Source organism: Citrus sinensis, chromosome 2 (genome assembly GCF_022201045.2).
Source record: "Citrus sinensis cultivar Valencia sweet orange chromosome 2, DVS_A1.0, whole genome shotgun sequence".
Classification (NCBI taxonomy): domain Eukaryota; kingdom Viridiplantae; phylum Streptophyta; class Magnoliopsida; order Sapindales; family Rutaceae; genus Citrus; species Citrus sinensis.
The window spans coordinates 13,211,506-13,283,594 of NC_068557.1; the positions used below are offsets into that span (position 1 = coordinate 13,211,506).

Genomic DNA, 72,089 nt, shown 5'->3' on the forward strand with positions numbered 1-72,089 from the left:
AATGTTTTAATTGCTAGAGGCTAGCAATAAACTGGTTAGGGGGGTGTGATTAGTATTAAAAATTATTTGATTATCAAGCGATAAATAATATCATTTTGTGCTTATATTATAATTTATATTTGTGTTTATTCAATAAATTAGGGATTATTAATTATATCTTAATTATATTTAATTTTGTGTATTTTTGTGTGTTTACTAGGTAAAATATTAAATTCACGTAATTCGAGGTTCCAAACAGATAAACGAATGTCCAATTTGGATTCCGTAGTTCCAAAAATCTTAAGATGAGTCAAGATCGACTCAAAATTGAGCTTGTACAAAAAGTTAACTTTTTCTGTTGATCGAGCACTGATTGGATGATAAAATGAGCTTATAATAGATATGAGTGCATTTGATAGCTGTCAATTTCGACTAAATCTCAACAATTCATGATTCAATGGCCACGATCGTGCTACGTGACAATGGTTTGTAAAGCAAGTTGTAGGATCTGAACCCTTGTATTCGAGTCGACCCGATCAAACTATTAACCCGCCAAATCTCAACTGTTCTTTGACCAAATCGGATCCTTCACATGATGCCAATTGTAATGTTGACTTTTGAAGTTTGACCAGCTGTTGGATCTTGATTTAATGGCTGTGCGGAGAGCATGCATATAGCGTATGATGAACCACAAAACACTGGGTTATAAATGTATTTTTCCACAAATAGAGCCTCATTTTTATGTTTTGAGCATCTCTCTTCTTCTCAATTTCTCTCAATTTTCCTGTAATCTTGTTTTTCAAGTGTGTTTTAATATTTTGCATAATTATTTTTATAAATAAATATAGTTTTATTTTCAATTTTAGTTGTTTTTATTCCTTTTAATTATGAGTAATTTAATTTTAATTATGCTCAGCTAAATAATAATAGTTAGGGTCAGGTGAAACTCTTAAGAAATAAATATGAATGAAACAAATTCTATTTTTAATTAAACAAATTAAATTATTTTCAATTTAATTTATACATATTTTATATTTTGAAATTTTGATTTATTGTAGACAAACAAGTGAGTTTGGGACAATAAATTCTTAATGTCTTAATATAAGATATGATAAAACTGTATTTTGACTTGTTGTAGATAAATTAAATTTTGGCATAATAAATACTTAATCCATAATAAAATTAAGGAGAAAAAAAATAGTTTATAATTAATATTTTGGGGAGAAAAAATAATAGTTTATATAATTAATATTTTGGGCATTAAATCTAAAAAAATGGCAAAAAGAATTTATTAAATTTATTTACTACTACGAGTGGATCCATAGCCCTAACTAATTCAATTTCAAATTTTCATTTAAATTAAGTTGCACAAGTTTTATTTTTATTTTTAGATAAAGTAAAATAAATAATTTAAATCTTTTCTTTGTGGATCGACCTCGGACTTACTGAGCTATAATATAACAAGACACTCTTATACTTGGTAGTTAGAAATCACTTTTAAGTTGTGTTAAATTTATATGTCTATAATTTTTCATTAAAAAAAATAATATCTTATACAAATAAAAGCATGCAATTCCACAACTCAACATAAAAAATAATCTATAATTTGTTTCATATGCATTGCACCCAAAATTACTCTTATACACACACACATAAAATAAAAAAGTTGTAATTTTTCATAATTTTTTTTTTAAAATTTAGGATTGGGTTAGGTAGGGCCGGAATCCTTATCTAAATTTGATCGGACCCTACTTTTGTAGTCCGAACCCAACCCAAAACCCATAAATTCGGGTTAAAATTTCTAAAAATTCGGATCGGGTGAATATACCCAAAATTCATCGGCATCCCTGTTACCAACCACCTTAACGAATCTCCATATCTTCTTCCCGTTCCCTCACAATCTCTAATTTTCTCTCTCTAAAGCTTCCCAGCCACCAGAGAGAGAAAAAAAATCGGCCATGCGATCGCGGTTCACATTAGCCCTAGCTCGCACTTTAACAAGCAGAACGAGACCGTTTTCATCGTCAGCACAAACCCCACCAACCGAACGGCCCACCAAATTCCCCCAAACTCTCGCGGGCCTCCGTGCCCGCCTGGCCTCCGAGTCACCCGCCCTCTCCGATTTCATCGACCTCCAAAGCAACAGTTCGTACTCCGTCGAAGTTGGAACCAAAAAGAAGCCCCTTCCCAAGCCCAAATGGATGAAGGAATCGATCCCCGGCGGCGATAAATACGTTCAGATTAAGAAAAAATTGCGCGAGTTGAAGCTTCACACTGTTTGTGAAGAGGCCAAGTGCCCAAATTTGGGGGAGTGTTGGTCTGGCGGCGAGACGGGCACTGCAACGGCCACAATTATGATCTTGGGCGATACCTGTACTCGCGGTTGCAGGTAATTGTTCGGATTTATTAAATGGCACCTTTGTTCATAGGAATTTGGAATTTGTGTTAATTAGGTTGGATTGTTTGGAAAATTAAGGTTTTGCAATGTGAAGACGTCGCGTGCACCTCCACCACCTGACCCAGACGAGCCTACTAATGTTGCTGAGGCAATTGCGTCCTGGGGTTTGGATTATGTGGTGATTACTAGTGTTGATAGAGATGATTTAGCTGATCAGGGAAGTGGGCATTTTGCTCAGACGGTGCGGAAGTTGAAAGAATTGAAGCCGAATATGCTTATTGAAGCATTGGGTATGAATTCTTAGTATGTGAGTGTCTTTGTTGTATATATTGTAATTAATTCTGCCTGCATTCTATTAATGGTGTAGTTCCTGATTTTCGCGGAAACAACGGCTGTGTGCGGGAAGTTGCCAAGTCAGGGTTGAATGTCTTTGCTCATAATATTGAGACGGTTGAAGAGCTTCAAAGTGCTGTGAGGGATCACCGTGCTAATTTTAAGCAATCCTTGGACGTTCTAATGATGGCCAAAGACTATGTTCCTGCTGGAACACTCACCAAGACCTCAATAATGTTGGGTTGTGGGGAAACACCTGATCAAGTTGTGAGTACAATGGAGAAGGTGAGAGCAGCAGGTGTTGATGTAATGACATTTGGTCAATATATGAGGCCATCAAAGCGACATATGCCCGTGTCTGAATACATCACCCCTGAGGCTTTTGAGAGGTATCGAGCACTTGGCATGGAAATGGTAAGCGGCAGCGGACCTTAAAAGTATTTTCATTTTGGTAGTCACCTTTTTTGTTTTATGTACGAATTGTTTGGTAAATGTAAAATTGTCAACCTATTGATATCACTTGAATACTGTTTCCTAATTTTTTTTTTAAAAAATGATATCAGTTGAGGTCGGAATTACTTGGAAGCTTGTTTGCAATTAATTGTCATTGTGTGTGTGATGTGGGATAAGGTTGTGTTTGTGTTTGATATTAATACGCTGGTATTCTAATTTGAAGGAAGTCTTGGTCACTGAGTTTGTTTGGCAACCAAAGTTTTGTTGTGTGTGTTTGCCGTTGTGCTTTGGACATATAATTGATATTCCATTGTCATGGTGACCTAGTAGATCCAAAACCTTTCACCTTTTCAGGAAAGGTTATAGCAAGAAAGGTCTCATCTTTTTCACTTGCATCACTGATGTAACCAGTATAGCTGTATAATGCTTGCCAACTTTGGGTGGTTATCCACGGGTTTTTATGCTCTCGATTGTGCCCTTTATATCTGTTATTGACAATGAGATTGGTTATGGTCTCTTCCACCTTCCACTTGTCCATTCAGGACATGATCTTATTTTTCTGTTAATGACTCGTATAAGTCTTGCCAAACTTTCGGGCTTTGCACTCTGATTTTACTTGTATGTTTGCCGACTTTATATTATTGGCTTAAACGGATGGTGTAAATTTGATTGCTTGCTTAAAGAAATTCATCGTGTTGTGTCCTTTACAGTGTGGGGTTCTTATGTACCATTCTTATAACAAATAACAGGTAGCATTTTATGACTTGTAAGATCATGATCCCTTCAATGATGACTTTGGGTGGGATTTTATGAATGTTGTTAAAATCTTTTATATAAACATGAACTAATTGCTTCTTCTCGAACTTGTAATGTGTGCCAAATTAACAACAGTTTTGAAATTCCTAAATGATTGAAGCGTGTTCATCTATTATTAATTTTTTTTTAAAATTTCGTTTATCAATTATATAATGCAGAGTTGTGATTGTAACATTTCAAAATTCATGCTTGTGTAAACAGGGATTTCGCTATGTGGCATCTGGTCCCATGGTCAGGTCATCATACAAGGCAGGTGAATTCTACATCAAATCTATGATAGAATCTGATCGGGCTGCAACTTCTTCTTAGCTGCCCATCTCCTGATGAACCTTTATCTAATTTTTCCATCTATATAAAACATGAATCCATCCATCAGTTTATTGTTGGAATGATTACTTTCATTTATCTAATAAGCATTAGAATAAATCTGGAGCAGATTGGTTAATATAGAATAGAATACATAGGCTGTACCAGAGATTCCCAGTTTGGCCCGTATTTTAGGTTGTACTAGATTGACCTCAAATGGGTGCGGTGCTATTGTTTAACTTTAATATGTTCCAATTGTATATGGATATTGTTGTAATTAGTATTATTATTATTTTTTTCTGTGGTATGATGGAATCCACTTCTTTTGGAATTTCATTTTCAAGTATGGGTAATTATCCCCTTACCACCTATTTTTTCTAGCTTTTTCAAAAATACAAATTTTTTTTTTTTTTTTTTTTTGCAGTGCTTTACTTGAAATTAACATTTTTTTCACTAGTCCACTCCCATTATAACACTATTAGAACTTTGTTGACATCATAAGAGTAAAATTATCATTTCACAACGACATTGCTTGAAGACGGAAGTGGACAGGTGCAAAACAATAACTTCAAGTTAGGCTGGGCAATTTAGCCCGACTTTATTTTTGGCCCGATTGACCTGATCCTAATTTTTAGGGCCTTGACCCGAATTTTTGAGGTTAGGGTCAGGTTAGGGTCAAAATTTTAAGGCCCGAACAAATTTCGGGTCAGGGTCGGGCTTAAAGCCGACCCGACCCTATTAAAAAAAAATTTAAATTGTGTTTTTATGAGTTTTTATTTGTATAAGACGTGAGTTTTTTTTATTTGTATAAGACTTTTTTTAATGTTGGGTTGTGGAACTAAATTGTGTGTTTTTATTTGTATAAGACATGAGTTTTTTATTTTTTATGTTGGGTTATTAAATTGAATTGTGTATGGCTAAAATGGTTGTGGAATTACATTGTATGTTTTTAATTTAATTGCATTGTTGTGTTTTTCATGTTGGATTTTGGAATTGATTTGTGTGTGGGGTTGAAATGGTTGTGGAAAGTGTAATTGAATTGTGTTTGAAATGGTTGAGGAATTGCCGAATTGGTTGAAATGGTGGTGGGAAATGGGAGGGTTAACTATTTCGGTAGGGTTGGGTCCAATGTTAACATGATTTGGGCCCGACCCTAACTAAATAGTGTTCGGGGTTTTTTAGGGTCGGATTTCAAATTTTTTTTGATCGGGTCGGGTAGGGCTTGGCCAAGCCTGAGCCCGACCTGACATTTTGCCATTCCTACTTCAAGTGGAGTTCAGTAAAAAAAATAATAATTAAGAATTGTGTATTTTTTTAAAAATATAAAAAAGGGTAGTCGGTGGATATTGTCCTTTTACATTTAGGGGTAAAAAAAATCATTTATACAATATTCCGTTAATTCTCTTAACAGTTTGAAGACGAAAGTTGATAGGTAGGGGTGGGCAAAACCCGATCGAGTTTCGGGTTGGATAAAAATCGATCCGAACTCCACCCGAACTTATAACCCGATTCGATCCGAATCCGATCCGATCCAATCCGAATTAAATTCGAATCGGATCAGGTTAAAAAGTCGGGTGGAGTTTGGATCGGATCGGATCGGATTTGGGTTAATTCGGGTTCAAATTAAATTTGGGTTATTCGGATCAATTCGGGTCAATTCGAGTCGGGTGTAATCGGATCGGATTCGGGTTAATTTGGGTTCGGATTAAATTTGGGTTATTCGGATCAATTTGGGTCAATTCGGGTTATAGCTAATTTGGCAATTGGGGAGGTGAAATTAGGAAATTAATTTATTATAATTTTATTGTATTTTTTCCTGAGGGGTTTTGGTGCTGGAAAGATTGTAAAAGTCACATGAAATTATCTTTTCTATTTTGTGTTGTTGATTATGAGGCTCATAATGAATCTTGCACCAAGCATGCTTACAAAAATTTTGTTCATATTAAAATAAATTAGGTTTGTGTTCATTCTGGCAATAACAACATGAACGTGCATGTCCGTTATAAAACAAGCATTTGTGCACTTGCAGAATTTGTCAATACAAAGAAATGCTCACATTCTGGCAATAACGGAATTTGTGTACTTGCACACTATTAAAACCAACCCATTCCCAACTTGTTAATACAAAGAAAAATCTTCAATAGAGTATGTCATCAATGCTTTATGCAACTCACACCTCTGCCACGGCTCAAATGAAAAAAGTTGAACTATCATGTGCATCCTATAACCAAAACTTTACACAGTGAAATCAGAAAAAATAATATATGCATGGTATCCAAAATTCCAAATAATCTAAGCTGGATTCTAGTCTTCGTTTTTTCTCAGAATTTTTCAATTGGTTTCTTTTCCACTCTTGTCACCTTGCTAACTAAGACATTTCTCTCCCACCTTCCTTGTCCTCCCTCATTCATCCATCCATTCATTTCAACCAACAAAAAAAGAAAACTACTATAGAATTAAATTCAAATGATTCAAAATTAAAAATTAACACAAAGCATAAAATTAAAATTAACACAAAGTTTAAATTTAATAGTCTCCATCCAAAGCGCAGTGTCCAATTCTAAAATCTAAACATTAATCTCTAGAACACAAAATTAAACATAATTAAATAGTTTCCATTTTTCAAAACACAAATGACAAAGTTCCAAAATCCAAAACACAACAAAGTTTAAATGTAAATCTAGATCAACTTCCTCCACGGCTCCACCGTTCCTCGCAAGCACTTTGACAACTTTTAACTTCAATTTCTTCTACTCCAAGTTGAAGAATTGAAGCATATATCCCCTAGAGAAAAATTGAAAAAATAATATATGATAACCGTTTAATTACTTTCTTTAAGCCGCATTACAAATAAAGGGACATTAAACACAAACACACATGCCCAATTCATGTGTGTACTTGATTAAATATAAGAAAAAAAATTAAGTCAATCGTGGCTTATTTCATGGCATTCATCACCAAGTAAATTTAATAATAATCCTAATTCCTAAGCAATACCATTCTAGCAATTTCAAATGTGTCTAAAATAAATAAAACAATTATAATATTACAATGTGACTTAAAACTTAAAATTTAAAACTATAACAACTATTGTCTATTATTATAGTGTAAATTACAACCTAAACATATAATATGAAATTATAAATAATAATATCTATTAAGAATTACCTTTCAAATATCCATAACACCCATATCAGCGCTCACTGTTTCCACCGTTGAAGCTTGTGATCTTACAAACTCTTTAAAATGTAAAAAAAAAATGAAATTAGTAAGTAACTTAAGTACATGTAGATGCTATTTATAAAGTTATAATACATCTTAACTTTATAAAGTATGAGAAAAATATTACCTTCTTGTAGCTCCATATGGAATATCTGCTCTTTAATATCTTCCTGAAGGTTGTAGACAAGATTAGCAAAAAATTTAGCTTGGAACCAATTTTTGGTACATATCAATGCCTCAATCATACAAGGGGTCAAAGAACTTCGATATTCGTCAATGACGTGACGCCCTGTGCTAAAGGCAGATTCAAATGCCACTGTGGAAACAAGAACAACGAGGATATCCCTTGCAATTTTCTCTAATATTGGATACTTCGATCCATTAACCTTCCACCAAAGCAAAACATTGAGCTTAAGATTGCTCGGATCTTCAACTGGGTCACTCAAATATCGTTCCACCTCAGATATTACTCTCTTGCCCTCATTATGAACAAACACTTTCTGAGCATACCCAAAGAAAGGGCGAGAAACTCGGAAAATGTCATCACCATCACCACTAGGACCCTCCGGCAAACCAACCTCAGTTGTAAAATAAGGAGAATAACTTGTACCACCATAGCTGCCGCTAGGAACACTCTCACTACACATCGATGGTGTGGAACTAGAGCACATTGCACTATATGCATCATAAAGCTCATTCAACAAATCTTTCACTGCTTTGGTCATTTCTTCAACTTTCCAACCATCATTGGCAAAAATGATCTCAAAAATTTGTTTGGCAGAGTCCATTTTAGCTCGTGGATCAAAAATAGAGGCAACAATCAACATTTTATTTATCTTCCCTGAAGACTCCCAATATTTATCAAAATTTTCCCTCATATGATAAGCCATAGCCACCACCCAAGGATCTTTACTTGCCTCTAATGCAGTCAATGAGCTCTCAATTAAGCCAATGGTATCATAACAAAGATTAGATGTCACACTCAAAGAGGTAGAAAATAACAACGTGGCATCATAAAATACCTTAAAAAACTTCACAATTCGTCCTGCACTTTCCCAATCCTCAGGTCCAGGCGGGCCCACCCTCTTAGCTCCATTTTCTTTCTCGAGAAAGTATGCCTCATACGGTTTATCCACCTCTGCCATTCTATCAAATGCTACTTGAAACTTCAACGCAGTCATCAACATTAAATAGGTGGAATTCCACCTAGTAGGACAATCCAAAACAACCATTTCATTTGGACATTTCACCTGTTGAGCACACTGTTTAAATGCCTGTAGCCTCGTAGTGGAGGATCTCACATACTTCACAGCATTCCGAATGGCAGCAACACTAGCATGCAATTTATTAAACCCCGAAACAACAATCAAGTTTAAAATATGTGCACAACAACGCACATGCATATACTGACCCGCCAATACAATTGCATCATCATTCCTCCAAGCAAGTAATTGCATAGTCACATAATTAACAGCAACATCATTTGTACTGGCATTATCAACAGTTATTTCAAACAACCTCTTTATCCCCCAATCTTGTAAACAAGCTACAATCCTTTTACTGATCGTTTTCCCTCTATGATCTTCAATCACACTGAAACTAATAATCCTTCTGTTCAAACACCAGTCACTATCAATAAAATGAGCTGTGATCACCATGTAACTCATGTTTTGAACAGAAGTCCATAAATCAGTGGTTAGAGACACTCGTTGTTTGTTGTTGCAAATCAAACTCTTCAACATTGTCTTTTCTTCCAAAAATAAATCCATAACATCCCTACCAATAGTTCTCCGAGATGGCATAACAAACTGCGGAATGGCTACACTATAGAAATGCCTGAACCCTTTGTTATCCACAAAACTAAGTGGCAACTCACCCATAATGATCATTTTGGTGACCGCCCTTCTACAAGCGTCTTCACTCCACCCTTTAGCCAAAACCATATTACCTGCATTTCCTTCCCCATCCTCAGTTGTCAAGTTTTGTCGACTTCCCTCTTGTTGTTCCCGGAATGTCTTGTATGCAAGGCAAGCCAGTATATGATTTCTCATATTTGTAATCCCATCACGCCTTGAATGACATTGATATTGTCTACCACAATAGTTGCACTTGCATTTGTTTGGATTGTCCTCAAGTAAAGTAAAATGATTCCACGTCGCAGATCTTTTCTTCATCGCTGGTCTTTTCCGCTTTGTCTTGTGAGTTCCTTCCATTTGAACACTTTGATTGTCATAATCACTTATTGAATTCGATCTTGAGTGTCCAGACATCTAAACATACAAATAAATAATTATTAATCATTAATTCATAAATTAAAACACAAAAAGACTATTAAAAAAATCTACTTAATAGTTAGTATTACAAATTGATTCAAATAATTGTTAATTTAAATTTATGAAACTTTTTGAAATTGATATTTTCAATTTTCCACCATAATGTTTATATATGATCAAGAATTCAAGATGCATATTCCATAAAAGAAAACCAAGAAATTAATGTAATTATTTAATTTATAATATCTAATTATCCATTGGCCAAAATAATATAATATTAATTACATATCCGTATCTTAAATTCTTAATTCTTATTATGCCCACATTATATGTACTTAACCACTTAATATTTACTTATTGGTTATCATGCAATTAATTAAATTGATTAATTATTTGTTGAAGTTGAAACTTGAAACTACTGCAATTAAATTGGTTAATTTTTGGTTGAAGTTGAAACTATTGTACAAGTACACATATCATATGACATATATAATTATAATTTATATTGTAACATAATATTTAATTTTAATTTTTAATCTAACATTACTATTCATACAAAAAATCAATTATTAATAAGTAACAAAAAATTAATGCCGGATTATTTTCATTTTATTGATAAAATTTAACAATATATAATTAACATACAAAGTTACAATTAACAAATAACAATTATAATTAATTATTAATGCGTATATAATTATATATTATATACCATCTCTTAAATAGGTATAAAGGCCGGATTTGCTGATTCGGCTTCCAAGTTCCAAACTTCCAATTTCCAAAACAGACCTGGAACTGTTTAAAGTGCTAATGGTTTCGCACTTTGCAGTGCCAGAGTCTGGATGAATTTCAACGGATGGATTTAGTCATTAGTTGATTCAAACATCTTTAGGCTTCTCATGCCTGGCAACCCAAGTGTAAATCCTTTTACCCTCTCAACGTTGTGGTCAAAAGTTTTCGATAATCAATTAGTCAATGGACATTTCACATTAATTTGCGCTTGAGAAAGCGCAGTCGTTTTCTCACTGCTCTGCTACTGCTAGATAACAAGACCTATGGAATAGCCTCAAAAGGGACGAGGCGACAGCTGGATAGCCTTAGCCATTGGTTTTCTCCTTTTTTTAAATTTTTTTTTTCCCCGTCTTCGGTGTTGTGTTAGGCAATATAAAGACCATAGGTCTCCAATTTAGATATGGAAGGGCCTCAAGGTGCAAGGATCCTTCATATTTTCCCTTCTTAAATCATAACAATATTAGGGTCTATGATAAGGGCTAATGTTCCCACCCTGTAAAGCTCAAGCTCACTATGTAAAATCATTGATCATATTCAAAGGCGTAGGTAGTTCCAATATCTTTCCGTACTGTTCTTCATCTCAAATTAATCCACATAGTTATCTCAAAGATCCCATTTAAAAATACACCCCACCTTAACATAATTACATCCAATCTGTCCCCCTCGTTTTCCCTCCACCACTAATTATTTCCAAAAGCCTTCAAGAATTGATTCACCTTTGCAAATACAGTATTAGCTTTAGCTCACACTCTTGTGCCCTTCCAAAGCCAGCCACCCTCTTCTTCTCTTTTTCTTGTAGTTGGAAGAAATAATTATGAAAAGTCCATACATACATACATATATATATATATATATATATATATATATATATATATATATATATATATATATATATATCTACATAAATATTATATATATATAAAATAATATTTTAATTAAGAATTCTAAACTTTATTAAAGTTTGAGAAGAGTATTGATACGAACCCCATCAAAAACTGACGCGACCCTAATTAATTTAGTTCCCAAGATTGAATCCAAACCATGAATGGAATGGAACCTCGACCCAATGCCTATTGAAAGCACGAACATTGGTATGTGAAGATGCCACAACCAACTATGGATGATCTGATTGATAAGTCAAGAGTTTGAACGCCACAGAAATCTGATAAGTTCAAAGAGTTCGTAAAGAACCAAAGAGAATTAACTCTCTCACCAATTGCATAAAAAAAACTTCTTTCATGTTTATTGAATACGAGTACTTTATATAGGGTTGGTTACAAGAATTTTTGGAAATAAATCCTAACCCAAAATCAAATCTAAATCTAAATCTTCCTTAATAGGAAAGAATCTAAATCAAATCAGAATCTCAATCTAAGTAAATAAGAAAGAATTTAAACTAAATCAGAATCCTAATCTAAGTAAATAGGAAAGAATCTAAATTAAATCAGGATCCTAATTGGCTTAAATGCCTTACATACATTAAATGAAAACTAAGCGATTAAAATAGAATAACTTATTTGTTTCCTTAATAGTCTCCTCAAGAAATGGGAAAGTATATGAAAAAGGAAAATAATATATTTTCCCGCCATAATGTGCAAGCCAACTCCCTATTTCATGGAAGTGATTATTTAGAAACTTCAAGAGATCGAATCATGTATTTATGATGTGCGATCCCTTCAATGGGCCTTCATGAATTTGATTGAACTCAAGTTGCTTGAATTAATCCATTAAATGCTTCTTTGAATTTCTTTGCTCGAGCTCTTGCAAAGGGTTCGACGGGAACTTGAATAGGATTTGAATATGTCTCATCTCATGTGCTTGTGATAGTTTTATCCTTAATCTCATCAAGTATTAAGACATATCAAATTTTATGATTTAATTATATATATATATATATATGAAATCTTACGATTCATATGATTAAATAATAAAGTTTTATATGATTTAATACTCTTCTCAAACTTTAATAAAGTTTAAAATTCTTAATTAAAACATTATTTTTTATATATAAATAAGATATATATATATATAGCTACACCTAGGTCACAATCACATTTTACTTTCTTCGCATTCCACCTCCAACTCCAAGTTCTAGCAAAATCCAAATGTACATTTCATAGCTGTTGGAATTTGAAAAAAAAAAAAAGGAAAAGAAAAGAAAAGAAAATTCAAACTCACACAAAATGCATTTCACGACATAACCTTGATTACAGTTAGAAGAATTCCAATTTTTATCAATATGGGTTGCTGTATTAGCTCCAACAAGAAAATCCCACACCAACCAAAACCTCCCGTAGTGGAAGAACCTGGCAGCAGCAACAGATCTCCACCACCACCTTGTCTCGAAGAAGAAGAAGCTGTAAAAGAAGTGGTACTATCAGAAACTTCATTACCGAAACCACAACAAAACCCAAAAGAGAACATTAATACTACCCAGATGGCCACAATTCAAGAACTCAACATCGAAGCCGAAGAAGAAGAAGGAGAAGGAGACATGTCTCGAGTACTGTCACAGGTATCAGAAATCTACAGCATCGGTGAGAGCTTCTCAACAGCAACAACAGCTACTACTACTACAACAGTGACTTTAACGGAGATCAAAGATGATAATGAAGCTATAAGCAAAGCGACCAGCAGAGATTTGAGCCACAGCTCTCCAGCTAAGGTACCAAGAAAACGTCCTAATGCCGGAGGAGCGAAATCCCCCTCTAAGAGAGCTGACTCATTGCGTGATATGTCGAGGCCGGTTCCGGGGAGGACAGTGCCACGCAATGTGGGGCCTACTGGGGTGAGGAGAGGGAGTTCTTCTTCCAGTCGGCGGTTGAGGTCACCGGCGGCTGGTGGAGTGGGTAATGCGACAACCGGAAGAGCAGGCGGAAAGTTACGGGTGGAGAAGGAAAGTCAGATTAAAAATGAGGTGAACGACGGCGTTTTGGTGGAGAAGAGTGAGTTAAGCGAGTCTCTTAATAACCCTCATGTTTCCTTGGAATGCTTCATATTTCTGTAAAATTTTTCTTTGTTTTTGGAAATCATTTTCTTTGGTTTTAGAAGCGAATTAGTATTACTTAACTTGGTTTTGGTTTTTGGTTTGGGTAGCAAAAGAGTTGCTGCATATTTGTTTGGGTTGTGATTTTTTTGTAAATTGCAATGTAATTAATAATATTGTTTTTTTTTAAAATTTACCAATAATTATATTTTTTCGTTAGTAACAAGAATTTGGTTATTTGTTAACAAATTTATGGTTGCAAGTTTTAAATGTTCATGGCCATTTATTAGTTAAAGCATCTCCAAGCAAATCACATAATAAGTAAGTAAATACACAAGTTGTAAATACAACTAAACTTTTCCTATTATTAATAAAAAATAAAAAATAACAAATTATAGGGACAGCAGTATCTTGAGATGGTAACTTAAATGGGGATATGGAAGTGCATGAAGTGTTATGGTGCTTGGAAGGGACTAGCCCCGGCCCTAGGGAGCATCATGGTTGGTTTCTCTTTATTTTGTTTCTGGGATGAGAGGGCCGGCAAAGGCAGAGGCTTCATTCTATTTTCGTTGGGAGTTGGTGCTAAATGCCAAACAAAAGAGAACAGACTCTTATTTAGCACAAAAAAGAGAACCGACTCTTTTCTTGACAATTAAAATTTAGCACAAAAAAGAGAACAGACTCTTGTCTTGACAATTAAAATTACTTACTTTTTTCTATGGATCATGGCTTTATTAACATTCTTAATTTGAAGTCCAAATCTTTGGTCAAAATTATAATGTTTGGCTGGGAAAATGTATTATTATCATCTAATCATACGAAAACTTTACTTTATTATTATTTTAGACATATTTTGGGGGTAGAAAGGTAAACCTATCTAGAACAATGAATTTATATTTTTAAGAGAAATAGGATACCTTACTAGTTTGTTGCGTGCGGTGTTTTTGAAATTCGGGAGATGTGAGAAGGGAAGTGGGAAGTGGTAACAATAGTGAAAGATTTGAACCAAGAAAAATGTCTTTCGAAATGAGCTTCATGCCTGCAAAACAGTGAAATAGAGATTATAGGTGAAGCCGGAGTACCTCGGCGTTCACACTCCGACGCTCAAATTAGCAACTCAAGCTTTTTTATGGTAAAGAGAGCTTGCCAGCCCTCTGTAAATTGAGGTTCAAGGTTAAAGAAAGCTTATTTTGTGGAGTGTGAGTGTTCATGAGTGAATGAATACATGATGGAGAATAAAACTTGGACACTTTTAGATATGGAGTACTTCAGTTGCCACGTGGCATATCTTTTATGGCTATTGGCTATCCCTTTTCAGGCCTTTCACGACTTTTTACGCTTTTACGATTTTTGGGACATTATGTGCATGCTTGGGAATCAAGAAAGCGTTTGCGGCGTATCTTATCCTTTAGGAACGTGGTGCGCACTGGAGAGTGGTCCAGGGTACCTCTGCAGTGGCTGTCGGGTAAGGCGGCTAAGGACCACTGTCCTTGGGACAGTGTCCTTCCCTTTTAGTAGAGGTGGCAGGCGGCTGTCACTACTTTTTAGTACGATGTTTTGATATTTAATTCTAATAAAATTGAATATTATCCTTCAAGAGATGGAGACATTTTTCATGGTGGACTTTTTCGGGGGATTCTCCTGAATCGGATCTATTGGGTACGTCAAGTTATACGGGGTACCTCTAGCTATGTGGGGTACCCCGAGTTACTCCCAAGTTATGCGAGGTACCTCAAATTCTACGGGGTACCTCGAGTTACTCTCGAGTTATGTGGGGTACCTCGAATTCTGCGGGGTACCTCGAATTATATTGGAGTTTTGTGGGGTACCTCGAGTTATTCTCGAGTTATGCGGCGTACCTTGAATTATACTGGAGTTATACGGGGTACCTCGAATTATGCTGGAGTTATGCAGGGTACCTCGAATTATGCCGGATACCTCGGATTATACTGGAGTTATTCCGTTCATCGACACGTGGTGTTCTGCTACCTTTTATGTTTTTCTCCAAAACATCCCCCTAGTTGCTTTTGGCGAGAAGTATTGGAGGCAAAATAAACTTACATAAAAAGTAAGAGCGACACGTGGCGATATGAAGTTTAGCTCGATGGGCAGCTGAATAGAGAGTGCCTTGCCTAGCTTCTTTTCTGACTAAATCTTATATATTTGCAAGCCAGAAATCTTCTTTTTTTTTTTTCTTTTTTTTTAACCAAACTAATGGCAGCTCCTTGGGTGGCCCGGGTACCACTCTTTCTATGAGGTGTATATGGTCTCCGTACATCTTAAAATGTGAACTAGGTCACGCAAAAGCTCAAACATTATTTTCTATCTTACGTAGTAAAAGTGCATGTATGGATGTGCCAAGTTGAAAGATGGCGCCTCTAGGGGTACCCTGAGAACCCAAAAAATAAAGATGGGCTCCCTTTCCTCGGAAATGGCTACCAATTTGGACATGTTGGAAAGGACGGAGTTGATTGATAAAAAATTTTCATCTATTTCTGGGGATGAACACCAAATATGGGTAGAGGGTATTGTTAGGGTACCCCACTATTACCTATAGTTTGTTTTTTAGCGATTGCCATGTATAGATCGTTGTGGTGAGGACTTCGATGCCTTCTTTGGCCATTTGAGAAGTGGTTCATCAGTTACCCCAAGATCCACCTTATTTAAGGGTACATTTCCTACATATGCTCCGGGGACAAAAAGAAAATCACAAGGTTCCTTTCCTGGCAGCTTAAGGGGTACCCGGGTACACAAAAAAGAATATGGGCTCCAACCCCATGAATGGAAGCTCTCTAGAGTGAACAAGACTTTGAGGGGACACTTTGATGAAGTTTTAGAGGAGAAGGCCTATAAAGTGAAAGGCCCTGAGGAGCTTTAAGCTAAACTTGAGGACTTGGTACCTCGACAACGCATCATGACCGAGGAATGGAGTATTGATCTGGGGCTGGTGGTGTCAAGAGTGGAGAATTGGGTAGATAAGCCGGCTATCTTGAATGCAATTGAGAATAGCAGGGATCCCCACACATCTTGGTCTGAAAGCCCATGGAGATCAACTGAGGTACTGATAACTCTATGAAATGAGAGTTATTACATCAATTCTAGACTTAAATCAAGATCACTTAGAGAGCAAATAAGATGTTTTTATTACATTTTAGTTATATTTTGCATAAACATTCATTTTAGTTAAGTCTTAATAAGTTTTGTTTGAATCAAAGTAATTTGTACTCAAAACAGGTACATAATTGTAGGTTTTCGGAAAGTCTTAATTCATGAAGGGATGTTGAGACATTAGATTAGCAAGAGGAGGAAAGAAGATGGCCACAAAAGAAGTAAAACACAATCGAGAACAATGCAGTGTTGTAGCTGTTGTTAGAGCAACCAGTGATGTAGCAATCTGGGAGCAAATGAGGGAGAAAACTTAGATGCGGGCCAGTTGCAGAATCGCGATTTGCATGTTTCCTAATTTAACTCATGCACGCCCACAAACTTTTATTTACCCTAGTTTGTAGTATAAAAGGGGGGCGCGTGTTGTGCAAATTTTATTGAACTCGCAAGTGCACGAATCTATTGTAGAATAGATCAATGGTGATGAGTGTCGATCCCACGAGTAAGTTGATTTTAATTGTGTGTAGAATTAATTTTTCTAAATGGGTGGTTGGATTTGTGGAGTAATTTAGATTATTCTAAAATTTGAATTAAAATGGCAGAAATGAATTGAAGTGAAATCTATTTAAATGACGCACTTGGGTATCTAGATCCGTATCAACAAAGTAATTTAGATTATCCTAAAATTTGAATTAAAATGGCGGAAATGAATTGAAGTGAAATCTATTGAAATGACACACTTGGGTATTTAGATCCGTATCAACATGAACTATGGGCTAAATATTCCTTATTAGTGCCAATTAAATCCTGAGGGGGAAATCCACACCTCATGAACCACACTCCAATCAATATGGTGCTAAGGGCTTATCGTGCCAAATAATAATAACCTTGTACTAGGGAGCCGGTGAAACCAAGGCGGTATCTAGACAAGATTATTATTTTTTGTCGACGAAAAGTCAAAACATCCACAATAATTAGAGGGGAAGAGAGAGTAAATTTACCAAATAAAGCCCATGACACATGTTGAGACTTCACCTTTAACCCAAGCTTGAAAGAAAATTAGCTGCTCATAATTGAACTAGGGGCAAAATGAGAATTTATTAAAATACGTAGAAAATACAAGATGGAGAAGGAATTACATAAAATGGAGCCCAAAAATGGATTCAGGGATATCAAATTAGGGGGGAGAGGTCCCTTTTTTATAGATACATTGAGTAAATCATGGCCATTGGATTAAAAATAGTTTGGACGCTCAGGATTGTGCTATGTCATCAGTCAACAGTACACGGTTTGACCACGTGTTTTGAACAGTGATACGGTTTGACCACGCGGTTTGAACAGTCAACCGGTTTGAACAGTGATGCGGTTTGGTTGAAAATAATCTTGTATATATGCATGTACCGTACGCGTAATTTTTGGTCCACCAACATGCGGCCACGTCACCGATCAACAGTGCATAAGAATTCTCTCCAATGGAATCATGACACCTCATCAGTCAATGCCACATCATCGGTCAATGCCACGTCATCGATCCGTCTATGTGAACAGTGTCGTGACCAGTAACGTAGACAATACCGTACATATGAATAGTACCATACATGTGAACAGTGACATTTTTTCTTTTATTATCCTCCTAAGGTTTTCGACTGTCTTGAGTTCAAAAGTGATGTTTGTTTTGCCGTCTGATTTCTCGTTTATTGTGAAATGACCATGGTGCCCCTAAAATACGTAAAATACTTAATTAAAATAAAGCACACATAATTAAATCACAAGAAGCTTAAATACATAAAAGTAAGGGTATTAGTAAAACTTGAACTGTAAAATGACAATTTTCTCCTTTATAAATATACATTTTCTAACACTCAACAGCACGTACAACATAGAAAGGTGGCAAGGGAATTATCGTGAAATCATTAGAGAAGAAATGAGAAGAAGATCATAATTAAAGAGTGCAGTTTTGGCAGCGTTGAGGAATTGTGCAGAGTTATTTGGATTTGCTTTTTACCGTTCTCAACTTATTCTTCTTTTCTTTATTTGATTGTTCTGATGTATCCCGTGAACAATATATTTATGTTTATTTTTCTCATCCAGAATATGAACTAGATTTGCTTGTAGTTGAATGACAAACAATCCAATGGGTTCTTGATTGTTCTTATATGTTGTTATATCGTTGTTGTAGCATTTTACTCTAGTAGTTATTATTAATATAACTGTTATTTCGGTTGACCACCCATTTAATAGTTTAAGTTAAGATAAAGGCGCAAAAGGGTATGTCTTAGTGGATATGATTAGAATATTACTCGATCTTAATTTAAATTTCCTGGATTAAGTTATCTTGAATCCCATAAGGGCTATACTTGAAGTTAAGATTTGTGACACAGTAGACATAGGTGCTCACCTTGTAGGGTGGAGATTAGCAACTGGTCATTGTTAAGAGATTTAAGGGTATGAGAGTTTCAATATGCGACAGTTGAGGATGCAGATTAATTCTGCCCTGTGCTGCAGCACTTGCCGTAACAACTAGTGTTAACTTGATAAAAAACAGTTAGCCCATAAGGAGTGTTTGATCATTCAACTACCATAGTCTCAATTGAATCTTAGACACATTTAATTTACTTTATTGCATTACGGTATTGTTTTACTTTATTCTCTCACAATCATCAATTACGATAGAACACACTTTATATTTGTTAATTTCAGACTTAAGTAGTTTGCATTATTGTGATTGCTATAGCATTTCAAGTAACATCAATCCCTACGGAGACGATCGTGAATATTCATCACTTTATTACTTGTTGTGTATACTTGTACATTGACATCTGTAGCATTTGATTATAAAATTAACCAACAAGTTTTTGGCACCGTTGCCGGGGATTGATTGTTTATTTTTGAAGTGTGAAGTAAATCTTGATAGCGCCAATTTAATTTGATTCATTTTATTTATTGGCAGATTAGTACTTGCATGTGCAAAGACGGGTCTGTGGTATTCCAATTCGATCATGAGATTGAAAGAACCATTAGGAGTCTGCGAAGAGAACAAAGGAATTCAAAAACTGTTTCAAGCATGAATAATTTACAGGATGTAGGAAATTTAGACCCTCACGGGCCCTTACAACCAGTCAACATTCAAGAAGAGTAGAATGAACATGCTAACGAGAGACAGCCAGACAATAACAACATTATTTACATGGCTGATGACAGAGATAGAGATATTAGAGATTATGCTATGTTAACTCCTCAAGTTGTACACCCTGGGATAATCAGACCTGAAGTAGAAGCTGCAAACTTTGAGTTGAAGCCAGTGATGTTTCAAATGTTGCAAACAATTGGTCAATTCAATGGATTGTCAAATGACGATCCTCATCTCCATCTTAAGTTGTTCTTGGAAGTGAGTGATGCTTTCAAGATTGCTGGAGCTACACAAGATGCCTTAAGACTGAGGCTTTTTCTTTATTCCTTAAGAGATCGAGAAAGAGCATGGTTAAATTCGTTACCATCTGATTCCATCATTACATGGAATGAGTTAACTGATAAATTTCTAATGAAATATTTCCCACCGACGAAAAATACAAAATTGCGGAATGAGATTACTTCTTTCCATCAACTTGAAGATGAGAGTTTGTATGAGGCTTGAGACAGATTCAAATAACTGCTCAGAAGGTGTCCTCATCATGGCATTCCTTGTTGCATTCAATTGGAAACTTTCTACAATGGGTTGAATCTGAGTACAAGATTAATGGTGGATGCTTCAGCAAATGGAGCCCTGTTATCCAAATCATATACTGGAGCTTATGAAATTCTGGAGAGAATTACCAATAATAATTATCAGTGGCCATTAGCCAGGCAACCAGTAGCAAGAGGAACAACATGGGTACATAACATAGATGCAATTTCAGCCTTATCAGCACAAGTAACCTCATTGACTAACATGGTAAAGGCCATGACATCTGCTTCAGTAGTAGTGAAGCAAATTGCTGAACTTTCTTGTGTATATTGTGGTGAAGAACATGACTTCGATAATTGTCTTGGAAATCCAGCTTCAGTAAATTATGTGGGTAATTTCAATCGATAGCTTTAGAACAACCTATATTCAAATACTTACAACCTTGGCTGGAAACAACACCCAAATTTTTCATGGAGCAGTCAGAATCGAAATGCCCCAGCATTAAATGGACAAAATAGGAACACTCAACCACCTGGTTTTCATTAGCAGAGTCAAGGGCAAAAACATATCAGTCAGGATCCAATGACTCCACTAGAAGCACTGATTAAGGAATACATTGCAAAGAATGAAGCAATGTGCAGAGTCAAGCTGTATCCTTGAGGAACCTGGAAAACCAAATGGGACAACTTGCCACAACAATGAGTAGCAGGACTCAAGGAAGCTTACCTAGCAACACAAAAGACCCTAGGAGAGAGGGCAAAGAACACTGCAAAGTAATTAATTTGAGATCTGGAAAGAATATTGATGTCCCAGTTGATGTGACTAAAAAGGGGATGGAATTTAATTCCTCACAAAAACCACCTCAAGATGGAAGCATGTTACAACAACCCAACCATCAAGACACTAGTTACAGGGGCCAAGCTACATCAACTTCAGAGGGAACTCAACCAGAGCATGCTGAAAAAGAAGTTGCAACACCAGTAGCCACGACCTACACCAAACCAAACAAGCAGAGTTTGGTACCTCAAGAAGCTACCCAGCAGTTTAGACATCCACCACATTTCCCACAGAGATTCCAGAAGCAAAAACAAGACAAGTAGTTTAGTAAATTCCTGGAAGTACTGAAGCAATTACACATCAACATATCTTTTGTGGAAACTTTGGAACAAATGCCTAATTATGTGAAATTTCTACAAGACATCTTGGTATGAAAGAGAAGGCTGGGAGAATTTGAAACTGTTGCTTTTACACAGGAGAGCAGTCATATGTGTTGTGTAAATTTTATTGAACTCGCAAGTGCACAAATCTATTATAGAATAGATTAATGGTGATGAGTGTCGATCCCATGAGGAGGTAGATTTTAATTATATGTAGAATTAATTTTGTATGAAGGTTGTTGGATTTGTGGTGAAAGTGACTTAGATTATCCTAAAATTGGAATTGAAATGACGAGAATAAATTGAAGAGAAATCTATTGAAATGACGTACTTGGGTATCTGGATCCGTATCAACATGCAACATGGGCTAAATATTCCTTATTAATGCCAATTAAATCATGAGGAGGGTATCTACACCTCATGAACCACACTCTAATCAATATGGTGCTAAGGGCTTATCGTGCCAAATAATAATAACCTTATACTAGGAAACCGGTGAAACCAGGGTGGTATCTAGACAAGCTTATTATTATTTGTCGACGAGAAGTCAAAACATCCACAAAAACTACAGGGGAAGAGAAAATAAATTTATTAAATAAAGCCCATGACACATGTTGAGACTTCACCTTCAACCTAAGCTTAAAAGAAAATTAGCTACTCATAATTGAACTAGGGGTAAAATGGGAATTTATTAAAACACGTAGAAAATACAAGATGGAGAAGGAATTATAGAAAATAGAGTCCAAAAATGGATTTAGAGCTATCAAATTAGGGGGGGGGGGATGCCCCCTTTTTATAGATACATTGAGCAAATCATGACCATCAGATTAAAAACAGTTTGGACGCTTAGGATTGCGCCACGTCATCAGTCAATAGTACGCGATTTGATCACGCGGTTTGAACAGTGACACGGTTTGACCCGGCTTGAACAGTAGTGTGGTTTAGTTGAAAATAATTATGTGTATATGCATGTACAGTACGCACAATTTTTGGTCCACTAACATGCTGCCATGTCACCAATCAACAGTGCATAAGAATTTTAGTTCAACAGAATCGTGACACCTCATCAGTCAATGCCACATCATCGATCCGTCTATGTGAACAGTGTCGTGAACAGTAACGTAGACAGTACCATACATGTGAATAGTGCCATTTTTCCTTTTATGCTCGTCCTAAGGTTTTCAACCGTCCTGAGTTCAAAAGTGATGTCCGTTTTGCTGTATGATCTCTCGTTCATTGTGAAATGACCATAATGCCCCTAAAATATATAAAATACTTAATTAAAATAAAACACACGTAATTAAATCACAAGAAACTTAAATACATAAAAATAAGGGTGTTAGTAAGGCTTGAATTGTAAAATGATGATTTTCTCATTTATAAAGATACATTTTCTAACACTCAACTAGGGATGGCAATGGGCACTGCCCGCAGCGGGTTTGCCATTACCAAACCCAAACCCGCACAAAATTTAAATTACAAAACCCACCCGCAACCCACAGCGGGTTTTGATTTTTTTAAAAAAACCCACCCGCAGTGGGTTTTGATTTTTTTAAAAAAACCCACCCGCAACGGGTTTTAACAATTACCAAACCCGCAATGGTATCCGGCGGATTTTTTACGGGTTTCCGTATTTAAAATCACACATGTTTAATATATAAATTTATAATAATAACCTCAAATTCTATATAACATACTCAATTTTATATTTAAACAATGTAAATGAAAAATTAAAATTTCCACATCAATTCAACACAAATTCTCAAATTTAAGTATAAATTACACAAATCTATTTAAAAAACACAAACTAGTATCTAAAAATAATAATTACATTTCATATTATCATTTAAAACAAGCTCCAAGAGAAGATATTCATTTCATTCACCACCATAAGCACCCATCCAACACAATGCCTATAATAATAATTAAGATTAATATTTTCAAATACTAATTCGAAGGGAAATGCCTTTAGTTTTCTTTAGATTATGACTTTAAAATAGGAGATGGGCCACATACACACATACACAACTTTGAACCTTTGGTTATTTGGTAATTTGATTAATGACATTATTTTCTTTATACATTTTTAGATTAAAATTAAATTAAAAATATTCGCAAAAAATATTGCGGGTTTGGTGGATATCCATGCGGGTATCCACCGGATATAAGGTTAATACCAAACCCACCCGCATCCATGTGCGGGTTTTAATTTATAATACTAAACCCGCCCGCAACGGGTAAAATTACCCGCAACGGGCGAGTTTTGGCGGGTGGGTTTGGACGGGTTTGCGGGTTTGCGGGTACAATTGCCATCCCTACACTCAACACACCCCCCAACCAGCTTATTGTTAGTCCCTAGCAAATAAAGCGAAAATAAAATTCAAATTCAAAATGTTTTTTTATTTATTTAAACAATCGTGTTTATTTAATCAGACTAATGATAGTAGTCAAATAAAAGTATAAGCATTATCTTCAGTCTAAAGAAGCATCACACCCACATCAACCATCCATATGAATCAACCCAGTGGACTTTGTCATAGCTACTTTCAAGAATGACATGTCAAACCCCAAAATCTCACTGGAAGTAGTGACACTCTCACAAAGAAATTAAATCCAATAAAAATAGTCACTCCAATGAATGGTAATTGAGAGAAAATAATAAAGAAGTGATATCACATGCTCTCACCAAGATGAAAGAAATATGCCCTCAGCTTAGAAATAATACGATCTCAAGTCAAATAAAAATGCTAGTCAACCCAATTTATTTATTTATTTATTTATTATTTTTTTATGCACCATTACATCATTTTAGCCCATATAACTAGCTTCTACTTCAGACTATAGTTTCCTAAAATTAAGAAGGACTTTTATTAGGACGTAATGTAGGCTAGGGACATGACTATCAAAGGAAGGGAAATAAAGAAAACAAAGTGTATGTTTGAGAAAAATGTAGAGAGATTTTTTTTGGAAGTTGCAAGGTGGATTTCACCTATTATTGTTATTTTTTTTAAATTTTTTTAACAACAATTTTTTTATTTTTTTTTCTTTTGTTTGGCATAACTTCACTGAAAAAAATAATTATTTACATTTTTCTCAAACATAAATAGGTGATGAAACTCGTAAGATATCGGGTAATACTCCAAATCGGAGTGGGTCAAGATGATAAGTTTGACAAAGAAAATATATATATATATATATTTAAAGGCTCAAAAGGGTTAACTATGGATATTTCATAAAAGGGATGGCTAAAAAGGCTCAAACGGATCAAAGATGGCCTTTCCATCGTCTTTTAGGGTTCTAAATAATCTTCCATATCTACTAGTTAGATGAGCCTCCAAATGTAGCAACACACATTTTTTTTTTTAGGATTAACTCAAAAGAAATCTAGCGATCGTGTATAAAATAATAAACTGCTAAGCTGTATAGAGAATGGGCAAACGGGTTACTCTCCAAGAAAAATAATAGGCTAAAAAAACTCACTTGGTACTTATTATGACATGTTCATTCCTTCGAGCAACTCATATTTGTCTCCAACATCAACATGTAGAGTAGCAAACATAGCGTAACAGCACTTAAGACCAAAGATAATACAAATACTAAAATTTAAAATTCATCATGTCATCCAATGTTAAAACAAATCACACAATTTTTTTTTAAACAACTTTCTACCCCCCAACCTATTCTAAACATGAAAGGAAAATATGCATACAGAAATGTGAAAATGATGCAGAAAAACTAATTAGAAAAGTTACACTTAAAATGATAGAAAAAGAAATGGTTTTTTTAAACTAAGAAGATGCGTTTCTAGAGGCACTACACTCCATATTTAGCCATCTTCGACTCAAAAAATTTGAAAGTATATATTTATAAAGGAGAAATTAGAAAGAAGAAGAAGAATGATTGTAAAAAAAATTAATAAAGAAAAAGAAAATATCTAGAATTTTTTTTGTTTTTTGTTTTTTTTTTAACGAAGAAGATGCGTTTCTAGAGTAACTATACTCCATATTCAGCCATCTTCAACACAAAAAGTTAGCAATAGTTAGTTTCTACAACAAAAAATTAGTAAAAACTTAACCAAGATTCCACAATTGTCGACTATTCCCTCCCTCCAACTAGAATGAAACATTATCCTCAATGTTTTAAAGGAAAGAAGTAGAGTTTAGAAGAAATCACTTGGGTGGTGCAACACAGAAGAAAATATTTACAAGCGTAGAGTTAAATCTAATTTGTACTTTTTACTGCGGCTACTGTTACCGTCATTATTTGGATGCTCCAATATAAAGGTTCAGGGGTCTGGCTCTGGTTTATATGCTTTTAACAGATCAAGTAGCTCATTAGCAGTGTGAGCACAAATAAAAAGCTTTTTCGCTGTGGAAGGAATGAAATAGTTTTTTATTGCATGGTTAAGAAATGCGATAAAGCCATCATAAAAATTATTGACATTTAACAGACCGATGGGTTTCTGGTGAATGTGCAGATGGGTCCAAGATGCTAGTGTGATAAATACCTCTAGTGTTGCAAGATCTCCTGGAAGGAAATCAAAGCATCAGCATGATTAAGCATTTCTGTTTTTTTTTCTTGCATGCCTGAGACGACTAACTCTTCTTCAATTGGTGGGTTAGACAAACTGCCCAAAGGTTTTAGGGCTCTTGGGATGATGCCTAACACTTGGCTTCCTCTGAAAAAAATAGCTTCTGAGACCAATTTTGATAACCCTCGGTTGCCTCCTCCATACACCAAGTGTAATTTTCTCTCTGCTTTGCTTCGACCAAGATCTATGGCTGCCTCAACGAACTCTTTATGTTTGCCATAGTTAAATCCAGAAAGCACACACATATTCTTGAATTGTCTATTGGGAGTAGCTGCCATTGGAATATTTCTCAAAAATAATTTGTGAGTGCTTAACAAAAAGTCATATTTAAGAATCTTGGTGACAGTGGGTCACAACAACTGTGTATGAGGTGGCATGTCAGTGTCAAATAAAGTGTAAAGCACATGGATCGCGAGTCAAAAAGGAAACAGTAAAAAGAAAAAGAAACTGATAAAAAAAATTATTAAAGACAATAATGGAAAAGATAAAACAGCAGTGAAATAAAATAACAGTGAAGTAAAAGGATATTTACAGGTAGTTGCGATTGTGGCTCACATCTTCTTATGGTTTTACGTCCAAAAACGGCTTAAAAGCCCTCTATGGGTCGAGGATAGACTTCCCATCCAGTTTTCTCATAAACTGGCAAACAAGGTCGTTTATAGTCAGATTCCCGAGACTATATCGTGCATGCTCTTTCTGGAATAATGGCCATAACTGGAGAATCGCTCATTGCACGTATCCACTGGGATGTGTTTCAAGAGACAGAATGATATCATCCAATGACTCGTTATTCAAGTTATCACTAATGAATTGAATCTTATCTTCCCTATTATCAGACACCATTCCTAAAGAATATGGGTTTTTATTGCATCTCATTCTGGCACATTTATGACAAGCAACAGAAATTCTTCGAGCTCTTCGTTTTCTTGCATAATTTCCTTTACTACAACCAGGCACGTATGCAATAAATTTTGGAGGTAACTCACCTGCCAATCATACTTTAGCCTTGATTAACCAACGTATGTCAGCAAGTATGTTATTCCTCATGAGCAATCGCATGCGTTCGGACCGACCTTCATAGATTGTAAGGAGTGCATTATGAGGAAGTGAAGGGAATCGATTGTTAAACTTTGCTAGAATCTCGTTTCTGTCCATACCTTCGCCTCAGAATATCAGTTATTATAGGAAACTGAAGTAACCGACTTGATTGTCACGGAGTACCGTTATCCACCACTTCACCGGGGTAACAAACTAAAGTACACAAACAGAAAAAAAAAATTAAAAGACACAAAGAAAATTAAAATAGTCCTCTTGTTGAATTTACCTCAAGCTCCAACTGGATGTTGTAGACACTTCTCTCAATGTCTCTGAGTTGGCTTTCTAAATCCTCAACATAGGATACTAACTCTAGTGGTTGTAGAGCCTAAATACGATGTGTTTTACAAAATTGAATCTGCCTTTTGAGATGAGATTTTACATGTTGAAGTGGTTTAAGAATGTTCAAAGGAACTGTTTAGCTATGGTACTTATGATTAACAATGATAAGAGAAAACTTAATGGTTAAACAAACACACTTATGTAAAAATAATTTCAATTAGCAAAGAATAATAAAAAGAAAGAAAGAAAAAAAATCAAATCACCGAAAAGAAAGAAAAAAACTCAATTCAAATCTGGTGGGTCACTCAAATTTATTTCGGTGTCCTCTCCATGTGGTTGGTACTCTAGATATGGCTTTAATCTTTGACCATTAACTTTAAACGTGGCACCATTCTTTGGGTCTTTAATTTCAATTGCCCCATGTGGAAAAACAGTATAAATAATAAAGGGGCCAGACCAACGAGAGCGTAACTTACCTGGGACTAGGTGCAAGCGAGAATTGAATAAAAGTACTTTCTGACATAGAGTGAAAGATTTTCTCATAATTTGCTTGTCATGAAAGACTTTCATTCGCTGCTTGTAAATCTTGGCATTTTCATATGCATCATTGCAAAAAATAGTATAAATAATAAAGGGGCCAGACCAACGAGAGCGTAACTTACCTGGGAATAGGTGCAAGCGAGAATTGAATAAAAGTACTTTCTGACATGGAGTGAAAGATTTTCTCATAATTTGCTTGTCATGAAAGACTTTCATTCGCTGCTTGTAAATCTTGGCATTTTCATATGCATCATTGCGAATTTCTTCAAGTTCCGCCAGTTGTAATCTTCTTTCTGAGCTAGCTTGCTGCATGTCAAAGTTGAATTTCTTGATGGCCCAATACGCACAATGTTCGAGTTCCACAGGTAGGTGGCAAGCTTTTCCATACACTAGCCTGTAGGGTGACATCCCAATCGAGGTCTTGAAAGCCGTTCTATATGCCCATAATACATCATCAAGTCTTAATGACCAATCTTTTCTGTCTGGCCTCACCGTCTTTTCTAATATGTGCTTTATTTCTCGATTGGAGATCTCAACTTGGCCACTGATTTGCGGATGATATGGGGTTGCCACTTTGTGAGTGATTGAATACTTTTTCAAAAGAGTTTTGAATGGTTTGTTACAAAAATGGGCACCACCATAATTGATTATCGCTTGAGGGAATCCAAACCGTGAAACAATGTTGCTTTTCAAAAATCCTATCACCACCTTGTGATCATTGGTTCTACATGGAATTGCTTCTACCCATTTCGATACGTACTCAACAACAACTAATATGTATTGATGGCCAAAAGAAAGGGGAAAGAGTCCCATGAAGTCGATATCCCATACGTCAAAAATCTCAAACATTAGAATTGGATTTAGTGGCATCATATTCCTTCGTGTAATGCTCCCCATTCGTTGACACCTATCACATGAAGAACAAAAAGTGTAAGCGTCTCGAAATATAGTTGGCCAATAGAAACCACATTGTAAAACTTTAGTAGCTGTTTTCTTAGTACTGAAATAGCCTCTACAAGCTTGTTCATGGCATAATGAAAGGATATTTTAAATTTCATTTTTTGGGACACATTGTCTGACAATTTGATCTGCACAATACTTGAACAAATAAGGGTCATCCCAAAAGAAATTCTTTATTTCCGCAAAAAAATTGGCTTTGTCTTGGTTGGTCCAATGCTCTGGAAGTTGACCTGTAACAAGATAATTCACGATGTCAGCATACCACGGTAATGTTTCCACACTCATCAATTGTTCATCTGGAAATGACTCATTCAATGTTAAAGGTTCAGTAATTGTGTCAAAATGGAGACAAGAGAGATGGTCTGCCACAACATTTTCCGTGCCTTTCTTATCTTTAAATTCCAAGTCGAATTCCTACAAAAGTAACACCCAACGAATTAGTCTAGCTTTTGCATCTTTCTTTGTGAGAATATATTTAAGAGCAACATAATCTGTGAATACAATTATTTTACAACCAATGAGATACGATCGAAATTTCTCTAATGCAAACACTACTGCTAGTATTTCTTTTTTAGTAGTTGAATAGTTCAACTGTGCATAATTCAATGTCATACTAGCATAGTAAATAACATAGGGAATTCGATCAACTCTTTGTCCTAACACTGCTCCCACTGCATAATCAGATGCGTCACACATGAGCTCAAATGGTAAGCTCTAGTCTGGGGGCTGAATGATGGGTGATGATGTCAACAACTGCTTTAACTTTTCAAATGCCACAAGACATGAATCATTAAAGATAAAAGGTACATCCTTAGCAAGTAGATTGCATAAGGGTCTAGAAACTTTGCTAAAATCTTTAATGAAACGTCTATAGAAACCAGCATGCCCAAGGAAAGATCTTACTTCTTTGACTGTTTTGGGTGGAGGAAGATTAGAAATGAGATCCACCTTGGCTTTGTCAACCTCAATACCTTTGCTCGAAATGATGTGACCGAGAACAATACCTTATTTTACCATAAAATGGCACTTCTCCCAATTTAAGACTAAGTTCTTCTCGATACATCTCTGCAGAACTAATGTTAGATGATGTAAACATTGATCAAATGAATCACCAAAGACAGAAAAGTCATCCATAAAGACTTCAAGGAATCGTTCAACCATATCAGAAAAAATGCTTAACATGCATCGTTGAAATGTGGCAGGTGCATTACATAATCCAAATGACATCCTCCTATATACAAATGTGCCAAAAGGGCAAGTGGAAGTGGTCTGCTCTTGATCTTTTGGTGCTATGGGAATCTGATTATATCTTGAGTAGCCATCTAAAAAGTAATAAAATTCATGACCTGCTAATCTATCAAGCATTTGATCGATAAATGATAAAGGAAAATGGTCTGTACGTGTGACATAATTCAACTTTCTATAATCAATGCATACAGGCCATCATGTAGTTACTCCAGTTGGTATCAATTCATTATCGGCATTGGTAACTACTGTGACTCCTGATTTTTTAGGGACAACTTGTACATGACTGATCCATGAACTATCAGAAATGGGGTAAATGTTACCTGCATCTAATAGCTTAAGGACTTCAGTTCTAACAACTTCTTTCATGTTAGGATTTAACCGACGTTGCATTTCCCTAGTAGGTTTAGTATTTTCATTCAGGTGAATGTAATGTATGCAGTCTACTGGGTTTATACCTTTTATGTCTGCTATGATCCATCATAATGCTCCTTTGTGCTCTTTTAAAACATCAAACAACTTACCTTTTTGTTCGTCATTGAGGGATGATGAGATGATTACCGGTAGAGTACTTTCTTCTCCCAAAAATGCATATTCCAGAGTGTTGGGTAATAGTTTGAGCTCCAGTTTCGGTGGTGATTCTGATAATGAGATGAGTTTCTTCTCTGATGGTGCTAGTTGCTCAACTTTTGACTTCCATTTATTAATGTCCATGGATGGTGCTGAGTCAAGTAAGGCGTTGACCTCATCGACTGATCTGTCAATATCAAAATCCAAGCCAAAGTGAGTTAAACATGTTTGTAAAGGATCATCACTAAGGTTTGAAACAAAAGTATTATCAACTAATGTTTCTATTAAATTCACATCAACAATTCCATCATCTGCATTGTGAAGTTGTTTGGAAATGTTGAAAATGTTTAGCTCCATAATCATGTTGCCGAAGGACAACTGCATGTTTCCAGTTCTGCATTGAATGTGAGCATCCGCAATTGCTAAGAAAGGTCGGCTGAGGATAATGGGGATGTGCTTCCTTGAATCCTGGATTGGTTGAGTGTCAATTATAATGAAATCAACAGGAAAATAAAACTTATCTACCTGGATAAGCACGTCCTCCACAATACCATGAGGTATTTTTGTGGACCGATCTGCAAGTTATAACACTACTGGAGTTGGATGTAATTCTCCAAGTCCAAGTTTCACAAACACTGAATAAGGTAACAGATTTACACTAGCTCCTAAAATCCCACAAAGCATTCTCAATTGTGTGATTCTCTATACTACATGAGATAGTGGGGGAGCATGAGTCTTTGCATTTTAGAGGAATTTTGTGTTGGAGTATAGAACTAACGTTTTCTGTTAAAAATGCATTCTTTTGAGCATGAATGTTTCTCTTTTTAGTACAAAGGTCTTTAAGAAACTTGGCATAAGATGAAACTTGCTTTATAGTATCAAGTAAAGGGATGTTAACACTTACTTATTTGAAGATTTCAAGAATCTCACCTGTGGATTTTCCCTTCTTTCCTTTAGCTAACCTCTGAGGAAATGGAGCTTTGGGAACATATTCTCGTGGGTTGGTTTATTCTTTCTCTTCCGATGGTGAGTCTTCAACATTCACAGGTACAATTTGATTTTCTTTTGTCATTGGCATCTCTACTTTGTTGTCGACTTCTTTTCCTTTTCGCGAAGTCATGACTGCTTTGACCTCTCCATGCTGCTGTGGTGAACTGGTACTTGCTTCATGTACTCCTTTAGGATTAGGCACTGGTTGACTTGGAAATTTACCTTTCTCAACAGTCATTGCCAAGGTCTGAACTGAAGAAGCAAGTTGTCCTACCATCTTCTCGAGGCTTGAAACTGATTGGGCTTGTGAGTTGAAGCCTGCTCTCATTTCATTTCGTAGTCCATCAATGAGTGGTTCTGTTGCTCAATCGTAGAATGAGTAACATTCTTGAAATTATGGAAAGCATCCTCCCATGGTCTGGGTTGAGAGTAGTTTTGGTTATGATTGTATGGTCTAAATGGTGGCTGAAAGGCTTGAGGAATTTGAGGAATTAGTTGCATTGGTGGAGCTGGAGCTGCTGGTCCATTCTGTTGGAATCCTTGAGAGCATGAAAAATTAGGGTGGTCTCTCCATCCAGGGTTATATATGTTGGAGTATGGGTTGTAATTAGATGGTTTTCTCATTACACCTATGGCATTGGCTTGATCTAAGTATGAGTCATGGTCATGTGGCTCTGTTGATTTAGCAGTCGATAACGATGCTATTTGTCGAGCGAGACCTTCAACCATCTCCTTGACTTATTTGATTCCCGAAGTTGACTTGCCAATGTGAACCTCATTTACTCATTTAATTCTTTTAGTATTCCTGAGTAACTGACTCCGTTGTTGGGAATTATCCGCTTGTCGCTGGAAGAATTCCCAAATCTCTGATGCACTTTTTGACATTAGCTCTCCTCCACTTGTTGTCATTAGTCATTCTTGCACATTCGGCAATAATCCCTTCAAAAAGTATTGGTATTGGTGCCATTTCTCGTACCCATGATGTGGACACTTCAAGAGTAGCCCATTGAATCGCTCCCATGTTTCGAAAAACGACTCGCCTTTTCTCTGGGTAAACTCTGAAATTTCATTGTGAATAGTATTGGTTTTATGCACTGAGAAATATTTATTCAAAAATTTAGTTACCATTTGTTCCCATGATGTAATGCTATTGGTAGGTAATGTATTGAGCCATGAACGAGCTCTATCCTTTAAAGAAAATGAGAATAATCTAAGTTTAACATCATCATCTGAAAAATTCTCATATCTAAATGTTTGACAAAAAGCATGAAAATCATTCAAATGATTATATGGGTCCTCATTTTCTAGGCCATAGATTGTTGGGAGACAATTTAGCACACTAGATTTTGGTTCAAAACTCCTAGAAGCTACATTTGGGTATCTTATGCATGATGTGCTCAAATTAGCTAGGGGACTAAAGTAGTCCTTAAATGACCTATCATGTGGTGGTGCTTGTTGTTGCAAATCTATTTTATTTTTAACATGTTTGTGTGTGCACAATATTTTTTCTAATTCAAGGTCTATAGGCTCAAGATTAGGTAATAGTGACCTTCGACTATGCATGCAAAGAACATAAATAAATGGGAACAAAACAAATAAAAATAAAGAAGAAGAAGAAATTACGGTACTAATCTTATTACGCTGTTACAATCTTTCTATAAAAAAAAACACACTTAAAAAAAATACGTGAAATAAATTAACTAAAAATAAATTAATAAGCTAAACAAAAAAAATTACAAAGAAAATTAAATTACAAAATTTTAAAGAAGAGAAAATGAAAAGAAATTCTTACCTTTAAATGTAGATTCACTTTTTTTTCTTTTTTCTTTTTTTATAAAAAAAATTACAAGAAAATAATTAAAAGAAATTATTCATAAAAATTAATTTTACGAATTAAAATAACTTACCTCCCTGGCAACAGCGCCAAAAACTTATTGTGCAAATTTTATTAAACTCGTAAGCGCACGAATCTATTGTAGAATAGATTAATGGTGACGAGTGTTGATCCCACGAGGAGGTGGATTTTAATTATGTGTAGAATTAATTTTGTATGAGGGTTGTTGGATTTGTGGTAAAAGTGACTTAGATTATCCTAAAATTGGAATTGAAATGCCGAGAATAAATTGAAGAGAAATCTATTGAAATGACGTACTTGGGTATCTTGATTCGTATCAACATGCACTATGGACAAAATATTCCTTATTAATGCCAATTAAATCATGAGGGAGGTATCCACACCTCATGAGCCACACTCTAATCAATATGGTGCTAAGGGCTTATCATGCCAAATAATAATAACCTTGTACTAGAGAGCCGGTGAAACCAGGGCGGTATCTAAACAAGTTTATTATTATTTGTCAACGAGAAGTCAAAACATTCACAAAAACTAGAGGGGAAGAGAAAATAAATTTACCAAATAAAGCCCATGACATATGTTGAGATTTCACCTTCAACCCAAGCTTGAAAGAAAATTAGCTACTCATAATTGAACTAGGGGCAAAATGAGAATTTATTAAAATACATAGGAAATACAAGATGGAGAAGGAATTACAGAAAATAGATCCCAAAAATGGATTCAGAGTTATCAAATGAGGGGGGGAGGCCCCTTTTTTATAGATACATTGAGTAAATCATGGCCATCGGATTAAAAACAGTTTGGACACTCAAGATTGCGCCACATCATTAGTCAACAATACGCGGTTTGACCACGCGGTTTGAACAGTATCGCGGTTTGGTTGAAAATAATCCTGTGTATATGCATGTACCGTACGCGTAATTTTTGGTCCACTAACATACTGTCAGGTCACCAATCAACAATGCATAAGAATTTGAGTCCAATAGGATCGTGACACCTTATCAGTCACTGCCACATCATCGGTCAATGTCACATCATCGATCTGTCTATGTGAACAATGTTGTGAACAGTAACGTAGATAGTACCTTACATGTGAATAGTACCATACATGTGAATAGTGCTATTTTTCCTTTTATGCTCCTCCTAAGGTTTTTGACAGTCCTGAGTTCAAAAGTGATGTCCGTTTTGCCGTCTGATCTCTTGTTCATTGTGAAATGACCATAATACCCTTAAAATATATAAAATACTTAATTAAAATAAAACACACGTAATTAAATAATAAGAAACTTAAATACATAAAAGTAAGGGTGTTAGTAAGACTTGAAGTGTAAAATGACGATTTTTTCCTTTATAAATATACATTTTCTAACACTCAACAATATGCTCCAAAGTAAGATTCCTACAAAAGTGAAGGATCCAGGAAGTTTTACAATGCCCTGCTCTATAGGAACTAAGTACACAGGCAGAGCAGTTTGTGACTTGGGAGCCAATATGAATCTGATGCCATTGTCTATATTTATGCAATTGGGAGTAGGGGAATGCAGACCAACAACAGTTACTCTGCAATTAGCTGACAGATCTCATGCATATCCTGAAGGAAAAATTGATGATGTACTGGTGAAGGTGGACAAATTCATCTTCCCAGTAGACTTCATTGTACTGGACTTTGATGCTGATAAAGAGGTACCCATAATACTTGGAAATCCTTTCCTAGCAACAGGAAAGACTCTGATAGATGTACAGAACGGAGAGCTCACCGTAAGAGTGAATGATTAGCAAGTCATATTTAATGTACTAGAGGCTATGAAGAACCTTGATGAAGTAAAAGATTGCAATTTCCTAAGTGTTGTGGATTTTGTTGTAGTAGACAGAATGGACAGATGCTGCAGTAATGAGATCAATAGAGTGACCACCTTTGAAGATTTAGAAGAGGAAGAAAAGCATTTTGATAGGCATAATAGGTTTATTGAGCATCTGAATCTTTCAGACAGGGAAATAAAAACAACTTTACCATCTATTGAATCATATTCTAGTCTTGAATTAAAATTGTTACCTTCACATTTGAAATATGTTTATCTTGGTCAAAACAACACACTCCCAGTAATCATTTCCTCTACCTTGAATGCAGGTCAAGAACAGAGTCTCGTAGATTTGCTTGGAAGATACAGAAGAGCAATTGGATGGACCATGGCAAACATCAAGGAGATAAGCCCATCAATATGCATGCATAAAATCCTGTTAGAAGATTGCTTCAGCAATTCGGTGGAGCATCAGAGAAGGTTGAACCCTATTGTGAAAGCAGTGGTGAAAAAGGAAATCATCAAATGGCTGGATGCTGGAATCATATATCCAATATCAGACAGTTCGTGGGTGAGCCCAATTCAATGTGTTCCAAAGAAGGGAGGGATAACAATGATAGCTAATGAGAGGGATGAACTTATTCCTACAAGGACAGTGACTGGATAGAGAGTATGTATGGATTACAGGAAGCTCAACAAATCCACAAGGAAAGATCACTTCCCACTCCTATTCATAGATCAAATGTTGGACAGACTTGCTGGAAAATAGTACTATTGCTTCCTAGATGGGTATTCAGGCTACAACCAGATTGTTATAGCTCCAGAAGATTAGGAGAAGACTACATTTACCTGTCCTTATGGAACATTTGCCTTTAGAAGAATGCCCTTTGGTTTGTGCAATGCTCCAGTAACTTTTTAAAGATGCATGATGTCTATTTTTTCTGATATGGTAAAGCAGACTTTAGAAGTTTACATGGATGACTTCTTAGTTTTTGGAGAGACATACAATGATTGTTTACATAACTTGGAAGAAGTTCTTAAAAGATGTGAGATGACTAACTTAGTACTCAATTGTGAAAAGTGTCATTTCATGGTGCAAGAAGGAATAATGTTGGGTCATAAGGTATCCAAGAATTGCATTGAGGTAGACAAAGCCAAGATAGAGGTAATAGATAAACTGCCACCTTCCACTTCAATAAAGGGTATTAGGAGTTTTCTTGGTCATGCTGGATTTTACAGAAGATTCATTAAGGATTTTTCCAAGGTAACTAAACCATTATGTTCATTGCTAGAATATGACAAGCCTTTTCACTTTGACAAAGATTGTCTCCAAGCATTTGGAGAATTAAAGAAAGCTCCGATCACTGCACCAGTGGTTATATCTCCAGACTAGACTCTATCATTTGAACTGATCTGTGATGCTAGTGACCATTCTGTGGGAGCAGTATTAGGGCAAAGAAAGGATAAGGTTTTTCACTCCATATACTATGCAAGCAAAACTCTTACTCAAACTCAAATCAATTACACCACTACAGAGATAGAGTTGCTAGCAGTAGTATTTACTTTTGATAAATTCAGAGCTTACTTGGTGGGTACTAAAGTAACTGTATACACAGACCATGCAGCCATCAAATACTTAATTTCAAAGAAGGATGCCAAACCAAGATTAATCAGATGGATCTTATTGCTTTAAGAATTTAATCTGGAAATTAAAGATAGAAAGGGGACTGAGAATAAAGTAGCAGACCACCTATCACGGCTGGAAGCAGACACAAGTATCTTGACAAGGAGTGACATCACTGAAACTTTTCCTGATGAACAACTATTGGTAGTATAGCAAGCACAGATGCTGCAACAGTCAGGATCTCCATGGTATGCAGATTTGGCTAACTACTTAGTAAGTGGGTTGCTACCACCTGAGCTGAAGTTTCAGGAGAAAAAGAAATTTCTTCATGATGTTAGAAGTTATCAGTGGGATGACCCACATTTATATAAGCTATGCTCAGATCAAGTAATTCGAAGATGTGCTTCAGAAGGAGAAATTCCCTACATACTGGAGTCATGCCATGCTGCAGCATATGGAGGACATTTTGGTAGTCACAGAACAACTGCTAAAGTTCTACAATCAGATTATTACTGGCCTTTTATTTTTAAAGATGCTTATGAATTTGTTAAATGTTGTGACAGGTGTCAAAGGACAGGGAACATCACTAAAAGACATGAAATGCCATTGACCAACATTCTGGAAGTGGAAGTTTTTGATGTCTGGGGAATAGATTTCATGGGACCTTTTCCACCATCCTTTGGGAACTTATATATCATTGTTGCTGTGGATTATGTCTCCAAGTGGGTAGAAGCTGCAGCATTACCTACCAATGATGCTAAAACAATGGTGGCTTTTCTTCAGAAAAATATTTTTTTCCAGGTTTGGTACTCCTAAAGCAATTATTAGTGATGAGGGTACTCATTTTTGCAATAAAGTCTTTGCTGCAGCTATGGTAAAATATGGAGTCAGACACAAGGTAGCAACAACATGTCACCCACAATCCAATGGTCAGGCTGAAGTGTCCAACAGAAAAATTAAAAAGATCTTAGAAAAAGTGGTGAACCCAATAAGGAAGGATTGGTCTTTGCAGTTACATGACTCCCTATGGGCCTATAGAACAACATACAAAACTCCACTTAGCATGTCTCCTTACCGAATTATTTATGGGAAGGCTTGTCACTTGCAACTAGAGCTAGAGCATAAAGCACACTGGGCACTGAAGCAATTAAATTGGGATATTCATGCTGTAGCAGAGCAAAGGAAGCTTCAACTTTATGAGCTTGATGAATTACAACCATTATCATATGAAAATGTAAGAATCTATTAAGAGAGGACAAAACACTGGCACGACAAGCATATTCAAAACAGGCAATTCAGCCCTGGTCAATTAGTGTGGCTTTATAATACAAGATTAAGATTATTTCCGGGAAAGCTAAAATCACGATGGTCTGAACCTTTTAAGCTGTTGAAATTTTATCCTCATGGAGCTGTTGATCTTTTAGATGAACAAACAGGTCAAGAATTTAAAGTTAATGGACACAGGGATAAGCATTACATACACCTAGCGACAGATTGTTCAAAGGAGTTTTTACTCCTTAAAGAACCTAGCTATTGAGTAGTGAAAGAAGGTCAGGCTGAAGGACCTTAAATCAAGCGCTCAATAGGGGGCAACCCATTGTGGAGAAAGCCAACTCAAACCGAGTTTGATCCTCTTTGGTTTTGTTGACGACTCTCCCTTTCTTCCATTTTATTTAATTTTTTTCTTCAATTCAAGTTATTTAGTTTTATCTTTTCACATTATTGCACTCTTTACTTTTGTTATCATTTGATCTCTTTATTTTTAATTATTTTTAGAATTGGTTTTAGTTTTTGTGGTAAGTATGTGTGGCGATTGAATTCCTTTTTGACAAGTGAGGTTGTACGGTTACAGAGTGTAGAGTCAAGTCACGTGTCAGAAGGTATGAGAATGGAGTATGTAACCGTTGCTAGAGCACGCAAATGGGTGCTGCAGCAACTAATATTGCCATTACAGTAATTAAAAATTGGAGCCTCTCACTTACCGTTGGAGATAAATCATGACAGATGGTTGCATGAATTTGGATAGCGATTGAGAAAAAATCTCCTAAATGAATGCATTAATTTAGCTGGCCTATGTTTTTGGGATATACTTATTATATTCAAAATATTTTTTCCCCAATTTATCTTTATTTACCGGATTTATCTTCATTTAAATTCAACTATAAAAGGGAATCACTGTGCATAGTGACCTACGACATTATTCCCTCTCCTTCGCAAGTGCAACTCTAATAATTCTTACCCTCATCTTCTCATTTTACTCTCAGGGACATTATCCTCCATTTGTTACTGCTATAGCCATGCCAAGGTATAAGAAAACAACCAGCCGCCTCAAAGATCCTTTACGCTTTTAGAGTTACCATGCTAAAGAAAAATATGAAGAATTCATTGACCTGTGCAAGATTCTGGAAGAAAAAAGGGTTTCAATTTCCAAAACAACTCATCGAAATTGTGCAAACAATACACAATGCTGCAGCAAAGCGTGGATGGTTAGAGTTTTGCAACCACCCTCGAGATCCTGTTCTACCAATAGTCAAGGAATTTTACGCCAATTTGGTAAGCTCTGATCAGCACAACATTTGGGTAAGAAACACACTTGTTCCATTAGACTTCCACGTTGTAAATGCTTTTTATAATTTACCTGCTGAAATTAATTGTGAGTATGCCAAGTTGCTTGATAAATTGACCACGAAAAAATGGAACACCATCTTCATAACTTTTACAATAGAAGGGGCATCATGGGCTAATAAGGAAGGGCGTGTAGTTAATAAGATATATTTGAAACCTATTGCTAAGGTGTGGGTGAAATTTCTGAAATCTAGGCTTATGCCAACCACTCACACTACTACAGTTTCACAAGAAAGGTTAGTGTTGTTATATGCCATTGTTCGGGGGCTTCCTATAAATGTGGGCAGCATCATCGAAAACGAAATCAGAGATTGTGCAGTAAAGAATCACAAAACTACTGCCTTGCTATTTCCTTCACTCATTACCAGCATCTGTGTAGTATCCGGTGTTTGTCTTGATGCGAAAGATGAACATGTCAAGAATGATGGTGCCTTTACGACACGTACCATTGAGAGAGTTGCTGGTGAGAGTGCTGGAACAACAATTGAACCAGCTGCTGTAACAGGAGCAATGTGCTGAGGCTCAACAAAGAGAAAACGATCGGTTTTGGAGCTATCTACAACACCTGGACAACCAACTACACTAATTTCCTCTTTACATGAAACACACTCACCAGAACTTCCCTAATTCATTGTTCCAGCAGTACAATTTTGACACCAACACCACAAGTGCTCTAGCAGAAGCCAGTGAGGAAGCCACTGCCACAGATGAACCAGAAGCTGAAGCTGCAGCAGAACCACAAGCGGAGGTAGAATTAGAAGATGCTGAACCATCTGATCAACCTGAAGAAGAAGGTGACAAGTCTGCGACTGACAACTCACCCACAGAGGCAGAGGACGACTTTGAGAAAGAGCGTGAGGAACCCTCAATCAATACCCATTCCAAAACTAGGAAAAGGCACATTATACAAGAAAAGGAAGAGAATGACCCTAAAGAGGAACCCTCCATTCCAGTCCTTTTGGGCAAGGGCAAGGCAAAAATAGCAACACCTCCAGCCTCTGAAGATGAAATGGAGCAAATCGATGCAGAGCTGGCTGCTGCAGCAACCAGAGTTACACCTACACTTGCAGAAGCCAAGCGGCTGCTTGATATAATTGCCGCCATCACAGCTGAGGGCCAGGTAGTTGATGCATCAACCCTAATGTTGAGTGTTAGAAAATGTATATTTATAAAGGAGAAAATCATCATTTTACATTTCACGTCTTACTAACAACCCTTACTTTTATGTATTTAAGCTTCTTATAATTTAATTATGTGTGTTTTATTTTAATTAAGTATTTTATATATTTTAGGGGCATCATGGTCATTTCACAATACACCAGAGATCAGACGGCAAAACAGACATCACGTTTGAACTCAGAACGGTAAAAAATCTTAGGAGGAGCATAAAAGGAAAAATGGCACTGTTCACATGTACGGTACTATTCATGTGCACGGTATTGTCTACGTTGCTGTTCACGACACTGTTCACATAGACGGATCGATGACGTGGCATTGAGCAATAATGTGGCATTGACTGATGAAGTGTGACGATCCTATTGGACTAAAATTCTTATGTACTGTTGATGGTGACGTGGCAGCGTATCAGTGGACTAAAAATCTTGCGTACGGTACATGCATCACACAGGATTATTTTCAACCAAACCGCGTCACTGTTCAACCCGGGTAAAATCGTGTTACTGTTCACCGGCGTGGTCAAACCGCGTACTGTTGACTGATGATGTGGCGCAATCCTGAGCGTCCAAACTGTTTTTAATCCGATGGCCACGATTTACTCAATGTATCTATAAAAAAGGGGGTCTCCCCCCTAATTTAATAGCTCTGAATCCATTTTTGGGATTTATTTTCTGTAATTCCTTCTCCATCTTGTATTTTCTATGTATTTTAATAAATTTTTATTTTACCCCTAGTTCAATTATGAGTAGCTAATTTTCTTTCAAGCTTGGGTTGAAGGTGAAGTCTCAACATGTGTCATGGGCTTTATTTGGTAAATTTATTTTCTCTTCCCCTCTAGTTTTTGTGGATGTTTTGACTTCTCGTCGACAAATAATAATAATCTTGTCTAGATACCGCCTTGGTTTCACCGGCTCTTTAGTACAAGGTTATTATTATTTGGCACGATAAGCCCTTAGCACCATATTGATTAGAGTGTGGTTCATGAGGTGTGGATTCCCCCCTCATGATTTAATTGGTATTAATAAGGAATATTTAGCCCATGGTGTATGTTGATACGGATCCAGATCCCCAAGTATGTCATTTCAATAGATTTCTATTCAATTTATTCTCGACATTTAAATTCTAATTTTAGGATAATCTAAGTCATTTTCACCACAAATCCAACCACCCTCATACAAAATTAATTCTACACACAATTAGAATCAACCTCCTCGTGGGATCGACACTCGTCACCATTGATCTATTCTACAATAGATTCGTGCATTTACGAGTTCAATAAAATTTACACAACAAGTTTTTGGCGCCATTACCGGGGAGGTAAGTTATTTTAATTCGTAAAATTAATTTTTGTGAATAATTTCTTTTATTTTTTTTCTTGTATTTTTTTTATTATTAAAAAAGAAAAAGAAAAAAAAGTGAATCTACATTTAAAGGTTAGTATTTCTTTTCTTTTTCTCTTCTTTAAAATTCTGTAATATAATTTTCAATTTATTTTTCTTTGTAATTTTTTTGTTTATTTTATTAATTTATTTTTAGTTAATTTATTTCACGTATTTATTTTTGTGTATTTTTATAGAAAGATTTTAACAGCGTGATAAGGTTAGTAACGTAATTTCTCATTCTTCTTTATTTTTATTTGTTTTGTTCCCATTTATTTTTGTGTTTCTTGCATGTATGGTCGTAGGTCATTATTACCTAATCTTGAACCTATAGACCTTGAACTAGAAAAATAGTTCGCACACACAAGCACGTTAAAAATAAATTTGGAATGGATTTACAAGCACCACAAGAGAGTCCATTTAAGGACTATTTTTGTCCCTTAGGTAATTTGAGCACATCATGTATAAGATACCCAAATGTAGCTGTTAGGAGCTTTGAACTAAAACCTAGTGTGCTAAATTGTCTCCCCACATTCTATGGCTTAGAAAATGAGGACCCATATAATCATCTGAATGATTTTCATGCTATTTGTCAAACATTTAAATATGAGATTTTTTCAGACGATGATGTTAAACTCAGATTATTCCCATTTTCTTTAAAGGATAGAGCTCGTTCATGGTTAAATACTTTGCCTGCTAATAGCATTACATCATGGGAACAAATGGTAACTAAATTTTTGAATAAATTTTTCCCAGTGCATAAAACTAATGCTATTCGCAGGAAAATTTCAGAGTTTACACAGAGAGAAGACGAGCAGTTTTTCGAAATATGGGAGCGATTGAATGGGCTACTCTTGAAGTGTCCACATCATGGGTACGAGAAATAGCACCAATGCCAATACTTTTTGGGGGGATTATTGCCGAATATGCAAGAATGGCTAATGGCAACAAGTGGAGGAGAGTGTTGAGTGTTAGAAAATGCATATTTATAAAGGAGAAAACCGTCATTTTACATTTCAAGTCTTACTAACAACCCTTACTTTTATGTATTTAACATTCTTGTGATTTAATTACGTGTGTTTTATTTTAATTAAGTAATTTATGTATTTTAGGGGCATTATAGTCATTTCACAATAAAGGAGAGATCAGACGGCAAAACGGACATCACTTTTGAACTCAGGACGGTCGAAAACCTTAGGAGGAGCATAAAAGGAAAAATGACACTATTCACATGTACGGTACTATTCACGTATACGGGACTGTATACGTTACTGTTCACGGCACTGTTCACATAGACGGATCGATGACGTGGCATTGACCGATGATGTGGCATTGACTGATGAGGTGTCACGATCCTGTTGGACTAAAATTCTTATGTACTGTTGATGGTGACGTGGCAGCATATCAGTGGACGAAAAATCTCGCGTACGGTGCATGCATCACACAGGATTATTTTCAACCAAACCGCGTTACTATTCAAAGTCGGGTCAAACCGTGTTACTGTTCATCCGCGTGGTCAAACCGTGGACTGTTGACTGATGACGTGGCGCAATCCTGAGCGTCCAAATTGTTTTTAATCCGATGGCCATGATTTACTCCATGTATCTATAAAAAGGGGGCCTCTCCCCCCTAATTTGATATCTCTGAATCCATTTTTGGGATCCATTTTCTGTAATTCCTTCTCCATCTTGTATTTTCTTCGTATTTTAATAAATTCCCATTTTGCCCCTAGTTCAATTATGAGTGGCTAATTTTCTTTCAAGCTTGGGTTGAAGGTGAAGTCTCAACATGTGTCATGGGCTTAATTTGGTAAATTTACTTTCTCTTCCCCTCTAATTTTTGTGGATGTTTTGACTTCTCGTCGACAAATAATACTAATCTTGTCTAGATACCGCCTTGGTTACACCGGCTCTCTAGTATAAGGTTATTATTATTTGGCACGATAAGCCCTTAGCACCATATTGATTAGAGCGTGGTTCATGAGGTCTGGATTCCCCCCTCATGATTTAATTGGCATTAATACGGATTATTTAGCCCATGATGCATGTTGATACGGATCCAGATACCCAAGTACGTCAATTTAATAGATTTTCTCTTCAATTTATTCTCTCCATTGCAATTCCAATTTTAGAATTTATTCTCGCCATTTTAATTTAAGTATTAGCATATTCCAAATCATTTCCACCATAAATCCAACTACCCATTTACAAAATTAATTCTATATATAATTAAAATCCACCTCCTCGTGGGATCGACACTCGTCACCATTAGTCTATACTACAATAGATTCGTGCGCTTGCGAGTACATTAAAATTTGCACAACAAGTTTTTGGCGCCGTTGCCGGGGAGGTAAGTAATTTTAATTCATAGAATTAATTTTTTTGAATAATTTCTTTTATTTGTTTTCTTGTATTTTTTTATTTTATTAAATTAAAAAAAAGAAAAAAAAGTGAATCTACATTTAAAGGTTAGTATTTCTTTTCTTTTTCTCTTCTTTAAAATTCTGTAATTTAATTTTCCATTTATTTTTCTTTGTAATTTTTTTTTGTTTATCTTATTAATTTAATTTTTAGTTAATTTCTTTCACGTATTTATTTTTGTGTATTTTTATAGAAAGGTTGTAATAGCGCAATAAGGTTAGTATCGTAATTTCTCCCTCTTCTTTATTTTTATTTGTTTTGTTCCCATCTTTATTTTTTGTTTTGTTTGCATCTTTATTTTTATTTTATTTATTTTGCATGCATGGTCGTAGGTCATTATTACCTAATCTTGAACCTATAGACCTTGAATTAGAAAAAACACTTCGCACACACAAACACGTTAAAAATAAAATGGATTTACAAGCACCACAGGAGAGGCCATTTAAGGACTATTTTAGTCCCTTAAATAATTTGAGCACGTCATGCATAAGATACCCAAATGTAGCTGCTAGGAGTTTTGAATTAAAACCTAGTGTGTTAAATTGTCTCCCTATATTTTATGGCCTAGAAAATGAGGATCTATATAATCATTTGAATGATTTTCATGCCATTTGTCAAACATTCAAATATGAGAATTTTTCAGATGATGATGTTAAACTTAGACTATTCCCATTTTCTTTAAAGGATAGAGCTCGTTCATGGCTTAATATATTGCCTGCTAATAGCATTGTATCATGGGAACAAATGGTTACAAAATTTTTGAATAAATATTTCCCAGTGCATAAAACCAATGCTATTCGCAGGGAAATCTCGGAGTTTACCCAGAGAGAGGACGAGCAATTTTTCGAAACATGGGAGCGATTTAATGGGCTACTCTTGAAGTGTCCACATCATGGGTATGAGAAATGGCACCAATGCCAATACCTTTTGGAGGGATTATTGCCGAATGTGCAAGAATGGCTAATGGCAACAAGTGGAGGAGAGCTAATGTCAAAAAGTGCATCAGAGATTTGGGAATTCTTCCAGCGACAAGCGGATAATTCCCAACAACGGAGTCGATCACTCAGGAATACTAGAAGAATTAAGGGAGTAAATGAGGTTCACATTGGCGAATCAAGTTCAGAAATTAAAGAAGTCAAAGCGATAATTGAAGGTCTCTCTCGACAAATAGCATCATTATCGACTGCTAAATCAACAGAGCCACATGACCATGACTCATACTCAGATCAAGCCAATGCCATAGGTGTAATGAGAAAACCATCGAATTACAACCCATACTCCAACACATATAACCCTGGATGGAGAGACCACCCCAATTTTTCATGGTCTCAAGGATTCCAACAGAATGGACCAACAGCTCCAGCTCCACCAATTCCACAAAATCCTCAAGCCTCTCAGCCACCATTTAGACCATACAATCAGAACCAGAATTACTCTCAGCCCAGACCATGGGAGGATTCATTCCAGAATCTTAAGAATCTTAAGAATCTTACTCACTCCACGATTGAGCAACAGAACCGCACCATTGATGGACTACGAAATGAGTTGAGAGCAGGCTTCAACTCACAAGCTCAATCAGTTTCAAGCCTCGAGAAGATGGTGGGACAACTCGCTTCTTCAGTTCAGACCTTGGCAATGACCGTTGAGAAAGGTAAGTTTCCAAGTCAACCAGTGCCTAATCCTAAAGGAGTGCATGAAGCAAGTACCAGTTCACCACAGCAGCATGGAGAAGTCAAAGCAGTAATGACCTTGCGAAAAGGAAAAGAAGTCGACAACAAAGTGGAGATGCCGGTGACAAAAGAAAATCAAATTGTACCTGTGAATGTTGAGGAATCATCACCGGAGGAGAAAGAAGAAACCAACCCACGAGAATACATTCCGAAAGCTCCATTTCCTCAGAGGTTAGCGAAAGGCAAGAAGGGAAAATCCACAGGTGAGATTCTTGAAATCTTCAAACAGGTAAGTGTTAACATCCCTTTGCTTGATGCTATTAAACAAGTTCCATCTTATGCCAAGTTTCTTAAAGACCTTTGTACTAAAAAGAGAAATATGCATGTTTAAAAGAAGGCATTTTTAACAGAAAACGTTAGTTCTATACTCCAACATAAAATTTCTTTAAAATACAAAGACCCAGGCTCCCCCACTATCTCATGTAGTATAGGGAACCACACAATTGAGAATGCTTTGCTGGATTTAGGAGCTAGTGTAAATCTGTTGCCTTACTCTGTATTTGTGAAACTTGGACTGGGAGAATTACACCCAACTCCAGTGGTGTTACAACTTGCAGATCGGTCCACAAAAATACCTCGTGGTATTGTGGAGGACGTGCTTATCCAGGTAGACAAGTTTTATTTTCCTGTTGATTTCATTGTAATTGACACTCAACCAATACAGGATTCAAGGAAGCACATCCCCATTATTCTAGGCCGACCTTTCTTGGCAACTGCGGATGCTCACATTCAATGCAGGACTGGAAATATGCAATTGTCTTTCGGCAACATGACTATGGAGCTGAACATCTTCAACATTGCCAAACAACCTCACAGTGCAGATGATGGAATTGTTGATGTGGATTTAATTGAAGCATTAGTTGATGACACTTTTCTTTCAAACCTTAGTGATGATCTTTTACAAACATTTTTAACTCACTTTGGTTTGGATTTTGATATTGACAGATCGGTCGATGAGGTCAATGCCCTGCTTGACTCAGCACCATCTATGGATACTAATAAATGGAAGTCAAGAGTTGAACAACTAGCACCATCAGAGAAGCAACTCATTCCATCATCAGAATCACCACCGAAACTCGAGCTCAAACCATTGCCCAACACTTTGGAATATGCGTTTTTGGGAGAAGAAAGCACTCTGCCGGTAATCATCTCATCATCCCTCATTGACGAACAAAAAAGTAAGTTGTTAGATGTTTTGAAAGAGCACAAAGGGGCATTAGGATGGACCATAGCAGACATAAAAGGTATAAATCCAGTAGACTGCATGCATTACATTCACCTTGATGAAAATGCTAAAACTACTAGGGAGATGCAACGTCGGTTAAATCCTAACATGAAAGAAGTTGTTAGAACAGAAGTCCTTAAGCTATTAGACGCAGGTATCATTTACCCCATTTCTGATAGTTCATGGGTCAGTCCTGTACAAGTTGTCCCCAAAAAGTCAGGAGTCACAGTAGTTACGAATGCTGATAATGAATTGATACCCACTAGAGTAACTACAGGATGGCGTGTATGCATTGATTATAGAAAGTTGAATTCTGTCACACGTAAAGACCATTTTCCTTTACCATTTATCGATCAAATGCTTGATAGATTAGCAGGCCATGAATTTTATTGCTTTCTAGATGGCTACTCAGGATATAATCAGATTCCCATAGCACCAAAAGATCAAGAGAAAACTACTTTCACTTGCCCTTTTGGCACATTTGCATATAGGAGAATGCCATTTGGATTATGTAATGCACCTGCTACATTTCAACGATGCATGTTAAGCATTTTTTCTGATATGGTTGAACGATTCCTTGAAGTCTTTATGGATGACTTTTCTGTCTTTGGTGATTCGTTTGATCAATGTTTACATCATCTAACACTAGTTCTGCAGAGATGTATCGAGAAGAACTTGGTCTTAAATTGGGAGAAATGTCATTTTATGGTAAAACAAGGTATTGTTCTCGGTCACATCATTTCGAGCAAAGGTATTGAGGTTGACAAAGCCAAGGTGGATCTCATTTCTAATCTTCCTCCACCCAAAACAGTCAGAGAAGTAAGATCTTTCCTTGGGCATGCTGGTTTCTATAGACGTTTCATTAAAGATTTTAGCAAAGCTTCTAGACCCTTATGCAATTTACTTGCTAAGGATGTACCTTTTGTCTTTGATGATTCATGTCTTGTTGCGTTTGAAAAATTAAAGCATTTGTTGACATCATCACCCATCATTCAGCCCCCAAACTGGAACTTACCATTTGAGCTCATGTGTGATGCATCTGATTATGCAGTAGGAGCAGTATTAGGACAAAGAGTTGATCGAATTCCCCACGTTATTTACTATGCTAGTAGGACATTGAATGATGCACAGTTGAACTATTCAACTACTGAAAAAGAAATGCTAGCAGTAGTGTTTGCATTAGAAAAATTTCGATCGTATCTCATTGGTTGTAAAATAATTATATTCACGGATCATGCTGCTCTTAAATATCTTCTCACAAAGAAAGATGCAAAAGCCAGACTAATTCGTTGGGTGTTACTTTTACAGGAGTTCGACTTGGAATTCAAAGATAAGAAAGGCACAGAGAATGTTGTGGCGGACCACCTCTCTCGTCTCCATTTTGACACAATTACAGAATCATTACCATTGAATGAGTCATTTCCAGATGAACAATTAATGAATGTGGAAGTATTACCTTGGTACGCTGATATAGTTAATTATCTTGTTACAGGTAAACTTCCAGAGCATTGGACCAAGCAAGACAAGGCTAAATTCTTTGCAGAAATAAAGAATTTCTTTTGGGATGACCCGTATTTGTTCAAGTATTGTGTGGATCAAATTGTTAGATGATGTGTCCCAGAAAGTGAAATTCAGAATATCCTTTCATTCTGCCATGAACAAGCTTGTGGAGGCCATTTCAGCGCTAAGAAAACAGCGACTAAAGTTTTACAATGTGGTTTCTATTGGCCATCTATATTTCGAGACGCTTACACTTTCTGTTCTTCATGTGATAGGTGTCAACGAATGGGGAGCATTACACGAAGGAACATGATGCCACTAAATCCAATTTTAGTGGTTGAGATTTTTGACGTATGGGGTATCGACTTCATGGGACCCTTTCCCCCGTCTTTTGGCCATCAATACATATTGGTTGCTGTTGACTACGTATCGAAATGGGTAGAAGCAATTCCATGTAGGACCAATGATCACAAGGTGGTGATAGCATTTTTGAAAAGCAACATTGTTTCACGGTTTGGATTCCCACGAGCGATAATCAGTGATGGTGGTGCCCACTTTTGTAACAAAGCATTCAAAGCTCTTTTGACAAAGTATTCAATCACACACAAAGTGGCAACTCCGTATCATCCGCAAACCAGTGGCCAAGTTGAGATATCCAATCGAGAAATAAAGCACATATTAGAAAAAAGGTGAGGCCAGACAGGAAAGATTGGTCATTAAGACTTGATGATGCATTATGGGCATATAGAACGGCTTTCAAGACCCCAATTGGGATGTCACCCTACAGGCTAGTATATGGAAAAGCTTGCCACCTACCTGTGGAACTCGAGCATCGTGCGTATTGGGCCATCAAGAAATTCAATTTTGACATGCAGCAAGCCAGCTCAGAAAGAAGATTACATCTGGCAGAACTTGAAGAAATTCGCAATGACGCGTACGAAAACGCCAAGATTTACAAGCAACGAATGAAAGTCTCCCATGACAAGCAAATTATGAGAAAATCTTTCACTCCAGGTCAGAAAGTGCTTTTATTCAATTCTCGCTTGCACCTATTCCCAGGTAAGTTACGCTCTCGTTGGTCTGACCCATTTATTGTTCATACTGTTTTTCCACATGGGGCAATTGAAATTAAGGACCCAAAGAACTGTGTCACGTTTAAAGTTAATGGTCAAAGATTAAAGCCATATCTAGAATACCAATCACATGGAGAAGACATCGAAATAAATTTGAGTGACCCACCATATTTGAATTGAATTTTTTTTCTTTTCGTTGATTTAATTTTTTTTCTTTCTTTATATTATTCTTTTGCTAATTGAAATTATTTTTGCATAAGTGTGTTTGTTTAACTATTAAGTTTTCTTTTATCGTTTTTAATCATGAGTACCTTACTTAGACCGTTCCTCCTGAACATTCTTAAACCACTTCAACGTGTCAAAACTCATCTCAAAAGACAGATTCAATTTTGTAAAACACAACGCATTTGGGCTCAACAACCACCAGAGTTAGTAGCCTATGTTGAGGGTTTAGAATGCCAACTCCGAGACATTGAGAGAAGTATTTACGACATCCAGTTGGAGCTTGAGGTAAATTCAATAAGAGGACGATTTTAATTTTCTTTGTGTGTTTTAATTTGTTTTTCTGTTTGTGTGCTTTAGTTTGTTACCCCGGTGAAATAGCGGATAACGGTACTCCGTGACAATCAAGTCGGTTACTTCAGTTTCCCATATTAACTGATATTTTGAGGCGAAAGTATGGACAGAAATGAGATTCTAGCGAAGTTTCACAAGCGATTCCCTTCACTTCCTCAGAATGCCCTCCTTACGATCTATAAAGCTCGGTCCGAACGCATGCGATTACTCATGAGGAATAACATACCTGCTGACATCCGTTGGTTAATCGAGGCTAAAGTACGGTCGGCAGGTGAGTTACCTCCAAAATTTATTGCATACATGCCTGGTTGTGGTAAAGGAAATTATGCAAGAAAACGACGAGCTTGAAGAATTTCTGTTGCTTGTCATAAGTGTGCCAGAATGAGTTGCAATAAAAACCCATGTTCTTTAGGAATGGTGTCTGATAACAGGGAAGATAAGATTCAATTCATTAGGGATGGCTTGAATAAGGAGTCATTGGATGATATCCTTTTGTCTCTTGAAACGCATCCCAGTGGATATGTGCAAGGAGCGATTCTCCAGTTATGGCCATTATTCCAGAAAGAGTATGCACGATATAGTCTCAGGAATCTGACTATAAACGACCCTGTTTGCCAGTTCATAAGAAAACTGGATAGGAAGCCTATCCTCGACCCATAGAGGGCGTTCAAGCCGTTTCTGGACGTAAAACCAGAGGAAGATGTGAGCCACAGTCGCAACTACCTGTAAATATCCTTTTACTTTATTATTTCACTATTGTCTTATTGTTTGCATTATTGTCTTTAATAATTTTATTACTGTTTGCTTTTTTCTTTTTACTATTTTCTTTTTGACTTGCGAGCCACGTGCTTTACGCGTTATTTGACACTGACATATTACCTCATACACAACCATGACCCACTATCACCGAGATTCTTAAATGTGATTTTCTTTTTGTCAAGCACTCACAAATTGTTTTCGAGAAGTATCACAATGGCAGCTACTCCCAATAGACAATTCAAGAACATTTGTGTGCTTTCTGGATTTACCTATGGCAAACATAAAGAGTTCGTTGAGGCAGCTATAGATCTTGGTCGAAGCATAGCAGCGAGAAAATTACACTTGGTGTATGGAGGAGGTAACCGAGGGTTATCAAAAATGGTCTCAGAAGCAGCTTTTATCAGAGGAAGTCAAGTGTTAGGCATCATCCCAAGAGCCCTAAAACCTTTGGGCAGTTCGTCTGACTCATCAACTGGAGAAGAGTTAGTCGTCTCAGGTATGCAAGAAAGAATAACTGAAATACTTAATCATGCTGATGCTTTTATTTTCCTTCCAGGAGATCTTGCAACACTAGAGGCACTTATCACACTAGCATCTTGGGCCCATCTGCACATCCACCAAAAACCCATCGGTTTGTTAAATGTCAATAACTTTTATGATGGCTTTATCGCATTTCTTAACCATGCAATAAAAAACTATTTCATTCCTTCTAATGTAAAAAAACTTTTTATTTGTGCTCACACTGCTAATGAGCTACTTGATATGTTACAAGCTTATCGACCGAAGCCAGACCCCTGGACCTTTGTGTTGGAGCGTCCAAATAATGATGGTAACAGTAGCCGCAGTAAGAAGTACAAATTAGATTTAACTCTCCGCCTATAAATATTTTCTTCTGTGTTGCACCACCCAGGTGATGTCTTTTAAACTCTACTTCTTTCATTTCAAACATTGAGGACAATGTTTCGTTCTGGTTGGGGGGAGGGAATAGTCGACAATTGTGGAATTTTGGTTAAGTTTTTACTATTTTTTTGTTGTAGAAACTAACTGTTGCTAACTTTTTGTGTTAAAGATGGCTGAATATGGAGTGTAGTTACTCTAGAAACGCATCTTCATTGTTTAAAAAAAAATTCAAAAAAAAAATTAGACATTTTCTTTTTCTTTATTAAGTTTTGATGTTTATTTTTCTTCTTTTTAATTTCTCCTCTATGAATATACATTTTCCAACTTTTGAGTCGAAGATGGCTGAATATGGAGTGTAGTGCCTCTAGAAACGCATCTTCTTAGTAAAAAAAAAAAAACCATTTTCTTTTTCTATCATTTTAAGTGTAGTTTTTCTAATTTATTTTTTGCATCATTTTCACATTTCTGCATGCATATTTTCCTTTCATGTTTAGAATAGGTTGGGGGGTAGAATGTTGTTTAAAAAAAAAATTGTGTGATTTGTTTTAACATTGGATGACATGATTAATTTCAAATTTTAGTATTTGTATTATCTTTGGTCTTAAGTGATGTTACATTATGTTTGCTACTCTACATGTTGATGTCGGAGACAAATATGCGTTGCTTGAAGGAATGAACATGTCATAATAAGTACCAAGTGAGTTTTTGAGCCTATCATTTTTCTTGGAGAGTAACCCTTTTGCCCATTCTTTATACAGCTTAACAGTTTATTATTGTATACACGATCTCTAGATTTCTTTTGAGTTAACCCTTAATAAAAAAAAAAAAGAAGAAAAAGAGAAAAAAAAAGAAAAAAAAAGTGTGTTGCTACATTTGGAGGCCCATTTAACTAGTAGATATGGAAGGTTATTTAGAGCCCTAAAAGATGATGGAAAGGCCATCTTTGATCCGTTTGAGCCTTTCTAGCCATCCCTTTTATTAAATATCCATAGTTAACCCTTTTGAGCCTTTAAAAAAAAAAACATTTTCTTTGTCAACTTATCATCTTGACCCACTCCGATTTGGAGTATTATCCGATATCTTATAAGTTCCATCACCTATTTATGTTTGAGAAAATGTAAATAATTATGTTGTTCAGTGAAGTTATACCAAAAAAAAAAAAAAAACAACAACAACAAAACAAAAGTTGTTGTTTCAAAAGAATAAAAATAACAATAATAGGTGAAATCCACCTTGCAACTTCCAAAAAATAAAAAAATAAAAAAATTCTTTGCATTTTTCTCAAACATACACTTTGTTTTCCTTATTTCCTTTATTTATTAACCATATCCCTAGCCTGCGTTACATCCTAATAAAAGTCCTTCCTGATTTTAGGGAACTATAATCTGAAGTAGAAGCTAGTTATATGGGCTAAAAAGATGTAGTGGTGCATATAAAAAAATAAATAAATAAATTGGGTTGACTAACAATTTTTATTTGACTTGAGATCGTATTATTTTTAAGCTGAGGGCATATTTATTTCATCTTGGTGAGAGCATGTGATATCACTTCTTCATTATTTTCTCTCAATTACCATTCATTGGAGTGACTATTTTTATTGGGTTTAATTTATTTGTAAGAGTGTCACTACTTCCAGTGAGATTTTGGGGTTTGACATGTCATTCTTGAAAGTAGCTATAACAAAGTCTACTGGGCTGATTCATGTGGATGGTTGATGTGGGTGTGATGTTGCTTTAGACTGGAGATAATGCTTATACTTTTATTTGATTGCTATCATTAATCTGATTGAATAAACACAAGTGTTTCTAAAAAAAAAAATCATTTTGAATTTGAATTTTGTTTTCGCTTTATTTGCTAGGGACTAGCAATAAGCTGGTTGGGGGGTGTGTTGAGTGTTAGAAAATGCATATTTATAAAGGAGAAAACCGTCATTTTACATTTCAAGTCTTACTAACAACCCTTACTTTTATGTATTTAACATTCTTGTGATTTAATTACGTGTGTTTTATTTTAATTAAGTAATTTATGTATTTTAGGGGCATTATAGTCATTTCACAATAAAGGAGAGATCAGACGGCAAAACGGACATCACTTTTGAACTCAGGACGGTCGAAAACCTTAGGAAGAGCATAAAAGGAAAAATGACACTATTCACATGTACGATACTATTCACGTATACGGGACTGTATACGTTACTGTTCACGGCACTGTTCACATAGACGGATCGATGACGTGGCATTGACCGATGATGTGGCATTGACTGATGAGGTGTCACGATCCTGTTGGACTAAAATTCTTATGTACTGTTGATGGTGACGTGGCAGCATATCAGTGGACGAAAAATCTCGCGTACGGTGCATGCATCACACAGGATTATTTTCAACCAAACCGCGTTACTATTCAAAGTCGGGTCAAACCGTGTTACTGTTCATCCGCGTGGTCAAACCGTGGACTGTTGACTGATGACGTGGCGCAATCCTGAGCGTCCAAATTGTTTTTAATCCGATGGCCATGATTTACTCCATGTATCTATAAAAAGGGGGCCTCTCCCCCCTAATTTGATATCTCTGAATCCATTTTTGGGATCCATTTTCTGTAATTCCTTCTCCATCTTGTATTTTCTTCGTATTTTAATAAATTCCCATTTTGCCCCTAGTTCAATTATGAGTGGCTAATTTTCTTTCAAGCTTGGGTTGAAGGTGAAGTCTCAACATGTGTCATGGGCTTAATTTGGTAAATTTACTTTCTCTTCCCCTCTAATTTTTGTGGATGTTTTGACTTCTCGTCGACAAATAATACTAATCTTGTCTAGATACCGCCTTGGTTACACCGGCTCTCTAGTATAAGGTTATTATTATTTGGCACGATAAGCCCTTAGCACCATATTGATTAGAGCGTGGTTCATGAGGTCTGGATTCCCCCCTCATGATTTAATTGGCATTAATACGGATTATTTAGCCCATGATGCATGTTGATACGGATCCAGATACCCAAGTACGTCAATTTAATAGATTTTCTCTTCAATTTATTCTCTCCATTGCAATTCCAATTTTAGAATTTATTCTCGCCATTTTAATTTAAGTATTAGCATATTCCAAATCATTTCCACCATAAATCCAACTACCCATTTACAAAATTAATTCTATATATAATTAAAATCCACCTCCTCGTGGGATCGACACTCGTCACCATTAGTCTATACTACAATAGATTCGTGCGCTTGCGAGTACATTAAAATTTGCACAACAGAGAGCTAATGTCAGAAAGTGCATCAGAGATTTGGGAATTCTTCCAGCGACAAGCGGATAATTCCCAACAACAGAGTCGATCACTGAGGAATACTAGAAAAATTAAGGGAGTGAATGAGGTTTACATTGGCGAGTCAACTTTGGGAATCAAAGAAGTTAAGGAGATGGTTGAAAGTTTTGCTCGACAAATAGCATCGTTGTCGACTGCTAAATCAACAGAGCCACATGACCATGACTCATACTCAGATCAAGCTAATACCATAGGTGTAATGAGAAAACCATCAAATTACAACCCATACTCCAACACATATAACCCTGGATGGAGAGACCACCCCAATTTTTCATGGTCTCAAGGATTCCAATAGAATGGACCAGCAGCTCCAACTCCACCAATGCAACAAACTCCTCAAGTTCCTCAACCCTCTCAGCGACCATTTAGACCATACAATCAAAACCAAAACTACTTTCAACCCAGCCCATGGGAGGATTCATTTCAGAATCTCAAGAATCTTACTCACTCCACGATTGAGCAACAGAACCATACCATTGATGGACTACGAAATGAGTTGAGAGCAGGTTTCAACTCACAAGCCCAATCAGTTTCAAGCCTCGAGAAGATGGTGGGACAACTAGCTTCTTCAGTTAAGACCTTGGCAATGACTATTGAGAAAGGCAAATTTCTAAGTCAACCAGTGCTTAATCCTAAAGGAGTACATGAAGCAAGTACCAGTTCACCACAGCAGCATGGAGAGGTCAAAGCAGTCATGACCTTACAAAAAAGAAAAGAAGTCGACAACAAAGTGGAGATGCCGGTGACAAAAGAAAATCAAATTGTACCTGTAAATGCTGAGGACTCATCACCGGAGGAGAAATAAGAAACCAACCCACGCGAATATATTCCCAAAGCTCCATTTCCTCAGAGGTTAGCGAAAGGAAAGAAGGGAAAATCCACAGGTGAGATTCTCGAAATCTTCAAACAGGTAAGTGTTAACATCCCTTTACTTGATGCTATAAAGCAAGTTCCATCTTATGCCAAGTTTCTTAAAGACCTTTGTACTAAAAAGAGAAACATTCATGTTCAAAAGAAGGCATTTTTAACATAAAACGTTAGTTTTATCCTCCAACATAAAATTCCTCTGAAATGTAAAAACTCAGGCTCCCCCACTATCTCATGTAGTATAGGGAACCACACAATTGAGAATGCTTTGTTGGATTTAGAAGCTAGTGTAAATTTGTTGCCTTACTCTGTATTCGTGAAATTTGGACTGGGAGAATTACACCCAACTCCAGTGGTGTTGCAGCTTGCAGATCGGTCCACAAAGATACCTCGTGGTATTGTGGAGGACGTGCTTATCCAGGTCGACAAGTTTTATTTTCCTGTTGATTTCATTGTAATTGACACTCAACTAATACAGGATTCAAGGAAACACATCCCCATTATCCTAGGCCGACTTTTCTTGGAAATTGTCGATGCTCACATTCAATGCAGAACTGGAAATATGCAGTTGTCCTTCGGCAACATGACTATGGAGCTGAACATCTTCAACATTGCCAAACAACCTCACAATGCAGATGATGAAATTGTTGATGTGGATTTAATTGAAGCATTAATTGATGACACTTTTCTTTCAAACCTTAGTGATGACCTTTTACAAACATGTTTAACTCACTTTGGTTTGGATTTTGATATTGACAGATCAGTCGATGAGGTCAACGCCCTGCTTGACTCAGCACCATCCATGGACACTAATAAATAGAAGTCAAAAGTTGAACAACTAGCACTATCAGAGAAGAAACTCATCCTATCATCAGAATCGCCACCGAAACTCGATCTCAAACCATTACCCAACACATTGGAATATGCGTTTTTGGGAGAAGAAAGTACTTTACCGGTAATCATCTCATCATCCCTAAATGACAAACAAAAATGTAAGCTGTTGGATGTTTTAAAAGAGCACAAAGAAGCATTATGAAAGACCATAGCAGACATCAAAGGTATAAACCTAGTAGACTGCATGCATTACATTCACCTCGATGAAAATGCTAAATCTACTAGGAAAATGCAATGTCGGTTAAATCCTAATATGAAAGAAGTTGTTAGAACTGAAGTCCTTAAGCTATTAGACGCAGGTATCATTTACCCAATTTCTGATAGTTCATGGGTCAGTCCTGTACAAGTTGTCCCTAAAAAGTCAGGAGTCACAGTAGTTACTAATGCTGATAATGAATTGATACCAACTAGAGTAACTACATGATGGCGTGTATGCACTGATTATAGAAAGTTGAATTCTGTCACACGTAAAGACCATTTTCCTTTACCATTTATTGATCAAATGCTTGATAGATTAGCAGGCCATGGATTTTATTGCTTTCTAGATGGCTACTCAGGATATAATCAGATTCCCATAGCACCAAAAGATCAAGAGAAAACCACTTTCACTTGCCCTTTTGACACTTTTGCATATAGGAGGATGCCATTTGGATTATGTAATGCACCTGCTACATTTCAACAATGCATGTTAAGCATTTTTTCTGATATGGTTGAACGATTCCTTGAAGTCTTTATGGATGACTTTTCTATTTTTGGTGACTCATTTGATCAATGTTTACATCATCTAACACTAGTTCTGTAGAGATGTATCAAAAAGAACTTGGTCTTAAATTGGGAGAAGTGCAATTTTATGGTAAAACAAGGTATTGTTCTCGGTCACATCATTTCGAGCAAAGGTATTGAGGTTGACAAAGCCAATGTGGATCTCATTTCTAATCTTCCTCCACCCAAAACAGTCAGAGAAGTAAGATCTTTCCTTAGGCATGCTGGTTTCTATAGACGTTTCATTAAAGATTTTAACAAAGTTTCTAGACTCTTATGCAATTTACTTACTAAGGATGTACCTTTTATCTTTAATGATTCATGTCTTGTGGCTTTTGAAAAATTAAAGCAATTGTTGACATCATCACCCATCATTCAGGCCCCAAACTGGAGCTTACCATTTGAACTCATGTGTGACGCATATGATTATGCAGTAGGAGCAGTGTTAGGATAAAGAGTTGATCGAATTCCCCATGTTATTTACTACGCTAGTATGACATTGAATGATGCACAGTTGAACTATTCAACTACTAAAAAAGAAATGTTAGCAGTAGTGTTTGCATTGGAAAAATTTTGATCTTATCTCATTGGTTGTAAAATAATTATATTTACAGATCATGCTGCTCTTAAATATCTTCTCACAAAAAAAGATGCAAAAGCTAGACTAATTCGTTGGGTGTTACTTTTACAGGAGTTCGACTTGGAATTTAAAGATAAGAAAGGCGCATAGAATGTTGTAGCTGACCATCTCTCTCGTCTCCATTTTGACATAATTATGGAATCATTACCATTGAATGAGTCATTCCCAGATGAAAAATTGATGAGTGTGGAAGTATTACCATGGTATGCTGATATCGTTAATTATCTTGTTACATGTCAACTTCCAGAGCATTGGACCAAGCAAGACAAGACTAAATTCTTTGCGGAAATAAAGAATTTCTTTTGGGATGATCCGTATTTGTTCAAGTATTGTGCAGATTAAATTATTAGGCGATGTGTCCCAGAAAGTGCAATTCAGAATATCCTTTCATTCTGTCATGAACAAGCTTGTGGAGGCCATTTCAGTGCTAAGAAAACAGCTACTAAAGTTTTACAATGTGGTTTCTATTGGCCAACTATATTTCGAGACGCTTACACTTTCTGTTCTTCATGTGATAGGTGTCAACGAATGGGGAGTATTACACGAAGGAACATGATGCCAATAAATCCAATTTTAGTGGTTGAGATTTTTTAAGTATGGGGTATTGACTTCATGGGACCCTTTCCTCCTTCTTTTGGCCATCAAGACATATTGGTTGCTGTTGACTACGTATCGAAATGGGTAGAAGCAATTCCATGCAGAACCAATGATCACAAGGTGGTGATAGGATTTTTGAAGAGCAACATTATTTCGCGCTTTGGATTCCCTCGAGCAATAATCAGTGATGGTGGTGTCCACTTTTGTAACAAAGCATTCAATGCTCTTTTGACAAAATATTCAATCACTCACAAAGTGGCGATCCCATATCATCCGCAAACCAGTGGCCAAGTTGAGATCTCCAATCGAGGAATAAAGCACATATTAGAAAAGACGGTGAAGCCGGACTGAAAAGATTGGTCATTAAGACTTGATGATGTATTATGGGCATATAGAACGACTTTCAAGACCCCGATTGGGATGTCACCCTACAGGCTAGTGTATGGAAAAGCTTGCCACCTACCTGTGGAACTTGAGCATCGTGCATACTGGGCCATCAAGAAATTCAACTTTGACATGCAGTAAGCCAGCTTAGAAAGAAGATTACAGCTGGCAGAACTTGAAGAAATTCGCAATGATGCATACGAAAATGCCAAGATTTACAAGCAACGAATGAAAGTCTTCCATGACAAGCAAATTATGAGAAAATCGTTCACTTCAGGTCAGAAAGTGCTTTTATTCAATTCTTGCTTGCACCTATTCCCAGGTAAGTTATGCTCTCGTTGGTCTGGTCCCTTTATTGTTCATACTATTTTTCCACATGGGGCAATTGAAATTAAGGACCTAAAGAACGGTGTCACGTTTAAAGTTAATGGTCAAAGATTAAAGCCATATCTAGAGTACCAACCACATGGAGAAGACACCGAAATAAATTTGAGTGACCTACCAGATTTGAATTGATTTTTTTTCTTTCTTTTTGGTGATTTGATTTTTCTTTTCTTTCTTTCTTTTTATTATTCTTTTGGTAATTGAAATTATTTTTCATAAGTGTGTTTGTTTAACCATTAAGGTTTTTTTCTTATCATTGTTAATCATGAGCACCATACTTAAACCGTTCCTCCTGAACATTCTTAAACCACTTCAACGTGTAAAATCTCATCTCAAAAGGCAGATTCAATTTTGTAAAACATATCCTATTTGGGATCTGCAACCACCAGAGTTAGTATCCTATGTTGAGGGTTTAGAAAGCCAACTCAGAGATATTGAGAGAAGTGTTTACGACATCCAGTTGGAGCTTGAGGTAAATTCAATAAGAAAACGATTTTAATTTTCTTTGTGTGTTTTAATTTATTTTTCTGTTTGTGTGCTTTAGTTTGTTACCCCGGTAAAGTGGCGGATAACGGTACGCCGTGACAATCATGTCGGTTACTTCAGTTTCCCATAATAACTGATATTCTGAGGCGAAGGTATGGACAGAAATGAGATTCTAGCGAAGCTTTACAAGCTATTCCCTTCACTTCCTCAGAATGCCCTCCTTACAACCTGACTATAAACGACCCTGTTTGCCAGTTTATAAGAAAACTGGATGGGAAGCCCATCCTCGACCCATAGAGGGCGTTCAAGCCGTTTCTGGACGTAAAACCAGAAGAAAATGTGAGCCACAATCGCAACTACCTGTAAATATCCTTTTACTTCACTGTTATTTTATTTCACTGTTATTTTATCTTTTACATTATTGTCTTTAATAATTTTATTTTATCATTATTTTTTTTTCTTTTTACTGTTTCCTTTTTGACTCATGAGCCATGTGCTTTACGCGTTATTTGACACTGACATGCCACCTCATACACAGTTGTAATCCATTGTCACCAAGATTCTTAAATATGACTTTTTGTTAAGCATTCACAAATTATTTTTGAGAAATATTCCGATGGCAGCTACTCCCAATAAACAATTCAAGAACATTTGTGTACTTTCTGGATTTAACTATGGCAAACATAAAGAGTTCGTTGAGGTAGCCGTAGATCTTGGTCGAAGCATAGCAGAGAGAAAATTACACTTGGTGTATGGAGGAGGTAACCGAGGGCTATCAAAATTGGTCTTAGAAGCTGCTTTTGTCAGAGGAAGCCAAGTGTTAGGCATCATCCCAAGAGCTCTAAAACCTTTGGGCAGTTTGTCTGACTCATCGACTGGAGAAGAGTTAGTTGTCTCAGGTATGCAAGAAAGAATAACTGAAATGCTTAATCATGCTGATGCTTTTATTTTCCTTCCAGGAGATCTTGCAACACTAGAGGCACTTATCACACTAGCATCTTTGGCCCATCTGCACATTCACCAGAAACCCATCGGTTTGTTAAATGTCAATAACTTTTATGATGGCTTCATCGCATTTCTTAACCATGCAATAAAAAACTATTTCGTTCCTTCCAATGCCAAAAAGCTTTTTATTTGTGCTCACACTGCTAATGAGCTACTTGATTTATCACAAGCTTGTCGACCGGAGCCAGACCCCTGGACCTTTGTGTTGGAGCGTCCAAATAATGATGGTAACAGTAGCCGCAGTAAGAAGTACAAATTAGATTTAACTCTCCGCCTGTAAATATTTTCTTCTGTGTTGCACCACCCAGGTGATGTCTTCTAAACTCTACTTCTTTCCTTTAAAACATTGAGGACAATGTTTTGTTCTGGTTGGGGGGAGGGAATAGTCGACAATTGTGGAATCTTGGTTAAGTTTTTACTAATTTTTTGTTGTAGAAACTAACTGTTGCTAGCTTTTTGTGTTGAAGATGGCTGAATATGGAGTGTAGTGACTCTAGAAACGCATTTTCATCGTTTGAAAAAAAAAATTCAGACATTTTTTTTCTTTATTAAGTTTTGATGTTCATTTTTCTTCTTCTTTTTAATTTCTCCTTTATAAATATATATTTTTAAATATTTGAGTCGAAGATGGCTGAATATGGAATGTAGTGCCTCTAGAAACAATCTTCTTAGTTAAAAATTAAAAAAAAAATATTTCTTTTTCTATCATTTTAAGTGTAACTTTTCTAATTAATTTTTTTGCATCATTTTCACATTTCTGCATGCATACTTTCCTTTCATGTTTAGAATAGGTTGGGGGGTAAAATGTTGTTTAAAAATAATAATTTGTGATTTGTTTTAACATTGGATGACATGATTAATTTCAAATTTTAGTATTTGTATTATCTTTGGTCTTAAGTGATGTTACACTATGTTTGCTACTCTACATGTTGATGTCGGAGACAAATATGAGCTGCTTGAAGGAATGAACATGTCATAATAAGTACCAAGTGAGTTTTTGAGCCTATCATTTTTCTTGGAGAGTAACCCTTTTGCCCATTCTTTATGCAGCTTAGTAGTTTATTATTGTATACACGATCTCTAGATTTCTTTTGAGTTAACCCTTAAAAAAATTGTAAAATAAAAAAAAGAAAAAAAAAGTGTGTTGCTACATATGGAGGCCCATCTAACTAGTAGATATGGAAGATTATTTAGAGCCCTAAAAGACGATGGAAATGACATCTTTGATCCGTTTGAGCATTTCTAGCCATCCATTTTATCAAATATCCATAGTTACCCCTTTTGAGCCTTTTAAAAAAAAAAACTTTTCTTTGTCAAACTTATCATCTTAACTCACTTCGATTTGGAATATTACACAATATCTTACAAGTTCCATCACCTATTTAAGTTTGAGAAAAATGTAAATAAATATTTTGTATAGTGAAGTTATGCCCAACAAAAGCAAAAAAAAAAAATTGTTGTTTAAAAAAAAAGAAGAAAAAAATAACAATAATAGGTGAAATCTACCTTGCAACTTCCAAAAAAAAAAAAAAATTCCTCTGCATTTTTCTCAAATATATACTTTGTTTTCCTTATTTTCCTTCTTTGATTAGCCATGTCCCTAACCTACGTTACGTCCTAATAAAAGTCCTTGATTTTAGGGAACTATAGTCTGAAGTAGAAGCTAGTTATATGGGCTAAAAAAATATAGTGATGCATGAAAGAAAAAAAAAATTGGTTTGACTAGCATTTTTATTTGACTTGAGATCGTATTATTTCTAAGCTGAGGGCATATTTCTTTCATCTTGGTGAGAGCATGTGATATCACTTCTTTATTATTTTCTCTCAATTACCATTCATTGGAGTGACTATTTTTATTATATTTAATTTCTTTGTAAGAGTGTCACTACTTCCAGTGAGATTTTGGGGTTTGACATGTCATTCTTGAAGGTAGCTATGACAAAGTCTACTGGGCTGATTCATGTGGATGATTGATGTGGGTGTGATGTTTCTTTAGACTTGAGATAATGCTTATACTTTTATTTTATTGTTATCATTAGTATGATTGAATAAACAAGAGTGTTTTAAAAAAAAAATCATTTTGGATGTGAATTTTGTTTTCGCTTTATTTGTTAGGGACTAGCAATAAGTTGGTTGGGGGGTGTGTTGAGTGTTAGAAAATGTATATTTATAAAGGAGAAAATCGTCATTTTACATTTCACGTCTTACTAACAACCCTTACTTTTATGTATTTAAGCTTCTTGTAATTTAATTATGTGTGTTTTATTTTAATTAAGTATTTTATATATTTTAGGGGCATCATGGTCATTTCACAATAAACGAGAGATCAGGTGGCAAAACGGACATCACTTTTGAACTCAGGACGGTCGAAAACCTTAGGAGGAGCATAAAAGGAAAAATGGCACTATTCACATGTACGGTACTATTCACGTGTACGGTACTGTCTATGTTACTGTTCACGACACTGTTTACATAGACGGATCGATGATGTGGCATTGACCAATGATGTGGCATTGACTGATGAAGTGTCATGATTCTATTGGACTAAAATTCTTATGTACTGTTGATGGTGACGTGGCAGCATATTAGTGGACCAAAAATCTTGCATATGGTACATACATCACACATGATTATTTTCAACCAAACCGCGTTACTGTTGACCCGCGTGGTCAAACCGCATACTGTTGACTGATGACGTGGCGCAATCCTAAGTGTCCAAACTGTTTTTAATCTGATGGCCGCGATTTACTCAATGTATCTATAAAAAGGGGCCCTCCCTCCCTAATTTGATAGCTCTGAATCTATTTTTGGGATTCATTTTCTATAATTCCTTCTCCATATTGTATTTTCTATGTATTTTAATAAATTCCCATTTTACCCCTAGTTCAATTATGAGTAGCTAATTTTCTTTCAAGCTTGGGTTGAAGGTGAAGTCTCAACATGTGTCATAGGCTTTATTTGGTAAATTTATTTTCTCTTCCCCTCTAGTTTTTGTGAATGTTTCAACTTCTCGTCGATAAATAATAATAATCTTGTCTAGATACATACTTAGTTTCACCGGCTCTCTAGTACAAGGTTATTATTATTTGGCACTATAAACCCTTAGCACCATATTGATTAGAGTGTAGTTCATGAGGCGTGGATTCCCCCCTCATGATTTAATTGGTATTAATAAGGAATATTTAGCCCATGGTGCATGTTGATACGGATCTAGATACCCAAGTACGTCATTTCAATAGATTTCTATTCAATTTATTCTCGCCATTTAAATTCCAATTTTAGGATAATCTAAGTCATTTCACCACAAATCCAACCACCCTCATACAAAATTAATTCTACACACAATTAGAATCAACCTCCTCGTGAGATCGACACTCGTCACCATTGATCTATTCTACAATAGATTCGTGCACTTGCGAGTTCAATAAAATTTACACAACACCCAACTCCTCCACAACAAACTCCTAGCCAACCTGCTCGTACCAGTCCGTGACAATCCAACAAAAGAAAGGGCAGTACGTCTAGAGGCACTGTCACAACAGCCTCGCCACAACCAAAACGGACCAAATCAGTGTCAACCACGCAAGCTGCCCCAGTCGCAACTCCTCTCACCAGCAAAGTGAAGAAAAAGACAAAGACATTGTCAGCTACTTCCCCACAAGTTTCACCAAAGGATAAGCTGCGCAGTGCATCCAAGAAGCACTGATGTCATCCTATCATGTTATAGCAGTACCAACTATTAGGAAGTATTCCCTCTTTGCTAGTCAATTTATTTCTTATTCTAACAAAAAAAAACTTTTCTTTCATTATGTTTTTCAATTTGTGTGGTATTTTTTTAGGTATTCCATGTCCTTGTTAACTTGTGTGACTTTGTTGTGTATGCTTGTGAGGACACAACACCTCTCAAGTTTGGGGGGGTTTTGTTTCTGAGTACATGTGTTTATGCTTATGTGTTGTGTGAAGCTCTGTTATCTAATATTTGTGTATGGATTTGAAAACCCAATGAAGATAAATTGAGTGTTATTCAGTATTTATGAGAATGCCAAGTAGAGATAGTTATAAATGGAGGTTGAAATTCTGTTCCGACACTTAGACTTTGGTTGAATTGTATGAGACTGCTAGAGCAGAGCCAAAAGAATAGAAAAGATCTTAAGTTTGGGGGGAAAAGCAAGTTTGATTGACTGTGATATCTATGAAATAAACTCTGTTCCAATGGCTCAAGTTGCTGAGTAACCAGATCTGAGTATGTACCCCATATGTAGAGTTGTGTTCAAAGGTAACAAGAGTTATGAGTAATGTTGTAGCATGTTAAAAATAGAAAAAAAAGAAAAAAAAGAGAAAAGTAAGACAATAATACAAGAAAGTCCTCTGTCTAAGGCATTGAGTAGCCAAATCTGTTCATGAGCCCCATCTTTAGCCTTGAGTAAAAGATATCTCTAGATAAGATTATATTACAGATATTGCTACAGCAACTCTGATCCGTGCATGGTTTGAGTAGTTGGGTGTCATCATTACAATTGATTGACATTCACATGAAAAATAAATGTTGCAGTGAGGAGGTTGAATACTCTCAAGTTTTTAATCTTAAAATCATCACAGTTTGAATATGTGAAATTTATGCTACCCCATATATGAATGAAATTTTGTTACTGCTGAATTACATGTAATCTCTAGGTGATGTTATAGTATCTCTAGAATTCAATCAAAGTAGCACACACACACTGTGGACAGAAGGAAGCTTACGTCTAGAACTGATTTACTATGGTTACTTTGCATGATTGAGATTGTGATATGAAGGTGGAAGAATCCTTGCAAATTTGATAAAAGAGCTAAAGTTGTGTTGCATGATTGTTTGCGTGAAGTATTAGTATGTTGTCATTACTTGAGGACAAGTAAAGGTTTAAGTTTGGGGGTGTGATAACTTTATGAATTGAGAGTTATTACATCAATTCTAGACTTAAATCAAGATCACTCGGAGAGCAAATAAGATGTTTTTATTACATTTTGGTTATATTTAGCATAAACATTCATTTTAGTTAAGTCTTAATAAGTTTTGCTTGAATCAAAGTAATTCGTGCTCAAAACAAGTGCATAATTATAGGTTTTCGGAAAGTCTTAATTCATGAAGGGATGCTGAGACATTAGATTAGCAAGAAGAGGAAGGAAGATGGCCGCAAAATAAGTAAAGCACAATCGGGAACAGTACAGTGTTGTAGCTGTTGTTAGAGCAATCAGTGCTGTAGCAATCTGGGAGCAAATGAGGGAGAAAACTTAGACGCGGGCCAGTTGCAGAATCGCGATCTGCATGTTTCCTAATTTAACTCATGCACGCCCACAGACTTTTATTTACCCTAGTTTGCAGTATAAAAGGGGGGGGGGGCGCACCACATAGAAAGGCGACAAGGGAATTATCGTGAAATATTAAAGAATAAAGGAGAAGAAGATTAGAATTGAAGAGTACAGTTTTGGCAGCGTTGAGGAATCGTGCAGAGTTATTTGGATTTGCTTTTTACCATTCTCAACTTATACTTCTCTTCTTTATTTGATTGTTTTGATGTATCCCGTGAACAATATATTTATGTTTGTTTTTCTCATCCAGAATATGAACTAGATTTGTTTGTAGTTGAATGACAAACAATCCAATTGGTTGTTGACTGTTCTTATGTGTTGTTATGTCGTTGATGTAGCATTTTACTCTAGTAGTTATTATTAATATAACTGTTATTTCGGTTGACCACCCATTTAATAATTCAAGTTAAGATAGAGCCGCAAAAGGGCATGTCTTTGTGGATATTATTAGAGTATTACTCGATCTTAATTTAAGTTTTCTGAATTAAGTTATCTTGAATCCCATAAGGGCTATACTTGAAGTTAAGATTTGTGACACACTAGACATAGGTGTTCACCATGTAGGGTAGAGAGATTAAAGGGTCATAAAGCCATATCATAAGTAGATTAGCAACTGGCCATTGTTAATAGATTTAAGGGTATGAGAGTTCTAATATGCGACAGCTGAGGATGCAGATTAATTCTGCCCAGTGCTGCAGCACTTGCCGTAACAACTGGTGTTAACTTGATAAAAAACAATCAGCCCATAAGGAGAGTTTGATCATTCAACTACCATAGTCTCAATTGAATCTTAGACACATTTAATTTAGTTTATTGCATTGTGGTATTGTTTTACTTTATTCTCTCACAATCATCAATTACGATAGAACACACTTTATGTTTGTTAACTTCAGACTTAAGTAGTTTGCACTATTGTGATTGCTATAGCATTTTAAGTAACATCAATCCCTGTGGAGACGATCTTGAATATTCATCACTTTATTACTTGTTGTGTATACTTGCATATTGACATCCGTAGCATTTGATTATAAAATTAACCAACAGGTACCTTAGATGAAGTCACCATAAGGTACCCCTGATACCGACACTTGTGTTTCTGTTATTTCTATCACTTTTGTTGATCCCTCTATACTAAGGGATGAAACTGAAGATAACCATCCTATTGTGTAACCTTGTTCGGCATTACTGCCAAGGCGCATGGGGTGCCTCGGGAACCCTTAAGCTTGGATATTCATTGAGCTATCTGTTACTTCAAGGCAGAACAACCCAATTTTATCAAACATATGGCAATTCCTCCAGATATGCTTGCTGCTCATCTCAAGCTTTCTTAGGGTTCATCTTAGTGTATACGAGGAGTGATTTTCTGTTATAGGGTACCCCGAGTATTATGGGTACCCTTAATCTTGTCTCATCAGTGTATCATGATTTACTTAGATATGCTTGTTGTTGTTAATTCATGGCGAAACAACCCAATTTCATCAAACATATGGCGATTCCTCCAGATATGCTCGTTGTTTATCACAAGCTTTCTTAGGGCTCCTCTTGGTGTATACGAGGAACGACTTTCTGTCGTAGGGTACCCCGAGTACTATGGGTACCCTTAATCTTATCTCATCAGTGTATGATGATTTACTTAGACATGCTTGTCTTAATCTTTAGGAGATTATGACGATTCTTAACACCTTTCACGATCTTTCTTAGGGTCTTCTTGGTGTATTCGATGAATAACGTTCTATAACAGAATACCCTGAGTACCTTGGGTACTATTTTACGAGATGGTCGAAAACCTCATAATCCACCATTTGCTTTAAATCAAATAAGCAAAGTAAAAAGTGATAAAGGTAGCTGCTCGCCCACCCTTTTGCGATATAGTCGAAAACCTCATGATTCGCCATTCGCTTGAAGTCAAATAAGCAAAGTAGATAGTGATAAAGGTAGTTGCTTGTCTACCCTTATATGAGATGATTGAAAACCTCATGATCCACCATTCACTAGAATCAAATAGACAACATAGATAAAAATAGAGGTGGCTATTCGCCTACCCTTATGCGAGATGGTCAAAAACCTCATGATCCACCATTCGCCTTATGTGCGATGGTCAAAAACCTCATGATCCACCATTTGTGTACAATCAAAATAGACAACATAGATGAAGATAAAGGTCGTTGCTCGCCTATCCTCGAGCAGATTGTCATGATCGAGATAGGTCAGGTACTTCGGTTACCCTGGAATAAGGTGATCTCTGGATATCATCTTCCGTCATAATAAACATTACACAACGACATATATAGAGTTAGATTAATGGTGAATATATTCTTATAGCATTTCAAGCTAATCATCCATATAAAAAAAATCGAGAAGCAAATCAAATTTTGTAAAGAAAATGCATTCATAAAGAGTGGCGATATAGATCATTATATGATACTATTTTGTTATCCTAAAGAGAATATGGGGGATCCCGGGATCACTTGTTATTGTCATTAAAGGCTTAGAAAACTGACTAGTTTGGGTACTCTGGGTACCCTACATGGTCAAGCATATATTTCAAACACACAAGTATTAAAGAAAACAAACAAAATAAGCAGGAGGAGGTAGAAGTGCTATCACTTTACTAGTAGTATGGCTTTTCTTTATTGTTCCTCAGAAAGGTTGGAGCTTATTTTGACGGTCTTTGTTGGATCAGTGACTCAAATCGAGACTGAAACTAGGTCTTTAACCGAGGTACCCCGTTTTTCATCTTTTGTCATTCGGGGGTCCAAAGGTGCCTCACATTCACATCTCTGCTCGGTCTGGTCCTCGCGGGGTACCCTCGCTTCATTTGAAACAACTGTTTGTATTCCCATTGGCGAAGTTCCTTGCAGCTTTGGAGGGTTGGCTACCTGAGATGTCTTTTTTACTGTTGCTCTCCACTGTCTAGCAAGTATTTGTTTTGTCGGATAAGGTGTCGGCTTGCTAACCCCCAGGTACCCCTTCATTGGTGGATCAGAAGCTATTTGGTACGTGACTTTGGAGGCTGCAAAGTAATAACCGTGGGCTGACTATTGATCCCCTTTAATGGTCATAACTTTATGGGCGGCCAGAACTTTCATGGCGAGGTAGTGAATGGATACCATTGCTTTAGTTGCTACTAAGGACGACCTACACAATATATATTGTAGGTACCCGAGTGATCCACAATGAGAAAATCAATCATATGAACAACACAGTGAGGTACCTTACCAAGTGTAACAGGCAGTGTAATGATGCCTTTTGAGATAACCATATCTCCGATGAACCCAATAAAAGGCGTAACATATAGGGTGATCTTTGGCGACTCAATCAATAGTTGATCCAAGGCACTTTTGAAAATGATATCGACGAAACTACGGGTATCTACAAGAGTCCTTGCTACTTTACCAGTAGCAACCTTCAATATAATTACTAAGGCATCTTTATGGGGGTACGAGATACATTCAATATCTTTTTCTGTGAAAAGGATCAGCGGGGGATGGTGGGGTACCTAAGGCATTCCCCATCGGATAAAGTTAACTTCTCCGCCAATATTAGTTGTTAACGATAATGATCTACCATAACTTTTGATGGCCCTCCTGGACTGGCTAGTTAGAGTCGGTCCGTCGGCAATCATCTGGACACACACGCCTTTCTTGGGTCCCTGGGGTACCTTTCGTTCAGGGCTACTATTAGTTACCCGCTTGCCCTTATCTTGCTCCATGAATTTTCGAGCCTCTCTCATGCCAGCAACAAATTCTTTGAGGTACCCGCTAAGAATCAAACACTCGGCTGTGCTGTGATCGAAGTCCTAGTGAAACTCACAATCTGCTCCGGGGAATAACTTAGCGGATGATACGATTCGTATCGAGGTCTTGGTGGTAGCTCTCGCTACTCTGGTGGAGGCGATCATAGAGGTTGGCGTACCCGTGAGATACCCGGAGCATTGTATTCCCGTCCACGCCAGGCAACCCATTGAGGGCTCCGTGCTCGGGGTATCCTTGGTATTGGGGATTTCATTCTCTTCAGCTTCTCCTTATTTTTTGTGGCCTCGACCTTATCTTCTTGGCACTTTAGATGGGCATTTCTTGTCCATCTCCATCTGCTGCAACCCCTGGGAACGGGCTTCCCCATATGACAGTAGGCTTTTCTTTTAAAAAGAATGCTACAGCTTGCCCAATCGCAAGGTTTTCTTAAAAATGGGTCAGTGTGTGTTGGTTTCCAAATGCTCTGGTTCGTAACACCTCTTGGTGGAAGCAGCTCATATACTTCGCCAAAGGTTCGGCTTCCCCTTGTTTAATAAAAGCAAGTTTGGAGGCTGCCCTATCTTGAGTGAAAGCATAAGAAAACTCTTTATTGAATTAAGATAATAGCTAGTGTATGGAAGATATGTTACCCACCTTCAACGACTGAAACCACGAATTCGTGGGACCCGTGAGTGTATATGTAAATATCCTACACTTAATGTTCTCATCAACACCCTTGATAAGTATTTAGTCACGGTATAGCTTAGCATGCTCTGAGGGATTACTAGTACCTGAGTACTGGGGTATCTGAGGCATGGTGAGCAGTTCGGAAAGAGCTGTCGTCCGAATCTCTATAGTGAATGGTGAGTGGTAGGTCATAGGTGTGGGAGCACTTGTAGTGTTTCGCTTTTCGGAAAGGAGCTTCACCTGGGCTTCAAGGTTTTCCATTTTTTCCATGAGTTTGAGGGGTACCCTAGGGGCACCTGATGATGTCGCCACCATTTGAGAAGCCCTTTTGGAGTTTAACTTGTCACGGAGATTCTCGTGGGCACGTTTTTCACGCCTCGTACCCTGGCTGCTGCGGGAATTGCAAGAGGGGGTGTAACGCTCGTCTCGGAAGCCCATAATTTGAAACTTAGAATGGGTACCCGATGGCCCATGTTTTGGCTTGTTGGCCTCGGGTACCTCTGTTCTTACCGTAGCTTGCTGGTTTGTTTGAGGTGGTTGAACATCTAGCGTCACTGGTGGAAGTGAACTTTTAGGTACCCGAG

The 72,089-nt window shown here is 36.5% G+C and overlaps 3 protein-coding genes, 1 long non-coding RNA gene and 3 other non-coding genes across 7 annotated transcripts; 3 read left to right on the top strand and 4 right to left on the bottom strand.

The window, feature by feature from the left end:
- The first annotated feature begins 1,794 nt into the window (after nt 1–1,794).
- LOC102612536 (lipoyl synthase, mitochondrial) lies at nt 1,795–4,592 on the top strand. The gene is made up of 4 exons (XM_006491568.4): nt 1,795–2,368; nt 2,456–2,667; nt 2,745–3,124; nt 4,181–4,592. The coding sequence occupies exons 1-4, from the start codon at nt 1,938–1,940 to the stop codon at nt 4,286–4,288; spliced, it is 1,131 nt and encodes a 376-aa protein (XP_006491631.1). The 5' UTR covers nt 1,795–1,937; the 3' UTR covers nt 4,289–4,592.
- Nucleotides 4,593–6,914: 2,322 nt separating this feature from the next.
- LOC107177593 (uncharacterized) lies at nt 6,915–7,686 on the bottom strand. Its single transcript, XR_008051677.1, has 3 exons — nt 7,635–7,686; nt 7,454–7,524; nt 6,915–7,069 (listed from the first exon to the last, which is right to left on the bottom strand). It is a non-coding gene; the product is annotated as an uncharacterized LOC107177593 (long non-coding RNA).
- Nucleotides 7,687–7,760: 74 nt separating this feature from the next.
- Nucleotides 7,761–9,777, bottom strand: LOC127898689 (zinc finger BED domain-containing protein RICESLEEPER 3-like). Its single transcript, XM_052434918.1, has 3 exons — nt 9,288–9,777; nt 7,894–9,152; nt 7,761–7,823 (listed from the first exon to the last, which is right to left on the bottom strand). Exons 1-3 carry the CDS (start codon nt 9,775–9,777, stop codon nt 7,761–7,763), a joined length of 1,812 nt encoding a protein of 603 aa, XP_052290878.1.
- A 3,034-nt stretch (nt 9,778–12,811) lies between these two features.
- LOC107178752 (uncharacterized) lies at nt 12,812–13,579 on the top strand. The gene has a single exon (XM_015534343.1). The coding sequence runs from the start codon at nt 12,812–12,814 to the stop codon at nt 13,577–13,579; it is 768 nt and encodes a 255-aa protein (XP_015389829.1).
- Nucleotides 13,580–20,234: 6,655 nt separating this feature from the next.
- Nucleotides 20,235–20,341, bottom strand: LOC112495841 (small nucleolar RNA R71). The gene has a single exon (XR_003062217.1). It is a non-coding gene; the product is annotated as a small nucleolar RNA R71 (small nucleolar RNA).
- A 12,389-nt stretch (nt 20,342–32,730) lies between these two features.
- LOC112495842 (small nucleolar RNA R71) lies at nt 32,731–32,834 on the top strand. The gene has a single exon (XR_003062218.1). It is a non-coding gene; the product is annotated as a small nucleolar RNA R71 (small nucleolar RNA).
- Nucleotides 32,835–42,988: 10,154 nt separating this feature from the next.
- Nucleotides 42,989–43,092, bottom strand: LOC127900497 (small nucleolar RNA R71). The gene has a single exon (XR_008052680.1). It is a non-coding gene; the product is annotated as a small nucleolar RNA R71 (small nucleolar RNA).
- Between the last annotated feature and the right edge of the window lie 28,997 nt (nt 43,093–72,089).

Bases quoted from the DNA above. Each gene is read 5' to 3' on its own strand.
- LOC102612536 (XM_006491568.4), top strand. From the start codon at position 1,938: ATGCGATCGCGGTTCACATTAGCCCTAGCTCGCACTTTAACAAGCAGA. The intron at 2,369-2,455 runs GTAATTGTTCGG...TGGAAAATTAAG, and splicing joins ACCTGTACTCGCGGTTGCAG to GTTTTGCAATGTGAAGACGT. The intron at 3,125-4,180 runs GTAAGCGGCAGC...TTGTGTAAACAG, and splicing joins GAGCACTTGGCATGGAAATG to GGATTTCGCTATGTGGCATC.
- LOC127898689 (XM_052434918.1), bottom strand. From the start codon at position 9,777: ATGTCTGGACACTCAAGATCGAATTCAATAAGTGATTATGACAATCAA. The intron at 9,153-9,287 runs GTAGGGATGTTA...TGGTGATCACAG, and splicing joins GCCATCTCGGAGAACTATTG to CTCATTTTATTGATAGTGAC. The intron at 7,824-7,893 runs GTTAATGGATCG...TTGTTTCCACAG, and splicing joins ATGTTTTGCTTTGGTGGAAG to TGGCATTTGAATCTGCCTTT.
- LOC107178752 (XM_015534343.1), top strand. From the start codon at position 12,812: ATGGGTTGCTGTATTAGCTCCAACAAGAAAATCCCACACCAACCAAAA.